This window comes from Zootoca vivipara, chromosome 2, assembly GCF_965207765.1.
Source record: "Zootoca vivipara chromosome 2, rZooViv2.hap1.1, whole genome shotgun sequence".
Taxonomy (NCBI): domain Eukaryota; kingdom Metazoa; phylum Chordata; class Lepidosauria; order Squamata; family Lacertidae; genus Zootoca; species Zootoca vivipara.
Genome location: NC_142584.1, coordinates 60,909,476 through 60,970,990, shown reverse-complemented (window position 1 = coordinate 60,970,990; position 61,515 = coordinate 60,909,476). Strand labels below are relative to the sequence as shown.

Genomic DNA, 61,515 nt, shown 5'->3' with positions numbered 1-61,515 from the left:
TAATGCTTGATGTTTTATCGTGTTTTTAATATGCTGTTGGGAGCTGCCCAAAGTGGCTGGGAAAACCCAGCCTGATGGGTGTCTTCTCCTACTAATTCACTCTCATGCAAGCCAAGACACAAACTAAAATGTCTTCAGTCTTTTCTCTCACAGCGTCCATGCCTTTGACAGTGGCCTCCTCATGCTATACACTCATCCACTCACTGTGAAACACAGGCAAAGGGATCTTAAAAGCAGCTGTGGTGTAGAGTAAGGGGTATGTCCCTGTGTCCTTGGGATCCAGTTGTACAAAGGTCTGCTTTTCCATGCAGGAAGCACAATCTGTGCCTCAATCTTCCTTTGTAATGATTACACCCGTGTATCCACTGTCTAGAAACATTCTGGGAAGCCATAGCTATTTATTGCACGTGCAGTGGGCCCACAAAATACGCTTACTTTACATATGCAACCTTACACGGAGGGATAAATAAATAAATAAATAAATGGAGAGTGAGTGAACACCCACCATTCCCCATACTCCATTTCTTTATTCTTTTCCCCACCCGCACACCCAGCAGGGTTTTTTTGCTTGCTGGGCTCTGAGACGGTCACAGGAGGGTCCTGGGATGCCCCTAGAGCCCAGTAAGCAGCCCTCCACCTTGCTGGGGGTGGGTGGGTTCTGGGGTTTCTGCTTTTGCATGTGGACCCCCAGAACCGAACCCTTGCATAAGTAGTGAGCCAGCTATATAGGTGTGTTATCAAAGGCTCACTGGGTTAGCAAAAGCCTGTTTGTTCCATTTTCCTAATTCTAGCTGCTTCCCCATACAAGTCAATGTGTGGGTGAAATTAACTAGACCAGATGTATAGCTTCTGGGCTACTCAATTCCAATCCCTAGGGAAACTTTGAAATAGATCATAGAATCATAGAATTAGTCGCTAACTACACTACTAAAGAGTTGGAACTGCCATAAGCAGGGGATCTTCATCTTGTAGTCAGCTAGCCCTGGGCATGCATCCCTAATTCAAAGCACTTTACAGATGGCCGTGTCCAGATGGCCTCTTAGGACAACTTTGTCTCATGGCCAGACATTATGTCGTGCACAGATAAACCTTCAGCCACAATCTTCTTTGAGAAAGAGATCCATCAGGCAGCCATCTTGTCATGTGGAAGGGTTAAAAGCACATTAGCTGAAGAGAAGACTACAGAATATTACCTGGGCGGAGACAGAAATTAGTGTTAACATTTCTGTCACAATGAGTTAGCACAAGCCTTAAGCTTAAAATAGATCACAGATATTTTATTATGTTTAAATAAGGTTTAAATAATACTTTGGCCACCTGATGAGAAGAGAAGACTCCCTGGAAAAGACCCTGATGTTGGGAAAGATTGAGGGCACTAGGAGAAGGGGACGACAGAGGACAAGATGGTTGGACAGTGTTCTCGAAGCTACGAACATGAGTTTGACCAAACTGCGGGAGGCAGTGGAAGACAGGAGTGCCTGGCGTGCTGTGGTCCATGGGGTCATGAAGAGTCGGACACGACTAAACAACAACAAAGGTTACCAGATTTTTTTCAAAGAATCCAGGGACACTTTTTTTAAAAAAAAAGAGAAAAAAGTTATTTTAAAAAAGTTATTTTTTTAAAAAAAAATAAGAAGTAATATCTTCTCTTCTGTGGTCTCCTCTGTCATGCGGCCTTCCAATGGGTCGTGGCCTGCTCTCTTGGAGCGCTAGCCGCTGTGGAGTAGGCTCGGGTTGGGCCTGGGCTCGGCCACATGCCATTGCCCTCCCGGTGCTCTCCTACCTTTCCTCCTAAGCGGTGGTGATGGCAGCAGCACGACAAGGTCAGGGCTCCCCTCTGTTTTTCTCCTTCCTCTTCCTCTCTCTTCCTTCTTCTCCTCTCCTCCTTCTCCCTGTGTCAGCTCCGGGTTTTTCCTGGCCCCGGAGCACCGCTGGGCAGTCAGCTGGGTGGCTGGGCGCTCTCACTCCTGGCTTGATTTGGGTCGCACGGGTGTGTGTGTCAGCGGTTCCCCCAGTTGACGTGCCGCGCATCCCCGGTTCCCCCTTGGCAGTGGCAGTGGCAGTCTCAGCAGCCCAGAACCAGCCAGGAGCTGATTGCTGCCATGGTGCCCACCATTTCGCCTTGCCTGAAGTCCCCATATGATGTGTCTTGTGCTGTTGAACCAATCACACAACATTCAGGCCCGGCTCTAGGTGTAGTCCCGGTGGTGTGGGGCCGGCAGGGGGGGGCGCTGTGTGGCAAAGCCGCACAGAAGCCGTGCTGTGCACTGCGAGGGCGGGGGCGCCGGAGCGATCTCCGCACCTCAGCGCCAGGGCACCCGACCTGCTCGAGACGGCCCTGACAATATTCATTCCCTACAAATAAATCTACAACATTTAAAATATAAATCCGGGGACATTCCGGGGACGGATTTTGTCCGGGGACAGATTTGTAAATCCAGGGACTGTCCCCAGGAAACGGGGACATCTGGTGACCATAGTTTAAAATATTCTTTCTGTTTATTATTGCCACGTGCTCAGAGCCACTTCTGAGGCAGGAGGAGAAGTAGCTCTTAAGTCTTTCCGGCAAGTAAACAAAGTGAGTGGATGCCGGGTCCCAGCTGCAAAAACAAATACAGATGGGAATGATTTTGTCTGTGACTTGGGGACAGGGAGATCAAAGTGGGAACGATGTGCATCCTGAAGAAGGGGGGGATGGGAGATTTGCAATAAAGAGGATTGCTGTAATGATTCCCAGTTCTGCCAATCAACAGGAGGAGCAAGACATACAGCCTTTTGCACTGCATTGATTGGAAGTTTCCAGAAAGGAGCTCACATTTCCCCTGGCACTTTCCCCCATCCACTCTGTGGAGTGCTTAGAGCAGGCATAGGCAAACTCAGCCCTCCAGATGTTTTGGGACTACAATTCCCGTCATCCCTGACCACTGGTCCTGCTAACTAGGGATCATGGGAGTTGTAGTCCCAAAACATCTGGAGGGCCGAGTTTGCCTATGCCTGGCTTAGTGTGTCAAGAACCACGGGCTCTGTAATTGTTCAAGAAGCAGTGAGGCAACCCACTAAATCGAGCCAATATGTCTGGATTACTTTTCAAAGTGGCTGGTTTTGATTTGCAATGCACATCTTCAGTGGGCAGTCCTTCCGTTACATAAGCCTGGGAGCAGAGAGCAAGCATTTCTTTAAAAGGCAATAAGGCTGACTATACTCTGTGGAGCAGGTCCAGATTTCACCGTAACCGAAACAGCCCTCAAGTAGGCTATCTGGTTGGCTTTTGGGAGTGGGAGCTATTCTGGAAATGTCTGGTGCCACTGTGATTATATTCCATGGTTTCCTCTTGGTTTCGTACCTTACATTCAGTAGCTCCGTTGACAGAAGGAGCCAAAACTAACAAAGATGTGGCGCTGGCAGAATATCTGGCCTGGGCATTCCTGTTGCTGGTGCTCTTTTGTGGTGCTGGAGCTGACAGCCCATGAGAAGGGAGATGCTTGGGCTTCAAGAGTGAGGATTTTATGAACAAAATCTCTCTTTTTAAATCAACAGCAGGGCTTAGAGAACTGCACAGCAAGCAGAAATAAATAGGTGAAGCTTTTCCCAGCGCAGGGGATGGGGTGCCAAGCCTATTTTGCCAAGATTTTGACAGACTGCAGTGGAGATTCCCCCCCCCCCCTGTTAGTCATGCTGCTGTAGCTTTTTGCTGCTGTTTTTGGTGTGTGTGTGTGTGGTTTATGGGTGTTTTTTCAGAATTGCATGCTTCATAGGATTGTAACCAATGCTAGTCCTACTCGAGAGCAGGCTCACTGAAGTTAGCAGACATGACTAACTTCATGTTGTTCATTTCAATGGGCAGGATTCATCAAATGAACATCGGCAGGGGTTTGCAGGACCCACTTCCCAGTCACCCCTGCTCTAAGTCCTAATGGAGGTGAGCAACTTTGTCCTCAAAATGCATTCCAATTAGCCCCAGCAGGTTTCTGCTTACCAGGATGATACATGTTAATTAGCCTTGTGTGCCTCTCAGAAATGTTCTGCCAGATGGGCTACTTGAAGATGCAATGGAGGTGGAGAAGAAAGCTCTTTTGCCACCTTCACAACCAGGCAGGTGTTGCCTTCGCAGAAGCCCTTATGCCAGGCATCTCCAAACTGTGGCCCTCCAGATGTTTTGGCCTACAATTCCCATCCCTAGCTAACAGGACCAGTGGTCGGGGAAGATGGGAACTGTAGTCCAAAACATCTGGAGGGCCGAAGTTTGGGGATGCCTGCCTTATGCCTTTTGCATTTAAGCCATCTACTGGATGCTACGGAGCAAATATGCTCATGGCTCAAAGTTTCCTTGATGCCGAATGAATCTACTTCATTTGGTGGCCTCACTCAGGAAAATACAAGAAATGAGATGGGTTTGGAAAAAGTACCAGATTGTTGAGGGCTTCTTTTTTTAAAAAAAAAAATCACTAAAGAATGCTCCTTTCTCCTCGCTTTTTGGACCAAAGTTTGCAGAATTAAACCTACATTTCGGAAATCCCAAGAAGAAAGGCTGTGAGCTAGTTTCTTGACACGTCAGCTTGTGAACGGAGTGGCCTGTTTTCCACTCCAGATGCAAGATATTTCTTGGGCAGAAACAGATGTAGGAGGGATGAAACCTTTCCCCTTCTATCCCCAGGAGCCAGCAAAAGACTCAGAATTTCATTTGGAAGCTTCCCCACTTTTAGAGAGAGTGCTGCAGAAAATTTGCATGTCTTGATTTGATTTGATTCCTGTCCTGTATGATGAAATTAAAGGTGCCTTTTCCTGCCCCACTAAATTAAGATCAAGTCTTATTTCAAGCATCTTCTTTTATTAGTGAAGGCATTAAAAGTCCTTTTAGTAGCCGATTTGTTTTGTGGCCTGAATGTAACAAATCATCTACAGTAGCAACACCTGTGCAAATGTCATGCACTGTGCATTAAACAGGCAAGTTGATTGATAATGGAAATATTTTATAAAGTGTTTTAATATACTTTTTTCTTTATTTCCTTAGGTTGTATTAAGCTACCACGGGCTATTTTGGGGAGGAAAGGGAATGTATAAAATGGATAAGATCAAATAAACACAGGCACAAAGCTAGGGAAACATAACCACCCCCACCCCAAAAAGTGAAAGGGCTTATGCACACTTAACTCTGTTTTGGATTGTGACATCAGCATTTGCGGAAGACTCGGCATAAACTCCTCAAACTTAAAACTGGCTCCAGTTACTGACAAATATTAATGCTGGCTGTCTATTAAGAGCTCCACTGTGATAGATTCCAGCTGAATGTGGCCTTCCTAGGGGGGGGGGGGGAGCGGATCTTCAGGTTTGCATAACCCCATTGCAACACCACACCCATTCAAAGCCATGCACATGTCCCCTGTTTTTTTTACAGCCAGCAGATGCACAGGAAGGAAAGGTGTTGAAACATACAAACACCAGCCAGCTCTCAGAATTTAGTAGTGTAGTTAGCGACTAATTAATAATAATAATAATAATAATTTTTATTTATACCCCGCCCTTCCCAGTCAAGACCGGGCTCAGGGCGGCTAACAACAAATAATATCAACACAAATATAAAAGAAACAATTCAGTTAAAACAACAGAATAATACAATGTTAAAATTCAATTTTAAAATTAAAAATCTACGAATAAGATAAAACCATTATAAATAAAACCTTAGGGGAGGGTAACCGTGGGGTCAGACTGCGTCAGTCCGAAGGCCAAACGAAACAGCTCTGTCTTGCAGGCCCTACGAAAAGATGACAAATCCCGCAGGGCCCTAGTCTCCTGGGACAGAGCGTTCCACCAGGTCGGGGCCAGTACTGAGAAGGCCCTGGTCCTGGTCGAGGCCAGCCTAGCCACCTTGTGACTCGGGATCTCCAATATGTTATTATTTGTGGACCGTAATGTCCTCTGTGGGTCATACCGGGAGAGGCGGTCCCGTAGGTACGAGGGTCCTAATTACAAGACAACAGGACGCATTGGGCCCTTTCCACTAAACAGTTCTAGCCTAGAAAAACAGATCCAACCGTAACATGCACTTCTGAAGCCAGGAACAGGAGGAGCAATGCAGGTGTTGTGATGTGGTCAGCTTGGGTGGCTTTTAGATGTTTCCATAGTGATGTGGCAAAGGGCTGGCACAATGGGATTTTGGAATCCACCCAGGAGCCAGACAACTGTTGCAGCCGTCGGTGGGCTTTATATTGAGCAAACCTGGCCTTGCCCATGACACTCAGGCCACAACCACAGCATATATTTAAAGCCCTCTTACGGCATTTTAAAAGTAATATTTTCCTCCCAGAGAATCCCAGTGTCAGGGACTGTGCCGAGGTGGGCTGCACTGAGGAGGAATGGTGGGAGCTTCCCCCTCCCCCTGCTCCTGATCCAGATCCTGAATCTTCCCAGGAGCAGGAGGAGCAGTATAGATTTGGAACAGTGATTTGCAGAGGGGCACAGTTCAGAAGGCAGAAGCTGGGAAATACTGGATGGGGAACAGCTAGGAGAAGAAACACTGGAAGAGAGAGGGTTAACAGATTCACAGTCTCTGGACAGCATTCCTCCACCGCCCTCCCCAAAGTCGAGAAGAGCTCAGAAAGTGGCAGAACAGAAAGCACAGAGGGTACAAGCTCAGATTACAAGGCGTAGAAGTGGCGTAGGTTAATAGGGACAGAAGGGGGTGGGCTCCTTAATTGGGAGCACCGCCATTACTAGGAGATGTGTTCTTTGTTTTCTCACTGTGATGATTAAGGTTTCAAACTGGTAAGAAGACTCCTTTCCTTTGTTCTGCTTATCTACTGCCACGGAGGAGTAAGCCGATTCTCTGAAGCCTGACACCCAGGAACTGTAGTTTGTGAAGGGTGCTGAGATTTGTTAGGAGACCCCTATTCCTCTCAGAAAGCTACAATTTCCAGAAATGTTTTAACAACCAACCCCTCTTTCCGGGGAATTCTGGGAGTCATAGCTCTGTGCGGGGAACTGAGGTTTTTGAACAACTCTCAGCATCCTTGACAAACTCCGGTTCCCAGGATTCTTTGGGGGAAGACGTGGCTATCTAAGTGGTATATGTATGTTACAGATGTGGCTTAAGTCTCACTTTCCCACCTGTAAAATAGGAACCGTAGCAATATACTATCCAGCCCCCAAGAGCTGCTGGCAAAACGAACAGAGTGCACAGGAAGGACCCTGTGAATTTTGCAAATCTGTCATCACAACTGTTTGTGGCCCCAGAATGTTTATGGGAGTCACTGTCAACTGGGAGGATCAGGCAAGTGCTAGAATTCTGCTTTGCCTGAGCCCACAGTCACCATTTTGGTTATTCTGATCAGTGACTGCACCACCACCCTTATAATGGCTCCAGCCTCCTCCTCTTTTTCATCCTTCCTTTAGCACTAGCTCTTCCATACATCCTGTGAACACCACATGTGCATCCCTTGCTTCTTCTGCGTTGTTCAGTGTTCAATGACATGGTGGAATGTCAACAATACGGAAACAGCTCATTCCGTCATTATAATGTTGTGAGCCCTTTGGAGTGTCTGGTGAGCTGTAAGGAGGATATACAGTAGTTCTATGCATGTGTACACCCATACACAATGCAACATCTGCTTCCCATTTTATGAAGATCTGCATGTTTTAAAACTTCACATAATTGTAGTGCTGAACGCAGGGTGGTTCACTTCCAAATATGAAAAATCTTCTTTCCTAGCCCTGTATTTTCAGGTCTCGGGACAGTTGATGTGGTTTCTTCACTCACACAACCTCTAAATATACCATTGATCCTGAGGGAGCTCTCTAGTTCGTTTAAGGCAAGTGTTGGTGACCCTGTGGCCCTCCAGACGTTGGATTCTGACTCCCATCAGGCCCAGATGGCATGGCCAATGGTCAGGGATTATTGGAATAATGGCAGTCCAGGAACATTTGGAAGGCCACAAGTTCACCATCCCTGCTTCAACGCCAGACTGGTTGGGAAAGAGGTTAGGACAGGCATCCCCAGACTTTGGCCCTCCAGATGTTTTGGACTACAATTCCCATCATCCCTGACCACTGGTCCTGTTAGCTAGGGATCATGGGAGTTGTAGGCCAAAACATCTGGAGGGCCGCAGTTTGGGGGTGCCTGGGTTAGGACATCCTCTCTGAGTTGTATCCAACTTAGTTTTACTCAGTGTAAATCCACTGGAGTTAATAGATTTAAGGAAGTCATGTTCATGAACATTGATGGGTCTACTTTGAGTATGACCAGCATTGAATGCAGCCTTTTTATGTTTATTTCTGTGTCTGTGGCAATATATTCATTTCTAGATGTTCTGTTGTTGCTTTAAGGTAACCATTGCACCATTGTGCTCGTCACAAACCTTTCCTTCTCTTCCATTTGGTGGAATTTGGTTTACTTTTGGGTCTTAGGGTAGCAGAGTATAGTTTCAGAGCTCTGCCCCCAGAACCTCCTAGACCAGAATTTAATGTCAGTTCACATTTTCCTTTTGTGTATCATGGAGAAAAACTGCCTCAGGGAGCAAGTTGTGTCTGAGGGAACATGATTCACAGTTAAGTCATGCATTTCTGGATTCCTCCCTCCAGTACCATAAATTTCTGTCTGATTTATAGAAACTTCTCCAGTTACATGTGTTAACTTGTTTCTGTCTGGATCTAGAATGAGGTGCACTGGGCCCATAATTCATGTCTGCACTGTTCACACACAAAGCATAATAATGCATTAAGGAGATAACAGCAAATGTCTCTAGGTCCCAACTATGTGGCAAATTCTCCAGTGGTACTTATTTAATAGCTGTAGTACTGTATACCTGAAGGAGCGTCTCCAACCCCATCATTCAGCCCGGACACTGAGATCCAGCACCGAGGGCCTTCTGGCGGTTCCCTCATTGCGAGAGGTGAGGTTGCAGGGAACCAGACAGAGGGCCTTCTCGGTAGTGGCACCCGCCCTGTGGAACGCCCTCCCAGCAGATGTCAAGACAATAAGCAATTATTTTACTTTTAGAAGACAACTGAAGGCAGCCCTGTTTAGGGAAGTTTTTAATGTCTGACGCTGTACTGTTTTTAATATTCAGTTGGAAGCTGCCCAGAGTGGCTGGGGAAGCCCAGCTAGATGGGCAGGGTATAAATAATAAATTATTATTATTATTATTATTATTATTATTATTATTATTATTATTATTATGTATACTGGTGGCCACTATGGGCTGCATTTCTACCAATGGGACTAGCATCTACTTTTGGTTCAATATTCCTACCTTTCTGGCATGTACCAAATTTTAGAATTCTAGCTGTTTTTGTATCTGGGAAGTAATGAGACAATTAAAACATGAAAATTTAACAACATGCACGACTGTGGCTCCCCCACCCAAAGCTCATCAGAGCATAGTAATGGAGCCCATTTCTGATGAATGGGGTTAGATCAGAACAAGTGCCATTATATAATTGATTCTGAGCACATGGGGAATACATTTTCTCCACAGTTGAGCAGCAACCGGATCCCTAGTTGTTAAATGTTCAGAAAAGTCAGAGGCCCAAGGCAGTTCATCAACTACGTTTATTAAATATTTGTCAGCGACAACAGTTCACTTATAGACAAACAAGAACAGAGCTCACAGGACATGCACACTAAAAAACCCAGCAAGAAACTGGCAGTTGACAGTTGACAGTCCCTTCGCTTACTTGCCATTAGAACCTTCATCTGCCAACGCTTATACGATTGGTTGGAACGCGCACCTGACAACCAAAGATGTGTTAAACCCAAGACCGGTACATAGCACTAGTGATCCTGTGTTAAGTGTAAAGGCTTCCCAGGCAACATGGAGGCAGGGCTCAATTCTCTACTGCACATCATTTAAGGATTTAAGACTTCTATCCAATACATAAAGTTCCATTGAATTCAGTGGACCTTGCTTTTGAGTAGGCATGTGCTTGACTGCAGTGAAATCAATGCATAAGTCCTGTTGCAATTCTGCACACTTGTACAAGCTAGGCACATTTGAGAAAGCAAAACGCCCCAGTTGCTGCTATCATAGAAAACAGCTACTGTACTACCTTCTAGTACAAGCACTTACATTTGTAAGTGAAATACAGGGGGATAGCAATCTGTTTGATAAGCGAAGGACACTCAGATTATTGTTAAGAACTCCTTGTCCCCCCCCTCTATTAAGAGCCAAGACATTAGCCAATCCCACAAGCACCCCCTCGCTTTTGCTAGCAAAGCAACTCCTCCCAAGGACATGAAAGCCAAGCTTAGCTCTGTGCAAGGAAAGTGGAGGGGCTGGAGGGGGTCTAGGCTTTGGTGTTGCTTCAGTGCAGCATCTTTTCTGCATTGGCTAAACGTAATTGCAAAGACATCCATGTGCTGGAACTCGCAAAGGATGAAGATTCCTGGTTAAATTCTATCTCCCTTTTTTCTGATGCAATTGCTCCTTTTTGCTTTTGTCAATGCTCTGCATTCAGCTGCCACGTATGTGAAGAAGTTGCAGTTATAATTATCTCCCTGGCTCTGTCATTTGGTGTGCTCTTTAAGGGAAGGTTTCGCTTCAGGCCAGAACGCAGAGCATTTAAGCAGCTGCCACGTTGCAAGGCAGAAAGCGAACTGGTTCCACTCTTTAAACTTTTCCAGATGTTTTTGTCTTCGCAGGACAAGTCCCAGCAGCTGCACCATTTCAATGCCTCGAGGCTGGAAGGCATAACTAGTCCACCGCAGAAAACATTCAGCCTTGCTGGAGGAAGTAACTGAAATGCAGGGATGGGAATTGTACAGAAGCATCTAAGCCGGTTGCCACCTTTCAAACTGGATCAGCTCCTGTGCCTTTAACCGCAGACCAATGTGCAGAAAAGTTGCTGGTAAAGCTTTTCAAAAAATCTCTTATGTCCATAACAGCAAGGATGGAGAATTTGTGGGCCCCTCCAATAACTTTGGTGGAATTCATCTCCTATCAGCATGGCCAATGGTCAAGGATGATGGGAGTTGTAGTTTAACAACATCTGGAGGTCCACAGGTTGTCCATCTGTGCCATATCAAGGACTGCTAAATTTCTAGATATCTGTAGCCTACTGTTAAAAGGCCTAAGGATGATGACAGTGTTTAAAAAGAGAGGAACAAGGTTAGGCACAAGAGAGGCAAACTAATGCATACTGGGTGGGAGTGAGTTCCATTTAACTCAGTGGGCTTTACTTCTGAGTAGGCGTGTATAAAATTGCCCTGTCAGTGTCTACATATAATCTTCTTGGGTATTTGATTCCCAACTCTTCTCAGAAAATGCAGCAGTTAGGGGCTAGCCAAGGGCCGGCCAAGTTATTGCACCTAAGCCACACAACACCTGTGCACATCCTATCCCAATGTCTCCGTCATCAATGGTGAGCTGCACAAGGATGCTACAGGCCACGCGTGGCAACATGCAAGCAACACACTACCACCTCATGTCTTCTTTGCCCTGAGCAGGGGCATCACAATGGGGGGTGATGGGGCAGTCTGCCCCAGGTTCCACTCGGGGTGTGTGTGTGTGTGTGCTACTTGGCACCCCCACCCCCCTGACTCCCAAGCGGACTTTTTACCGGGAGGCTGGAGGTTCGGCTTGGGAGTCGCGGGGGTGGGGGCGCCAAGTGCCCCCCCCCCGCTGCTGCACCGCGCAGATTGGAGTTGCCGGGGGCGGCGATACCCTGCTATGTAACACGCATGCGCAGCTGGAGTCTTTGCTGGAATCCCCCCGCGCCTCCAAAGCCGCGCGCCTCCATCTACAAACTCCAGGTAGAAAGCCCGCATCGTTACGTAGCGATGCCGCGCCCCCCCCCCCGGGTGCCTGGCAATTTGCTGCCCCGGGTGTCGTGGCACCCTGCTACACCCCTGGCCCTGAGGTTTGATTCCCACACTTCTGGTTGTATGTTGAAGCCTAAACCAGGTGCTGGGACTACTGTACACGAGTTCCCTATGTTGAGCTGGCCTTAGGTACACTCATGCTTACTCTTTTCAAAAAAGAGTTGGTTGAAGACTGGTCTCACACACCCTAGGCCAAGCTGAACACGACACCCCCTCCCCAGCTATGTGGCTATTAGATAATCATTGTAAATCATAGACAAACATTCTCCGAAAGTCACTTTTTATTTGAATCCCAAACGTTTGAAAATGATAACATGACTATGAGAAATTAGGATGCTGCTCCAGTCCACATTTCTGGTTTCCAAAATCCTTTTTCTTCTTCTTTTCTTTCAGGGCCAAATACCAACAATCCAATTCATTTGTAAACCTTCTATTTCAGATGGGTGTCCCAGACATACCCCCCCCCCCCAAATAAAACAACAGTTTCCCACTCACCTTCAGTAATTGATGGACCAACCTTCTCCTCCCTACCTTATCTAAAATGCTCCTTCATTTTCAGAGTTAACATTTTCTCACTGTTTAAAATGAAGTCTTTGTTAAAATGGAAGAGAGAGAGAGAGAGAGAGAGAGAGAGAGAGAGAGAGAGGACAAACAAGAGTCTTAAAAGGACTTTTTCTTTGAAACTCTTTGCTATGGAAATTCTTAAGGGATATGCCTGGTAGCATTATGAATGAGATGTTCAAAGACAATGATGCTTTTGACTTATGAAATATCATAAATGGAGTTTGTGAACCATCACCATTGCTATACAGTAACAGCGTCACTGTATAGTGAGGAGGAATTAAAGAACCTTTTAATGAGGGTGAAAGAGGAGAGCGCAAAATATGGTCTGAAGCTCAACATCAAAAAAACCAAGATCATGGCCACTGGTCCCATCACCTCCTGGCAAGTAGAAGGGGAAGAAATGGAGGCAGTGAGAGATTTTACTTTCTTGGGCTCCTTGATCACTGCAGATGGTGACAGCAGTCACAAAATTAAAAGACGCCTGCTCCTTGGGAGAAAAGCAATGACAAACCTAGACAACATCTTAAAAAGCAGAGACATCACCTTGCCTACAAAGGTCCATATAGTTAAAGCTATGGTTTTCCCAGTAGTGATGTATGGAAGTGAGAGCTGGACCATAAAGAAGGCTGATCGCCAAAGAATTGATGCTTTTGAATTATGGTACTGGAGGAGACTCTTGAGAGTCCCATGGACTGCAAGAAGATCAAACCTATCCATTCTGAAGGAAATCAGCCCTGAGTGCTCACTGGAAGGACAGATCGTGAAGCTGAGGCTCCAATACTTCGGCCACCTCATGAGAAGAGAAGACTCCCTGGAAAAGACCCTGATGTTGGGAAAGATGGAGGGCACTAGGAGAAGGGGACCACAGAGGATGAGTTGGCTGGACAGTGTTCTCGAAGCTACGAACATGAGTTTGACCAAACTGCGGGAGGCAGTGCAAGACAGGAGTGCCTGGCATTCTATGGTCCATGGGGTCACGAAGAGTCGGACATGACTAAACAACTAAACAACAACAACAACAGCGTCACACACAAAAAGAACAACACAGGCGGAAATTTGCTACTGGAACCTAGTGAGAGTCACCAATCCCATCCTTTTGAATATGTATCATGAATAATCTAATTGATACCCCATTGACTAAGATCATGCATTCCAACTACTTAGGCTTTGCTCCTCAATCTGTAGGCATCTCAGAGCTATCTGTTGGCCACAGAGGTCATGCTCAGGTTGCCTGACAGCTGGACTACATATATTTCTGTCCCATTTACGAGTCCCTTGAGGGAATCCCCCACCCCACCCCAGTTTTGCCTTTAATCTCACAAGAAAAAAGAATTGTAATTGAATCTTGAATTCCAGAGAGTCAAAGCTTTCCATTTAGGACTATGTGAGCTATACTTATTGAAGTTTTTGCTGTAGTTGACTAACCGATGCAGATTGATAATGTTGAAGCAAGTGATGTTGATGCTCCTGTGAGCATCTTTCTATCACTGATAACAGTGCCTACATTACCTCTCCTGCCCCCTTCCTTTGCTGTTGTGCCTTGATGCTGTTGCCTTCAAGAAGGCAAGTGTCTTGATGTACAATCACAGCAGAGAGACTCTTGTTTGGACAGAGATGGGAAGAGTTATTATATTGTTCAGTATGGAGGAATGGTTGTTGAAGCTATGGGAGGCAAGGCTGATATGTTTGATTGGAGAGAGGTCATTTGGTGACATTCGTTAATAACAATAATGGGAGAACCGCTTTTTGGACTTTTTGTGTGAAAAGGAAAATGTATGAATTTGGGACGCATGGGTCCGTTAAGCATGGGAAATATTGCTTAACAGAAAGTAGAACCATTCTAGAGTGAATGTTCTGAATAATTTCTTTTACGCAACTGACAGACAGAAAATTGGAAATCTTATTTAGTTTTCTCTCTTTCTTTTGTTTTCCTTTGGTGTCCTCTGTTCTAGGCCATTATTGGAGTCCAAGGATTACACACACAAGAAGGAGGTAGGTGGATGAAAGGGCCCTGGGTGAGAGGCAGGGAAGGGAAGACCTCCCAGGATGAGAGATTGGGAGAGGAAAGGAAATCTCCCAAATGAGAGCTGGGAGGGCCCACTACTTTCTGTGGGAGACAAAGGTTAAGAGCTACCTTTGAGAAAAGACTCTGTGTTTCCTTTGCTCTTTCTTTCTCTTTTCTTGTTCTTACGGTACTTAGACTAGTTTCTTTAATCTTACTGTATCACAAAAAAGCTTTAATGAAATCTTATGGGAAAAGGGCAAGTTTAAATAGGAGCAGGGCCATCTTAAGCATATCTGGCGCCCTGGCGCCACGATCCCTCCGGCGCCCTGGCGCCCTGCGCCACCCAGCCTGGCCGTAGGGCCGGCCCTGAATAGGAGCAGGGGTTTGTGGCAGGGGGGAATCACCAAAACTCACAGGCATTGCATCGCTTGAGATTTCTGAAATTATGAATATGCAGACAAGACGGTTGCTAACTCCTTAAATTCTGCTAGCATGAGGGAAGGCAAGAAAGAAGGTATGCCTGAAAACCAGTTACTGGGAACACCAAGTAGGGGCAGTACTGTTGCCCCCAGGTCCAGCTTGTGTGGGTTTACCACAGGCTACTGTGAGAACAGGATGCTGGATTAGATGGGCCTTTAGCCGGATACAGTGAGATTCTTAGGTTATCAGCCAAAAGGTTGGCAGAGTTTCTACTCATGCCTAGGTTGCATTTTATCAATATATAAATGTAAGAATGTTAATAATGCAGATGACAATCAATCCCCTCACCGCCCATCCCCAGTTTATAAATGGCTGTGGTTAATTCTATAAAATGTCGTGTTTCACAAACTAAGGTTTTCTGGAAATGTAGCTTATCTCCCTGGAAAATAAGGGCTATCCATGTTAATGGTGTTTTTATTTTGATAGACTTGTTATAATTCCTAATATAGCAAAAAACAAACAAACAAAGCAAAACAACCCAAATAACCCTGGATTGTATTGCAGGTGTCTATATATCATATATGCTTTCCATGATTATTTGTTCAGTGCTTTGATTTTGCATTTTAATACAACAATACAGGAAAAAAACAAATAACTGTAGGAACTCTTGTTCGTACCAATATGAGGTCACTCACCACCCAACTGGCCACAATCCAACACAGAATTATTGTGCCTAAGCCCCTTTTAATCAATGGATTTAAGCTACATTGGATTGTTTCCACCCTCTTTGCAATATGTGAACATGCCCTGAATAGGTTTACGAGGTCAGATGGATCCCTCCGTCTCTTAACAATGCGGACTCACCTTCCCTATACACTTAAGGCCACTCCACACAAGACTATTTCCCTGTTCTGTAGTTGGGAGGATACAATATCCTAAGGGGCTGCTGCCAAACATGGCACCCCTGTGTTCATTTTTTCACCTCTGCTATATGTTGTAGTGGGGCTTACTAGTATCCTTATCCTGAGCACATCCATGCTGAGCAGGGACATAGAAATGCTTAGCATAATAATAACAGGATGCCAGGAAAGTTGAGTTCCTTGCTGTATGTAGATGGAGGAAATGGAATGTGATGCTGGGCTGCTGTTTTCAGAAGCAGGGAGGGACGGTTGTGTGGGTGATGTGTAGTTTCACTGTGGAAAAAAACCAGACACACTGTGAGTTGGGAAGTGCAGCCATGAGTATTAATTCCGCCACATGGATTAAAAGTCTCTATATGCACTTTGTCGTCCTCCTGACCAAGCTTCTGTTCTTTCATACAGAGCTCTGACTGGTGAGGGCCATTGTGATGTGGTGGTTAGAGTGTCAGACTAGGACCTGGGAGATGAGGGTTCAAATCCTCACTCAGCCATGAAGCTCGCTGGGTGACCTTGAGCCAGTCATGGCCTCTCAGCCTAACCTACTTCACAGGGCTGTTGTGAGGATTAAATGAGCCTCGAGCTCCTCAGAGGAAAAGACAAGCTAGAAAAGCAATAAATAAATAAAAATTCAATAGACAAATACCAGTGTAGGGAAAATATGTGCCAATCACACACTAAAAGATGGCTAGGAATGCCTGCAAAAAACAGTGGCATGCTTCCTTATATAATTCCCATTATAGAAATTAGGGAAGTTTTTAATGTTTGGTGCTGTATTGTGTTTTTAATATTCAGTTGGAAGCCGCCCAGAGTGGCTGGGGAAACCCAGCCAGATGGGCGGGGTATAAATAATAAATTATTATTATTATTATTATTATTATTCCTTTGTCACACAGCTTGCCTTACGAGTTGGTGCTAATGTTGATGGCACTGTTGTCGTCCTTTCCCTAGAATAGTTGCAACTGGATCCTCTGCCTCAGTCAGATTGTGCACCAATACGCAGCCATCTCCATCGGTCTGCAAGGTTTGTATGAACAGGAAGGACTGGGCAGCACCCCATAAAGCTGACAATATTTCTGCGAGAGAACAAAAGAGTCTTTGCTGGAATCCTGAAATGCCTGCCACAAATGTGGCGCTCGCCTTTGATTCTCCATCAGCCTAAAGGCACTATATTCCTCTGTCACTTCTTGATTGCTCTGGTCTATCATTTAGTTTTTGGCTGCAGCCTCTGATTATATTTTTGGGACTCGGGAAGAAGGGAACGGGGTGGGAGGGGGACGGGAGGGGGGAGCCAACCCACTGTAGAGAGAAAGAAACAGAATGGGAAAATAGAGGAGGAGGAGGAGAAGGAGGAGAAAGAGAGCAAGCCAAGCAGAAACCCAGCCCAGCGAACCTCTGAACGGTTTCCTGTTGCCTCCTTCTAAAACACTTAGATTCCTTCAGACCCTTGAGAGAGGCTGAAGTTTTCTCAGCTCCACTGTCCTTGAGGTATGGCATCAAATCCTCCTTTTCCATTCTCTGCTCTTTCTCATTCCTCTCTGTTATGATGCTACGCAAGCGGGTCATAGTTTGCCAAAGATCTAACATCGGCACATGACTTAACAGTGCTGGTGAAGGGGAGTTGTATTAATGTGTGGGAATCTTTTTGCATTTTCTTGACTTTCCATTCTTGAGAATTTTGCTTGCTGCACCTTACTTTTGTTCCTCAGTTCGAAAGCTATTCCCCACCCCCACCCCCACCCCATAGCTGAAGCATGTTAATAGGATTAGTTCGATGACATTTCAAAAAGAACAGGGTTTTGCTGCTTATTTCATTGCTTTTCGCTGCTCGCCATAAATATGTGTTTACCGTATTTATTGGAAGGAGATGACAGTAATTTTCAAGCTCTGTTGCTCTGTTGCTAGGATTTTGCAATTTAATTCCTCCCCAATAATAATAATAATAATAATAATAATAATAATAATAATAATAATAATAATAATAAGGTCCGGCACATGGAATGCAGCCTGTCATTGGTCACTTCAGTTTACGAGCTTCTAAGGAACTAAACTTGTCAAGAGAATGTTAGCACAACAATATTTTTCTTTCCAGAAAAAGGCATCAGAAGAAGAAAGTTATTGTTTTTAAAGTCTACTACCCCCTGCAATTGTTGTTATTTATCTCACTGATTTGCTTTTGGCAGAGTGACAGCAGTACAGAAGGAGGATGAATTTCAAGTCAGAATGTTTTGGTTTTTCTTAGGGAAAAAAAACAGTGGATGCTAAAAGGTATTTCATTGCCTTTAAAGGCAGCCGCTGCCTCCCCTGCTCTTACCCCAGAGAATAGTTCAGCTGCTCTTTTTTGTTGTTCCCTCTTGGAACAGTATTTTATTCCAAAAGGTTTGCCAAGAAAAAAGGCAGTTAATTTTGAATTGCGCAGGGAAATCTAAGCGCCTGGAGAAGTTTAATCTGGGGCAGATAGGAAAGAGCCCTGTTGCTCTGAGCAGTCTATTTGTGTGCGTATTGGTGGGGGACAAGGGGAAATATAACAAAAATGCAATGGATTGTGACTCTGGAAGGGTGGCAAAGTTGAAGGGGAGATATTTTTATGTGTGTGTATGTGGAGGGGATTAAGGAAAGTGCATGCACGGTCCATGAATCAGTTCAAAAAAAGCCATTGTCTGCCACATAGGCAGAAGCAGGAGATTGGGGGTGGGGGGAAGATATCAACTTTTCAAACTTTTGCCAAGATCCGCCTACTGGGGTGGGGGAAAGCCGCTCTTCTCTTGTATGACTCTCCCACAATGGAATGTCGGCTTCCATGGAAACCCTTTCAGGGCCTTTTGGTTCAGGAGATGCAAGGCCTTTATGGCCTGAGACGTGGAAAGGAAAAGATCTGTTGAGCTGGAACTTTCCCCCTTTGCAGAATTTTAGATGTGGAAAAGTTCAAAGGTTTATTTTTTGGAGTGTTGCTTTCGGTTCTGAATTGCCCTATGCAGCATCCCCCCAAAAAAGAAAGGCACAACAGAGCGCCTCTTGACTTCTCCTCAGTTGTCCTTAAGTGACGTTTCCATCTATTATGGCAGAGGGGATCTCATAACACACACGTCTTCATGTCAGTAAAGTATTTCAGTTCACTCGCTATCATTAAAGCCAGAGCTTGGCTTCTGCAGAGGATCAGCCAGGGCTCCATCGGGGACTGTGTGTTCAATGCTTGAAACTCAGTTCTGGAATACATAAAGTAAAGTAAAGTAAAGGAATATATCTTCTGTGGAAGTGTCTTTACCACTAACTATGGTGGTGGTGGTGGTGGTAATTTATTTATATCCCCAGCCACTCTGGGCGGCTTCCAACAGAATATTAAAAACACGATAAAACATCAAACATTAAAAATTTGCCTTCAGATGTCTTCTAAAAGTCAGGTAGTTGTTTATTTCCTTGACATCTGATGGGAGGGCATTCCACAGGGCGGGGGCCACTACCAAGAAGGCCCTCTGACTGGTTCCCTGTAACCTCACTTCTCGCAGTGAGGGAACCGCCAGAAGACCCTCGGCGCTGGACCTCAGTGTCCAGGCTGAACGATGGGGCTTGAGACACTCCTTCAGGTATGCTGGGCCGAGGCTGTTTAGGGCTTTAAAGGTCAGCACCAACACTTTGAATTGTGCTCGGAAACGTACTGGGAGCCAATGTAGGTCTTTCAAGACCAGTGTTATATGGTCTCGACGGCCACTCCCAGCCACCAGTCTAGCTGCTGGTCTGTTCCCTGCCACTCCAGATTAAGATGTAAATCTTCCAGAGCCCCAGCTCTAGGGCAGCCACACTGTTAAATGGTATAGCGAAAGAACAGCAATTATGCCCAACAGTTATTTATGTCAGCTACATTCATGCCAGCTGTTTATATCTTGAAACAAAGGGCTATGATTAAACAAACCAGCCTTTAATTATCTTTGTCTGTGTGGTACTTGATAGTTTAGGCATTCTTTATAACTTAAGAAAGTTGCTGATATCTTTTTGCACTGGAGGAGGGGTGAACTGTAGGGGTTTCACAGGTGGTGAGTATCTGGGCTTCCGTCCAGGCCAAACTTCCGGCCACTTTCCTCTTGGGACAGACTGCTGGTAGCTGACAACATGAATGCTGAGCAGCTGGCCTTGCTTTCATCATGGTGCCGCAGAATCCATAAAATAACATGACCCAAAATAACTGGAAAATTACAAGCAAAGCGAGCCCGACTTTCTAGTGCTGGATATCTCAGACAGGATTTAAAATTTAGTCAGGTCCATCCATCCATTTATCTGTAAGCTGCCTTGAGTCCCAGTCTAAGGGGAAAGCATTATTATTATTATTATTATTATTATTATTATTATTATTATTATTTATTAGCATCCACAATTGTGCCAGGGCACCACTTCTGCTGAGATACAGGACATCTCCCCAGAGGCCCATGAGATGGCACAGGGACTTCTGGAGCAGTGTCTTATTTCCTGGTAGGAGGGATATCTAGAGTAGTGTTTCCCAACCTTGGGTCTCCAGCTGTTTTTGGACTACAACTCCCATCATCCCTTGCTAGCAAAACCAGTGGCCAGGGATGATGGGAACTGTAGTCCAAAAACAGCTGCAGACTCAAGGTTGGGAAACACTGACAGAGAGAACAGAACATAACTTCCTTGTGCTACTTTTGTCTCCATAAATGCCAACAAGAAGTCGGCACTGTCTGCACTGAAATGAACACGAGAGAATTGTTCTCTTGCTCCTTCCTTGCTGCCAGACATCCCTTTCAGGGGAAATGGAAGATCACCCAGCACACCAGGGAGTGGAGCGAAGTCCTTGCAGGAACCCAAGTGTACAACTCCTCTTAAGCCAAAACATTTTAAGGGGACCCACTGAGGCCCTCTTACTTGAGAGACCCCGCCCCACAATAGGGAGCTGTTGTTGTCCCACCTACAGTCCCAAGCTCAGGTTTATTAGCCCAATGAAAATTATGCCCCAGACAGCACATTAAATATCATAACGGTGCATGCGATTTTTCTTTCTTTCATAAACTATTTGCTAAATCAGACTGGAAAGAATTTAGCTTGTGCAGCCAAGGACTAGCAATAAAGAGCTAGATCATATCCCTGATGTTACAGTCATAAAAAGCTTCTTTCCCCTTATCTTTACCATGAAAATTACCTGCTGCTTTCCTCTGCCCTTAAGCCTTGGATATTCTGACAACGTATCATTTTCTCTCCAGATAAAGCCACACATGTTTGATATTAGGGAACTGAATTATTGGGTAGTTCTCTTGAACGAGTTCTTAAAATGATGACACTTTATACAGTGCTTCTGCCAGAGCAGACTAACATCAGCTTGTTTTTACAGAGGAGAAGATTAAAGAGATCACCATTTGCTGGCAGGAAAAGGACTTCCTGTGTGTGCCTAGCAGTACAAAGTGGAGTCAGAAATGGAATCTCCCTCCTGAGCTCCTTTGGGAGGAAGGACAGGATTGATAATAATAATAATATCCAACCATTTCCCAAGCTTTTCTTTGCTCATAGTATTACATCTTCGTAAGCTTTTCGCTAGTGTAGCTGTTGAAACATGGAGCTACTAGCAGTGGCGTAACGCCCTTTGCCAGCGCACAGATAAGATGAGAGCGCATGTGCCCCAGGCAGGAGCAGAGCATGCTCATCCAGCCCTTGCCACTGATGCCGCTGGGTGGGTGATCACGTGTTGTGCGGGAGCAGGTTGTGGAGGGTGCCCTTCACCCTTCATCCTCTGGACTCCCCAGCCCCTATCACCGATGGGCGACCTCTGCTGTGCCGGGCAGGGGCGGGACGCGCAGAGGGTGATCTTCATCCTCTGTGCTCTCCAGTCTCTGCTGCCGGCAGGGTATAAGGGTGATCTCAGCCGGGGGGGGGGAATCCTGGTTCATGCCCCTCGCCCAGGGCAACGTCCCCCATGCCCCCCCACTCTACGCCACTGGTTACTAGACAGTTTTTAATGTTGTAAATTGCTGCTTGGGTTAAATAATTGGAAATGAAATGGTGATGCAATCAGTTTCCCTGAAGATGAACAAGAGAGGGTTAAATGCATAAGAAAAGCTCTGCTAGATCAGGCCAGAGGCCCAGCTGGTCCAGCATCCACAAGATGCTAATGGGAAGCTTGCAAGCAAGCAAGACAGCAGCACTCTCCCCTCCCACGGCTTTCAGCAAACTTGTATTCTGTTCATGGAGGCAGAATGCGGCCCTCAGGGTTAGTAGCCACGGGTAGCCTTTTCCTCCACGAGGTTTCAAAGCAAGCTGCACTGCGTTTATTTATTTTTGAACAACTTTTTATGGGGTTTTTATAAACAGCAAGCTCACTTTAAAAGAATTACCGTTGCAGCAATAGCTATCACACGCCCCCCATTTCATTTATATATTTTTTAAAATGTGGCATAGCACTTCAAGCAGGACCAGATAGCTGAGCCCACTCTTTATTTAAACTCCCTCTAATTCCACGGTGTAGGGTTATTCTCTGGCATTGTGAGAAATTCAGCTTGGTGCTTCTGTGCCTCACCGCCACCAGGTACACTTGCCAGGGCCCAGTGACAGAGGAGGCTGACCATCAGAGATCAATTGCCCAAGGCTCCCTCAGCCTGGCTCAGTGGACTTCCTCCCATGTTAGTGGCTGTCTGTGGATTGCAAGCTACAAGCACAAACCTCTCGCTCATGGTACTCATCTGCAAACCTTGGTTTGCGGTTTGAAGGCTTTCTCCATGAGCAACAGTTGGAAAAGGGATCCGTTTTGTTTAGGATCCTGATCAGGGTAAAGGACCCCTGGATGGTTAAGTCCAGTCAAAGGCGACTATGGGGTTGCGGTGCCCATCTCGCTTTCAGGCTGAGGGAGCCGGCGTTTGTCCACAGACAGCTTTTCTGGGTCATGTGGCCAACATGACTAAACCACTTCTGGCACAACGGGACACCATGACGGAAACCAGAGTGCACAGAAAAGCCATTTATCTTCTTGCCGCAGTGGTACCTATTTATCTACTTGCACTGATGTGCCTCTGAACTGCTAGGTTGGCAGGAGCTGGGACAGACCAACAGGAGCTCACCCCTTTGCACAGATTTGAACTGCCGACCTTCTGATCGGCAAGCCCAAGAGGCTCAGTGGCTTAGACCACAGCACCATACTAGTCAACTTAACTGATTGATAAAAAGCCAATCCTCCAGAAACATTTGTCTCTATCTGAACACTCATAAGGCTTCTTGCACCCTCTCAAATCTGCACCAGAGGGTTTGCTGAACTCTCCAGAACAGAGGGCAACAGCAGAAAGTGGGAATTAGTGAGAATTACCTTCCTTCCCAGTCCATTTGCAGAAATTTCTGCTGGAGCAATGAGTTGGCCACGAACAGAAGGACCCAACTAGAAGCATCCCTTCATAAACGCTGCATTTGAGCCATATTCATATAATGCTGCTACATGGACAGGTGTTGCACAGCTCTTCTCAGAAAGAAAAGGCTCAGGATAAGTGAGCCTATTGATGACTGTACACACTATGGTAGCTTTTTAAGAGTTACATGAATTGGCCACATGGGTTAATCCCCCCCAACATGCCAAACCAGGGTTGAAAGAGGAGTTAGTATGAAGGTTGTGAGAAAAGGGGTACAGGCTCTAGCCTTGGTCCATGACTCTGCATCCTTTAAATGAGATAGAATGTGAACAAAGAGGACAGCAAAGAAAAATGTGTTTGCAGTCATTTCAAAGCCTGGATGATGATTGTTATCCTTCCTTGGGAAAAGGCAGAGAAAGCAGTTCATGCTGTCCAGAGGAAGCCACCAATGCTAACCTTAGAGAGAGGGGAGAGAAGACTATCTCTGTTAAGAGATGCTTGAGATATGCAGTTGATAAAAGGCAGTCACCAAAGCCACCTAAATGGCAGGTGCGGAAATAGGATCACATCTTTTCAAAGCTCTTTTAAGTAACTCTGGTCTCATTAGTCATTATCATCATCAGGTGCTGTTTTGCATAGGAACATATGTCAAAAGGAAAGAGCAAGGAAAGGTGGCCTGGCGTACGTGTTCTGCAATGGACTCTAGGCATTAAAGACAGCAAGGCAAAATGGTGGAGTCCATTAGGACAAAAGAAACCCTCACGACAGCCTATGTGCTGCATTCCAGATATCACAGGGCCCCAGGGGAGATGTCCTGGTGGGAACCTTCCTTAGCTCTGCAGCAGCTACCAGTTTCAAGCCTATTCTGGGTATAATGTGGACTTGAATGCTGATTTAAAGTGGGGATTCAATATTCCACTGTTCCTGGTGGACTATAGACCACAAGGCAACAAAGAGGTTCATGTGGCACACCCAAGGGAAATTGCCAGGACAGTGAGTTTATGCAAACTGCCACCTCGTGCACTTTCCCTTTTACAGGAAGCTTTCCCTGGGATTTTGTGTCAGATGCAGTGGTGTAGTAGTGGTAAATATTGAAGAGTTTATCATGACAATCTTCATAGCCACACCCTCAAGGAGTGTCCAAAAGTACAGGCAGCTGCATTGATCCCTATATTTATGCGTGCATATATGTGTGTAACACACACACACACACACACACACACACACATATCAAAATGTAGAAGTACATAGCCTATCACCAAATTTATTAGAATGAATATGACCACAATCCAATGTAATTTCCTGGTAATAAGCACCATTGAGTTCAGGGAAACCATGCATAGGTTTGTAGCCATGTCAATCAGAAACGTGAACCATCTTGCCAACAAGTGTTGCCATTTAACCTGCTAGCATGAAGTAAGAACCCCAAACCAAAAGAAAGAAGTTTCCATCCTCTCCTTGATTATTTTCCTCCTCCTCTGACTCCCTCTGTGCTAAATTGACACAAACAAGCTTGAAAGCTTATTAACATTATTACCACTCACTTGCAAGGAGAGTGTGTCAAGTACTGCACCCTAGCACCCCAGCAGATGACATCATTGCTCTTGCATTTTCCTACAGCACTCCCAACCCCAATTAGATCATGGGGAAAAGTCGACAATTCTGCAGGATAGGAGTGTAGCTGTGGTTATTTGGGGGGGGGGGGCTCTGCACATGCTGAGAAGCTGTCTTTTCCTCCCATGAGATATATAGAGAAATCATTCCAGTTAAAGAAAAGCATGGGATCCTTATCAAATATCAGCACCATTTATAGAACCAAATACCAACCACAGCCTACACAGCAAGCCCTGGCTGAAACTAAACACAGAATCTGTTTCTTCTGTAGTTCAAATTGGGATAGTGACGTTATTTGAAGTTCTTTTTCCTTTGGACAACTAGCTTTTGCATCTGTTCTGTGTTCCAACCTACTCCTGCAAAACAAGAGTGTTGGAGAAGGGGGATTGCGTCTGCATTCACGACGATATGAATGCATGTGCATTAATCCACTTTGCAGATCCAAACTCTTGAGTCTTGGCACTGAAAAGCACGTTCTTGGGCTGAGCCCCTGTGAGCCCCGGGTCTGGCTCAAATTAAGCCCCAGCAGCATGCCTTGAGTCATTTGATTTTCTACAGATAGCCGTGGGATGGTTGCTGCACAGATCTCCATTTCGAGAGCATCACACTATGCATTTGACACCTCTATTGCAAAGTACCAAGGGTACAGCTGGAAGGCCTCAGCCAAAGCAACTCCTCTTGGGGGAAAAAATAAGTCTCTTATGGAGGCATTTCTGGACATTTTTGTTTTTCAAATAAACTTGTTTCCTGTCTCCAGCGACAGACGTTTATGTAAAGCTTGTTTGCTCAGAGAGTTGATCCATGTCCCTTCTACCTCCAAGCACAACAGTGGCTGTTCTCAGTGTTTGCTGGCCTGCTGTCAGTTGGGTTCCTATACCTCAGCACAGCCCCGGGCCTTGAAATCTGATATTCTCTGGGGCAAGGAATATCACTAGAGATCCTCGTCCAATATTGACCAGGCTGGCTCAAGGGGTGTTGTCTTCTGAAAGCAGCCCCTTGACACCTGGCTCGTAGCTGCTGAACCTCAGCGAAGTTGTCGGACCTTGGTCATCAGTGGACCTCGGAAGCAAGGCAAGAAAAGCCCTGCTAGTCAAAGCACAAGAAAATCCCTTGTAAATCCAGGAGGAGGGAAACAGCCAGATGCAGCTGTACTTTTCCACCCCCAAAAATGCCATTTCAAAGGGGAAGAGCTATTGACCTCAGCTTCAGGTCTTGGCAGTGACGAAGGATGCTTTCACCAGCCTCCAGAGCAAATAAAGGCAAGAGGAAAGGACTTGGTGTACTGACTAGCAGGAGAAGAGGTGGGGGCAGAGGAAAGGGCTGTCTGCATTAGACAGCCGCCAAGTCAATGGGAAATAGGCCCCCTACATAGCCAACATGGTACTCTCCAGATGTTGTTAGACTGCAACTCCCATCAGCCCCAAGCAGCCTGGTCAGGGATGGTGGGATATGTACTTCAAAGCATCTAGAGGGCACAAAGTTGCTTACTCCTGCCTTCCTCTATACTCACCAGAAAGTGTCCGTGATTTTGCATGAAACCAAGCTGCATCTTCATGAATGGCTATATTTCTCTTACCATGATCTAACCATATACACAAAAAATACATCATGCAAAACATGCTGGAGGCTGCAGCATGAACGTTTTTAGAAAGTTACAGTGCAAATATTGCTAAAGCCTGCTACATTTGGCATAAATAAAAGCTGAGGTGGAAACTTCAGACATCGGACTTTCTGTAGTGCATTGAAGACAACATGTTTGGAAAACGATTCCACGTTTTGGGTGCAAAGGGAGCATGCTGCAACCTGCCATAGAAATGCCAGGAAATGCATTCATATTAGATCTGCAATATGAATAAGGTTGCATTTAGGTGTGAAATATGTTTGTAGGTAGGGAGCTACTTTGCAGAGTTCAAATTCTGAAAGTACTAAGTTGGAGTTCAGAATTCTATATTCCGCAGTTTAAGACTTGGGAGACTTCTGGTTTGTAAAATATTCCACTGTTGGATAAATATTTCACCCAGGCTTGCACTACAAATGAAAAACAACAACAACACTGCCAGTGTTGTCTTTATATTTTGTCATTCATCTGTCGCGTGAACCTGCTACCAATAGGGAAGGTCATTTGTGAGAGATCTATAAGCATCAGTCTCATAATCTTATTGTGAATACAAATTCCATATTCTCCTGGATTTTCCTTCTTTGTTAGAAGTGATCAATGAACAATAGATTGTATCTGAGCAATTGAAGAGGCTTTTGGCAAAAGCATGTTGTATCGGTTGGTCTGGATTTCCAAATGCCCACCAGTTTGTACCCACTAGTACTCTGTGAGTGGTTTTTCAGATTAGCAAAGAGTTCATATATCATTTTACAGTCAACACATTCAGATTCTTGCCTGCATGCTAGGCACAGCAAGAGATTCCCCTTTCTTCACAGTTCATATCACTTTTCATGGACACAGTTCTACAAACTGCATCTGGAGTATACAAGATTGGTCCATATAGGAACATTGTCTATCTGTAGCAACACTCTACTCATAGGAAAATAGGTGAAGGCCTGAAAACTCTCAGCAGGAAATGTATAGACCTGTAGAAGAAGATTCTGCAGTCACAGCCTCTGCTGTATGCCAGACTGCAGCAAAGCAAAGAATTTAATCACTCAGGATTTCCTCAGTTTGTTTCCCCAGGGCTTTCTGGCAAGGTCTTCCTTGGGCAAGGATGGACATGCCTTAACGCTATTGCATTAGTTTGAAAGATAGGACTTTGCACCAGCAGGAAGATGGTTTGGACATTACATGATGCAGAGAATAACGCTGACTTCCACTTTTCCACCCTTATTTTTTCCCCTTCTGAAATATTTCTGGTTCCCAGTAAAACTTTCATGCTTTTGTTTTTAAATCCAAAGGATATTTCAATTCTTCTATGGTTATCTGTTATGCACACTTCTGAAATGTAGTTAATAGGAAAAAAGCTCGTTTTAGGTCCTTTATTTTCCCCTGCTATCCACAATGTCTGAAACAGATATTATTGCTGAAACATTAACAGGTAATGTTTATGGATGCCAGGTTTCAGCCCAGAAATAGTGTCTCCTCTCCCGCCAACCTCTCCTGCCACATTTTCCTTCTTTGCTTGTAAGGGGGGATCAAGCTTGCCTTGCTAGGTCCAGGAAGTCAGTGGATGGGGGTCATTGTGGCATTCAGCCTTACAATGGTGGCCTCCACAAGGCCACCAAGTTCAATGAAATTTACTCACTGGACATGTGCTTGGTCAGGGATTTCAGCCTGAAAGTTAAGGAAGAACTTTCTGACATTAAGAGCTGTTAGACATTGGAACCATAGCTGCCAAGTTATCCCTTTTTTAAGGGATTTCCCCTTATGCTGAATAGGCTTCCTCACGAGAAAAGGGAAAACTTGGCAGCTATGATTGGAACCAACTCCCTTAGGAGACTCCCCTTCATTACAGGTTTTGAGGCAGAGGTTGGGCGGCCAGTTGTCATAGATGTTTTAGTTGAGATTCCTTTGGGGTCCCTTCCAGCTGTACAATTCTTTGATTCTATATATTGTCGAAGGGAGAAAACTCTAGGTATAATCCTTCCATCACCTAATGTTAATCAAGTTCATGCATGAATTGTTCTGCAGAAGACTTTGGCTTTAAGTTCAAGTCATTTTCATTACTCCCATTTCTTTCTTTTTTGAAGCATCCTTGCAGGTCAACAGTGTCAACTATGTCAAAAGCCTTACCTACTCTTACTTATCCTTCGTATAATAAGAAACAGTAACATGAAAAAGTGGTGTTGTGGTTACAATGTTTTACTTAGCACATGGCTCAAATCCTCATTTGAGCTTGCCATGATTTAGGGCCACTCACTATCTGTCAGCTTAGGTTGCTGTGAGAATATAATTGGGGGAGAATCAAGCATGCCACCCTAAATTCCTTAGAGGAAGGGTGGAATAAACTGCCATAAAGGAAAATGATAAACTGACTCTCGTGCAATAAAGCCCACTAATACAGTAGAATACAATACTCAATCCCCACCCTAATATAAGTCAAACGTTTCCTCTTCTCTCTCCAGACTTCAAAGAAAGATGCGGGCCTGGATTTTCTTCCTCTTCTGCCTGGCAGGCAAGGCCCTGGCAGCACCGGTAAGTATTGAACTTGGATCAAATAAAATTTTAAAACCTGTTTCCTAGAATAAATTTCTGCCCCTCCTGCTTGGGCAAGGCATGAGAAAGGATTGCCACATTTTGACTTTGATTTTCCCTCCCCTTCTTGGTGCCAGGAAAAGATGGTTCAAACTAGCAAGATACCTTTCAAATTCTAGAAATGGGGTTGTTGTTTCTGGAAATATGGAAAGGAGAGACTATAAATGGGGGGCATATACCAAGCCCTGGTTTTCTTGTTTTGTTTCCACCTGGCTTTGGCCCACCATTCCTTCCCTTGGCCACAGCCGTTTTCCTCTCCTAGACCTCTGCTTCTTCCAAGTCTCCTCCCATTTGCCATCTTTCCTCTGTCTCCAGTTTCATCTGCCCCCTTCTTTCGGACCCCTAAAGCCTCCACATCATATGCATTTTTTTGTTAGAACAGAGTTTGTGATGATGGCATCACATTACAAACAGAAAAACTTGTAGGGGGGTTACAGGAAAGCCACACAAGTGCTCCAAGAAGGCTGCACTCACATGGTAGTTTATTCCGTTTTCATGACTTTCCCCTAACTGTTAAGTTCCACAATATATTTGAGCTGCCACACGACATAAAAGCAACTTCTGGAACTACAGTGGAATATAGTACAAGTTTGGTGCTCATTTCCATGCTATTTGCTTTCAGAAAAGATCTGTTTGCAAATAATATGGAAATGAATGCTAAACTTGTGCTAAATTGCATGGTAGTTCGATTATGCAGTCGTACCTCGGAAGCTGAACAGAATCCATTCAAGAAATCCGTTCGACTTCTGAAACATTCAACTTCCAGAGCACGGCTTCTGATTGGCTGCAGGAAGCTCTTGCAGCCAATCAGAAGCCCCATTGGACGTTGGGCTTCTGAAAGAATGTTTGAAAACCAGAACATTCACTTGCGGTTTTCAATCGTTCAGGAGCCAGAACGTTTGACTCCCAAGGCGTTCGGGAGCCAAGGTACGACTGTATTCTGCTATAGTTCTAGAAGTGGCTTTTACATCATATGAAAGCCCAAGTACAGTTGTGCCTTGGCAGTCAAACGGAAGCCATTCCAGAAGTCTGTTCACTTTCAAAACGTTCGAAAACCAAATCGCAGCTTCTGATTAGCTGCAGTTAGGAAAATGGAATAAACTGCTCTGTGAACTCAGGCTAAGTCAGAACAAGCATGGATGCCCACACACCACAATCCATCCTTCTCAGATGACTGTATTGAAAAGTTTGATTCTTTTCAAAGTCACTGCCAAAACTGTGCCTTAGGGACAGGTGTGCTGTAAGTGTTGCTGGCAAAGTCCATTGGGTGGTGCCCAAGTTAGTGAGCAACAGGAATTCACGGACCTTAACGCTTTGAATTCTAAGTGTGTGTGTGTTTTAAATAAAGTTGGGCCAAGGATATTTGAGTGCCTTCAAGTCTATTAAGGAATGAGATACGGCAAGACAAGGAGCTCCATAGACTTCAGTGGGGCCTGCTTGGTTCTAACTGTGGCAAAGGGGAGCATTATCCAGAAGGTCTCACACTTTCTTCCTGCTGGTTGCAGCACTTGGGTAGGGTAGCAGAGGAGCTTTGTACACGTGTGTGTGTTTGGTCACTGCAATAGGAGTGGAGCTTCAGGCACAAGGTTGAGGGGAAACCCTGCAGTAGAGCTACCGTAGTACAGGAGACACATCCACACCTGACTTCCTTATTTCTTCCTTGCAGCAGGATGCTCTACCAGAGGAGATGGAAGTAGTAGAGGACCCTACAATAGAGGTACGAAGTGATGCAATACCCCCCTCTTTTTATGTGCTTTGTGGGAGCAGATGCATTGGAAGAGGTGGGATAACGACTGATGAGAAGTTGTATGACCACCACCCAAACAAATCGGGATGCATGCTCAGCAAACAGGTGGTCTGGAAGCAACCTAACACATTTTCTGTGGCGTATACGTTCAATGGACTGCAAGCTGCTTACGCCATAAAAATGTGTTAGTCTTTAGGTACCTCAAGAGTCTTTGCTCTCTTTTTTTGCTAAAACAAACTAACACAGCTATTGCTTCAGATCAAGATTGGCCTTTTTATTCCTTTTATTATGAGTGAAGAGCTTTCAGACTGCTTGCTTGACATTTAAGGGTGATCAGAAGAGGAACGGAACTGCAGTTGGAAGCACTGTTGAGAGGTGGGGCCTATAACTCAGTCACAGTGTGGAACGCTCTTGTTCAGGTTTCCAGCTAGCCACCAGTCAGCCATACCTCTCCTAGGACACTCCATTCCATTCCATTCGCCCCCAACCTGTTTTCTGTATCCTCCCCCCCCCCCACAACAACCAGTTGTGCCCATTGAGCATGTTCAGTCCTCACTGAATTGCTCAAGAGTCCCCTCCCGCTTTTATGGTTCACTTCCTAAAAATTGTGCTTCTCCAAATCTCCCTCAAAGACTCTTGTGCTATTTGGCTACATTTTAGAGTATGAACTCACTATTGGCATATAGTATACTAAATACCTCAAGGACCACCTCTCCCCATATGAACCAACTCGGACCATCATCTGAGGCCCTTTTTCATGTGCCTCCTTCATGAGGGGCCAGACGGTGGCAACATGAGGTGGTTCCCCATTTGTGGAATGCTCTCCCCAGGGAGGCTTGCCTGGCACCTTTGTTACATATCTTCAGGTGCCAGGCAAAAACATTCCTCTTCTCCCAGGCTAATTAAATAATCTATGGCCTTTTAAATTGGAGAGGGGTGTTGTTTTTGTTTGTTATTATGCATTTTCAACCACCCTGTAATCTTGAGGTGAAGGGCTGTATAGAAATTTTATTATTAATAATAATAATACCTCAAGTTGGCTCTTCTTTCATGAAAGGAAATTAACTCTAGAGACATTTCCCTGACCTCTGGCTTCCTAATGCTGTGAGTCTCTCCTTGAACAGCCTATTTGAGTGGGTATGGTTTCTATGTCGCAACAGGTTTCCAGGTTGTCATCAACCAGAGCACAACAATAGCTGACCTTATTCCACCTCTCTTCCCAGGAACCTGTGGGTGTCAACCCTGTTCAGGTGGAGGTTGGAGAGTTTGAAGAGCCCACTGTGGATGCGGAGGAGATTGTTGCTGAAAGTAAGCAGTACTCTGGATATTATACTTTAAACCTGCAGACATGCAATGTTTTATTTGGACACGTAATATAAGCAGGGCCAGCCCAAAACATTTTGGCACCTGAGGCAAGCCATAAAATGGCATCCCAACACCAGGGAAGAAGGACTGAGTGAAGATCTACACCAGGAACAAAGGGGAATAAAGCTCTACATTGAGAACAAGGGCGGGAATCAAATCAACTTTTTCCTGCGGGTTGAAGTGGGAATCAGAGGCAGGGAAAGGGAAGGGGCTGGATTCTTGCAGAGCCCAGGAGTCCCTAGAGGACAGCCCCCACCATTTCCTCCTGGGAGGTGGGAAGAGACAAGCAGCACCTCCTATTCACCAAGAGACCACTGTGGAGATGACACTGGTGGCAGCGGCAGGCTGCTGAGGAGGGGGAAGATCTGGCCTCCAAGGAGCATGTCACAGCTGTTGCTCCCACTGTGGCAGCAGCAGCAGCAGCAGCAGCAGCAGCAGCAGCAGCAGCAGCAGCAGCAGCAGCGGGCAACACATTCCTTGGAAGCCAAATCTGCTGCCCCTCTAGATCCTGCCATCTGAGACAGTCACCTCACCTTGCCTCAAGGGTGGACCAGCCCTGTATATAAGAATGCATATTTTATAGAAATGCAAAAAAACTGAAGAAAAGGGGTTGTTGTTGCAGCCGCCCTGGTATGTTCCAGCCAGATGATGTTTCTTGCCACTGTCATTTAAGTCCCGCCCTCCCAGGCTGTGGTCCCCAATCTTACATCCTGAAGACCCAACAGCATCACACTCTCCATAGGCTGTTTTAAGTTTCAAGGGGTATCACTTTAAAGAACCACATAGGGAAGGAAATGGCCTGTAAACAGCATGCTCCCTCTGAGGCCGGTCCTCACTCCATTTCAGCCATGCAGAGTGTGTTTACAGATATCTATCTGTTTTTTAGGCTAGGGAAAGATTTATGATGGTGGCAGTTAAGGTATCACTCTTTCAGAAGAGAATGCTGACACTTGCAACTTAACTCCAATACATCAGTTAAGCAATTCTGGTCATTCTTGTGCTGCCCTAGTTAGAGACAAACATAGACTATTGGACTATATGCCTTGCTCCATAAAATAAATATGTTAGCCTAGCCTACATCTGAAACACTACGCTGGATGGCTCAGACACTACTGTTGGTGAAAAGGCTGAGTATATCTCTCCATAGTTTTCCAGGTTTTTTTTTTTTTATGATGAGGAACCACTGACACTGTTTTGGCTTCACAAATTGCTTTTTTTCTGGTCTTGCTTAGATCCTTGCCAGAACTATCACTGCAAGCACGGCAAAGTCTGTGAACTGGACGAGAACAACACCCCTATGTGTGTGTGCCAGGATCCTTCCAGCTGCCCAGCCAGCACTGCAGTGTTTGAGAAGGTGAGAAGAGAAGATGAGTGAAGTCAGGCCAATAGAGCAAACTGACGAAAGTGGAGGTCTTGGGAACAGTGATTGCTTATAGCCCCAGTTATATCTTAGCTTTAGCATAGCGGCTGATGCACCTCTGAGGTTTCTCCCAGTAACACCTGTAACTTCTGGTTAGCGCATATCACATAGTTAAGTACCATGCTACCAATGAAGGGTGTGTTGCAAGTTTGGTATATAGCCACGTCATCCAACCCGGCAGTATGAAAGGAAGCTGCATGAATTACTGAGAAAGGGATGTGAGCAATGACAGGAGAGTGGCTACCATGCCACTGGACAGAATGAGTGCAGCTGTCAGCGGTTGCACTCAAGAGGGTGAGATGGATGAGGAGTGATGGAGATCACTTCCTTCTCCTGATGCTGCAGGAAGAGGAGAACGCAGCATTGATTTACAGCAGGGGTTTGAGGGGGATGAGGAAGGACACAGCAAGAGACGAACAATATAGTTGGGAAGTGTTAGAAGAAGGGGGGGAGATTGCGACACTGCAGCCAGCTGACACGTTGTCACTGGTGAGTATTTCTGATCCCCCTTCTCCCATAATATGGCATTCATTAAGGGTGCAGGAGCAATGGAATTGGAGACATTTGGCCACAAGCAGCCACCATAAAGGGAGAAGCTGTTGCTAGGAAGGGAGGAGAAGGGGCCCAGTTTGGAGCAACTCCATTGTTAAGGCCTGTTGCGTTCTTTTGTCTCTCCCTATTAGGATTGACTAAAACTTATTAAAAAGAACTCTACCTTGTTTTCTCAGTTCTTGCTGCAACCGGGGGAGGAATAGCTTTCCTGAAGCCCTGACAGAGCCTTGACAGCAGCTCGTCATTCTTCTGAGTCTTTCAGTGTTTTGTTTTGTTTTTTTTAAAAAAAATACAACTGACTACCAAGTCTTCTTTGACAGCCTATGACACATGGAGTGAGAGGCCCTGCCTGGCAGTAGTTCTTCCCCTACCTGATGGGTCAGTGCCAAGGGCATTACTGGAGGACAGCAGCTCCATCTCCTGGCACTCTAAAATCTACACGCAACCGCCAGGAAATAAAGATTATTACTTGGGAGTGCAGTGACAAAGATATGCTGACCCCATCAAATCCAGGGTTGCAGTCCTTAAATTAATCCAAAATGGAGTTATGGGCTGGATAAGACTTACCAAGTAGAGGCTTTATGAATACCTGACAGACATTTGAGCTTGTCTAGCACTGGAAGGTGATTGATGTTTTCCTAGATGGGGAGAAAGACAGATCCATGCTGCGTTTCAGTACTTCATCTTTCTAATGCAACTCTACCCTTTTCACAAAGGTATGTGGCACTGACAACAAGACCTATGACACCTCTTGCCACTTCTTCGCCACCAAATGCACTTTGGAGGGAACCAAGAAAGGACACAAGCTCCACCTGGACTACATTGGACCTTGCAAATGTGAGTTTTCATCCTTATGCTGCAGAACAAAATCCATTCCGAAGACAACTAATCAACACCTGCTTTTCAGATGTTGTGGCACTACAGCTCCCATCATCGTTGACCATTGGCTATGCTGCCTAGTGCTGTTGGGAGCTGTATCGTGACATCATCTAGAAGGCATCACATTGGCTACACTTGGCCTAGCTTCAACTATATTTTCAGAATCAGTGAATCCATATGATCTATGGAATAGCAAAAACACTGCATCAAGTTACCGTATGTTGGCATGGAAATACATGGAGATCTACATGATCAATGTGGGTCACAAATAAATAAGGCTTGGGTGATGGACATCCTGCGGACTGTTCATTCACAGGGGTGTGTAACACTAGCACCTGCCAAAAGATGGAGTTTTAAAAAATAAAATACTTAGGTCATACTGTGACAATGCAGAATGTGCCTGCATTCATAACAGTCAAGCGACAGATTCTGGGAAATGTGCTGAGAAAACTGACCCGTAGGTCAGCCCAAAGGCATCTACCATCTTGGTTACCTCAGCCATTGTGTTCACTGGTCCAATAAACCATGAACAAACCTTGCCTAGAGCTTGTGGTTTGTCTGTCGTGAGACAAACCACAAGCCTGCTTTGGGTTGGTATGCTAATCCAAACCTCAACTTAGCCCCAGATAACAAGACAAAAGCAGAACCAGGGGAGAAGCGCTGTGCTTGAGATTTCGGCTCTGGGAACCTACACATTTGCTAGTCTGTGCTGTGCCATGGCTTGGCTTAGCATTACATGTGAACTCGGTCTCTATCAGAGAAAGGTGTCTTGGACTCCATTAATCATCTGCACCTGAAGAAACGGGAATAGCTAGGAAATCTCTGTAGAGCTACAGCAACACATCTGAAGTCACAACCTTGATCTCTATCTAGCCAAGATTTTCATGACCCTGCTCACTGGTAGTCGGGTTTTATAAAGTTTTCATATTTCATTCCATGCTTCATAATTGCAGCTTATTTTGGGTGTAAGATTTCACAGGGGGGGAGAAAAGGACACAATCAGTTCCTCAGGTCTGATGGTCACAGAATGCATGGTCAAGATGGTTCTGCAGTGTTGGGTGTTGGCCTTCAGCTTCATTTGGTCCCTAACTTTAAGGCAAACGAGATCCTCTGTATCCTGGAAATAGAAAATGTGATCCTGTAAATAGAAAATGGTCTACAGTATTTACAATGCTGAAAAGTTCTGCTATAGGCAAGTGATAAAGTACTCATTCAAGAGCCTTTTTGTCTCCAGCATCTTTCTACGTCTATCTCTAACCACAAGCCTGTATGATGAGACAGCTTCTGTTTTGCAGGCATTGTCCTTGCCCTCGCTCAAGGTCTCCACAGTTGCTTCAGTGGCTGTGATGATTTCCTGTTTCCAGGGGCTCCACTATGGATGCCTTGTGCAACTAACAATCTCTCATTTAAGCATGCATGCAAACATGTTGAATAAATTGTAAACATATCACCAGCCCAACTTTTGGGCAGATGGGATGGGGTTAGATCAGGTCGGAACACAGAATGTGTGGTCAAGGTGGCTTAACTGTGTGTTGGCAGGATATTTTTATTTTCAAGTGGTCTCTAAGTTTAAGGCAAGAAGTGGCCTTTGCAACCAACAAAAAGAAATACTTTAATATCTTCTCCTCCAGACTGGATTAACGTGATAGCTAACAAATATGCCATTAGTCAAGTAAGTCCTGGATTAATTTAAAACAAACAAACACAGACATTTAAGCACTGAACCCATGGATGGTTGATAGAGTTAGATAAATGTTTTCCTGGAATGCTATTTTCTGCTGCTTGTGAAAGGCAAGCTTATACTTTCCTATTTTGTACAAAATGAAAAACTTAAGAAGGTAAAAAGTTCAAAGACAAACAAATCTGGATCATCCCACAAGCTGTTTATTGTCTCAGGTTAATCCTAAAGTTGGTTCTAATGTCAGGGTGTAGAAAGAGAGTACTGTCTCAAAGAGATTTTGGGGATGTTTCTATGGGGATGAATGGCGTCCCCATAGAAACTTGCAGAATGGGCCTTTTTTGCATTGTTAGCAAAAATAAAATATGTGTAAACTTTTTGAATGCAGTGGCTCTCTTTGCTATAATGCGTATCGCTATCTAATAATTTCTGTGCCATTGTTAGGTGGAGTCAGTGTTTCATTGAAATGGACTTATGGTTACAGACAAAAAACATGGCGTGCCCTTGACTGTAAATGAGCTGATGGGTCTCTGGTTGGGTTTCAGTCATTCCTGAGTGCCTCGACACCGAGCTGAGTGAATTCCCCCTGCGTATGCGTGACTGGCTGAAGAATGTTCTGCTCACCCTGTATGAGCGGGATGAAGACAACAACCTCCTGACCGAGAAGCAGAAACTCAGGGTGAGCTACAGTTCCACAACCACCCCCATAGCTTACAATGGTACACAAATGTGGAGTCTTCCTACATTGTTATTTTTCATGGTTATGGATCTACCACCTCATCACACCAAGGCCAACGCATCATATCACATCACACACTACTGAATATAGGCTGCCCACCCATTTAAAGAAAACACTCCCCCCCCCCAACAAGTGCACCTAATATTTTTCAAGTTTATGTCTAAACATAAAGCATATGAATATAGCAACTGTGTTTTAAAACATGTGTGTCTCACCAGCGCACCCATTAAAGCCAGGATTTACATCTGTAACAGATTCATACCCAGCACTCACTTCTGGCAAGTCTAGTTTTTCTGCCACACAATGCATGGCATGACCTTAGCTGCTCAAATGTGGTGTGCAGCATGCCATTTGCAAAGCCTGTCCTGTGTCACCAGCCATTGTGTGTCTTGCATTACCTTCATATGCTGGAAACTTCTCTTGGACAGCATGTACATTTCTGCCAGTAATTCACTGCTCTGTGGCTCTTCTTTGGCCATCTCAGGATGAAATACAAGCTATTGCCCACTTTACCCCAGGAGAAAGGCTCTGATGGTAGCTTCAGACTATTATTTTTTTTTTAATGCAAATTGTATCTTGATGAATAGGTGAAAAAGATCCATGAGAATGAGAAGCGCCTGGAAGCTGGGGACCACACAGTGGAACTGCTGACCCGTGATTTTGAGAAGAACTACAACATGTACATCTTCCCTGTGCATTGGCAATTTGGTCAGCTGGACCAGCATCCCGTCGATGGGTATGTACCCACCCAATTCCCTGGCCTGTGATAAACACTAGCAGAGACAAGTCACATTTGTATTAGATCACTAGCAAAATTTTAGGTTTTATAACCTTCATTAGCCCTCATCAAGCAAGGCTTAAAATAATAGATAGCCTAGGATACAAGAACCAAGTACCTTATTTATCTTAGGTGTAAAATAGCCTGCACTCAGCTCTTTGAAAAGCTACTTTGTTAGCAGAGTTAAGAGTGGTGTTTACTATGAAAGATGGGCACCTTCCCTTACTGCATGACTGTGCCACAAATCAAGCATTTGGCTTTCAGACTGCTAAGCAGTACATCCTTCAGCTTCTCAGGATTCCTAAATTTAACTTTTAAAAAACAGAAAAGGGAGTGTCTGCTGAAGGCTCTGGTATCAACAGCGAGTACAGCCCATCCATTTAAAGGGCTGGTTCTAAATCTACATAATGTCCTTCAGGTTTGGGTAATGGAATGTTTTGCAGGTCCTTCCATTTCTTCGATAAGACTACTCCACAAAATGAGAGAGATTTCCCAAAGAACAAGATATCTTTGGTATATAAAGCCTGATCCATGCATTCTCCAAATGGCATGGTGCATCATGACTGCATCCCGCGATGCTCTAGTAATGTACGAAATGAGAGAATCACAGGAGAAGAATGGAGCACATGGAAAGTTCCTACTTTTGTTTTTGTTTCCTTTCATACATTACTAGACTGGCACAAGTCAGGGGGTTGGAGCAGATGCCCATTGGGTCCCTTCCAGCTCTTATGATTCTATGATAGGTCACAGATACAGGAAACTGACGTCCATGAAGCTTGGGTAATGTATGACTAGGAAACAGGCCTCAGTCCAATATAAAAGGGGGACATTGCTGCCAGGCACAAGAAGAGAGGGGGACACCAGTGGCTTGAATTGCCAGCATGGATTGACCTAGCCCAGGCATCCCCAAACTGCGGCCCTCCAGATGTTTTGGCCTACAACTCCCATGATCCCTAGCTAACAGGACCAGTGGTCAGGGAAGATGGGAACTGTAGTCCAAAACATCTGGAGGGCCAAAGTTTGGGGATGCCTGACCTAGCCCAAAGTTAAGCCCACAGATATGTGCTCATTGTCTTAATGGCACAATGGACCCAGAACATAGAAGCCTTCCTATTGAATGGACATGAGAATGAGCCCCAAAATATAAAGGAAGGGTATGATTGCGTGGGAGTGGAGGACCAGAGCAAAGGGATTGTTGCCTCTGTCCTTTCTGCCAATCTAGTGAAAGCTGCGGTCGATGGTAATTTTAGGATGTTGTTGTTGTTGTTGTGACCACCTTGATGCTCCTCCTTTCAGGTATCTGTCCCACACTGAGCTGGCGCCACTGAGAGCTCCCCTCATCCCCATGGAGCACTGCACCACCCGCTTCTTTGAAACATGTGATCTAGACAATGACAAGTACATCGCTCTTGAGGAATGGGGCAGCTGCTTTGGCATTAAGGAGAGTAAGTATACTGCACACCAGGGCTAAGGCATCGCTGGGACTTCACTAGAGGAAAGGGAGGGCCCCTCCTAATTCCAAACATCTCCAGATGATTCCAGACCAAGAGCACTAGGGAGACACACCAGAAATAAAAGCACTTGCATAAAAGGAGCTAGCCATGCCTAACACTGCAGTCCTCTAGTAAATCCCCCCTGAGTTCCATGGGTTTTAGTCCCAGGTAAGTGATTATAGGATTGAAACCAGAGCAACTTCATAAACTAGCCCAGTTGGTGGCACACCGGATGAGCGCTGGGATCTACTCTGGAACTCCTTGACAGTCTGCCTTTTTTATTTCACTTGTACCCCAATCTTTCTCCAAGGAACGAAAAGCAGCTCACCTTTGGTTGTCAGGCTGCCTTCCCTGTTAGACAACTTGTGGGGCTAACCCTGCTTAGCTTTGGCAGTGGGACCAGGTCGACACTCTGGTCAAGCTTCAGAGCTGGCCCATGCATTAGGTAGGGTGATGTAGCTGCCTCAGGCAGCAGAAATGCAAGAGGCAGCCATCAAAAAAGCAACCCAGGTAAGGGAAGTGGTGGTGGCAGGGCGGCACAGTATTGTGCTGCACAGCTTTGCTGCTGGGGAGCCCCTAAGGGTGGAGAGAGACTGGCAGAAAAGTTCTGCAGAACGCCTTACTCGCAGTGAGTCTCAGCGAGAGGGAGGTGCAGGGCCGGCTCTAGGTATAGTCCCGGTGGTGTGGGGTGTTAGGGTGCCGGGCCGGCAGGCGGGGCGCTGCGCGGCAAAGCCGTGTGGAAGCCATGCTGTGTGCTGCGAGGGCGGGGGCGACAGAGCGATCTTGCGCCCGACCTGCTCGAGACTGTCCTGGGGAGGTGTTTAAGAAGCCCTTGCAGGGTTTGCCCCTCTCCCTGCCCAGTGGCAAGGCTTTGAAAGGGCTCTTGCTTGAGGGGAACCCCTTCCGGAGCCTCACACCCCCGCCATGGATGCATTAACAGGATATCTCAGGTCACCCCTGCCAAGCACTCAATGCTATCTCTTCCCTCAGTAGGGCTGTATCCTGCAGAGAACTATGGCCCCATCTGCACTGTACATTTAAAGCAGTATCATATCACTTTAAACAGCCATGGCTTGCCCCAAAGAATGCTGGGAACTGTAGTTTGTGAAAGGTGATGTGAGTTGTTAGGAGACCCCAATTCCCAGAGTTCCCTGGAAAGATAGATAGATTGTTAAACCATTCCTGGGAATTGCAGATTTATGAGGGGAATAGGGGCCTCATAACAGGGTGTGGAAGGAACATCACCAGGCAAATGGGGTAGCTGGTTTGGGCAAGGGTGGTCAGCTGGGCGGGCTGGCAGGGATTAAGGGTGGATTTTTCAACAAACACTCACATACATATTGGGGAATTGCACTGCACAGATTCACACACAACGTGTTCTTACACCATGCCTTTCTTCTTCTTTTGCAGAGGATATTGACAAGGATCTCGTGATCTAAATTCAGCAGCTTCTGCTTCTGTTACCTACAGCTCCCATGTTTTCTTTTCCTTTTTTAACAATTTGGGGCTTTTTTGGTTGTTTTACCGGGGACAAGGTGCTAATATAGATCTAAACTTATATATTAACGGTGCTAAAAAAAAGAGAGAGAGACAGAAAAATTGTTAGTAGCCTAATCTATACCACTAGATTACTCTGCTCACGCACTCATCTGTGTGTTTCTGTTGTCCTCTTGATTTGATAATATCAGTACAGTGAAACAAATCCGCTTCTGTTCAAAGTATTGACCTCCTTCTCCTGGCCCTCTCTTTTTCTAACTTTTTTTTTTTAAAGAAACAAAATCTTAACATGTTTTTGGCTATTTAACTCTCAGGCTAAGGATCTCCAGACCAATTTACTCCCTAATTTCTAGAAGGCAAGTAAAGGAAAGTGTACCAAAAAGGGTGTTGGGAGACTGGGCTATACAAAGTCAAGTAGTGGGGCAATTGTTTTATGAAAGTTTAGGAGATCCGGATTTCAGACACTAGTAGGTTGGGGAAAGCGTACAGTTGGGTAAGGTCTACAAAATCCAAAATGGTGACTTTATGAATTCTGCAGTTCTCGAATCTGGCACCAACTTACCTGAAAGGAATGATTACAAGAGAGCAACTGAGATGCAAGGGGTGGGGGTGGGGACGAAGTCTTGTTAACTCCCACCTTTTAAAATAAAAAGTAAGAAAATTCTACCTGCTTCATTGCTGCGCAGTGGCTGTATTTTTTGTTGCTGTCTTTACCATGCTTTTAAAGTTAGATTTGGTGCTCATCTGTGTTTGGTGGTGCTTATTTTTCTTTTCGTAGTCTTTTTTCCTGCTGTGGTTTGTTTGTCAGTGAAATCCATTCTGAGGGGCAAAAGCACATTTCCCTAAGTCAAGTCATTCCCTCCTAGTCATCTGTGGTCATTCTAAAATACCCATCTTGCCTCCAAGGAATAACACTAGGCCTGTTCACATGTTAAGCTGGATGCGTGTACAAGTTTTGCGTGCTGAGGTACCATGACATCCCCCCAATAATTCACACTTCACACAATATTTTAATAGAAAAAAATTCCTTCAGTAGCACCTTAAAGACCAACTAAGTTTTTATTTTGGTATGAGCTTTCGTGTGCATGCACACGTTCTTCTTCTGAAGAAGTGTGCATGCACACGAAAGCTCATACCAAAATAAAAATTTAGTTGGTCTTTAAGGTGCTACTGAAGGAATTTTTTTTCTATTTTGCTTCGACTCAGACCAACACGGCTACCTACCTGTAACAATATTTTAATTTTAAGGTTTTTGGCATTAATTTGGCCACAACTTTATTTAAATACAACTGAATGTGAGTGGTTGCTTAGGCATTGGTTCTTGCCATCTGTCCCCTGTCTGGGACAGATCTGACTCCCTCTAGCCTAGTAGGGGAGCCAGTAGGTAAGCACCCTCTGAGAGAGGTCGGGGCAGGGACCCATGCCCTTGACCTCATCCCTCAAATGATCCCCGAGGCTCATGCGCGGCCCTGGCCCCTAGCGGGGATAAACGGACAAACATGTAGAGCCCCAGAATTCCTTTAAAGGAATACCCCTAAAGGCAGCAGCAACCATGAGGGGCAGGCCCAACCAAAATCCATACCCCTCCACCATCCAATTTGAACCAATGCCTAACCGCCAACCTTACAAGTTGCGACTTATTGCAGCATAGTAGGCAAAAACCACCTGGCACCAGCCAATCAGCCAAGTGGCAAAATTCCTGCCAGGCCCCTGATCCAAAACAGGCGACCCCATGAGAGGCGCAGCAAGGTCAATGCAAGGACGCCTAAAATTAGAGGAGGGCGGGCGGGAGATTCGTTGCGAGCAGCAAAAGTGGAACTGAAAGCTGCTCGCTAAGCATATATAGGGTAAGGCTGTCAGTCAATCATTTGCTACATGCAAATTTCCCCAGCAATAGCACCCCACCAATCACACAAGTGGCCATCCAAACTGACCCACCTCTCCAACCCTGGGATGTCTTGTTAACCCTTCCGCAACCCATGTTCTCCTCTATGGGGAGAACCTGCTTTCTCTACACAGGTACAAGTGTACATCCACTGATGTATACAGCTCAACTACAGGCCACACATGTGTCCACTCAATTGTTTGTGCACACACATTGAATGTAACATGTGAACACCCCTTTTGCGTGTGATGGTTCTACTCATAGGGAGGTGCAAACATTTGCATTTGGGCTGAAAAAACTCAGGGGAAGTATCCTCCTAATAAGAACATTTTCAGTAGCAACAAATAGTTAGGTCTCATAAGCTGAGAAGTCACTTTTATTGCTGAATGAACTCTGTACATCTTAGTTGTACAAAAATGTTGCCACAGTGTGAGCAATGAGGAATTTTCTCAAAAAAAGAAGAAGGTAGCTATTTGAAACTACCACATTATGTGAGATCAAAAATGAATCTGTATTCTCCAGTATATTACTAGTGACCCTCAGGAGGGTCACTTCGAACCATCTGTTGGGAGCTAAAACTTGTGCCACAGTCTACCGTTTGAAAAAAGCTATTTATCCTAGATTTCATCATTTGACACATTTAGTAAAAAAGAAAGACATATATCTATAGGTGAGCATGGCACTGAAGTATGGATGGGCTAGAAGATTAATCAGTTCTATGTCGGTCCTGTTGAATAAATGTGAGATCTTAGGCCCTGGGAAGTTATGTCTTAATGTATAATCTATATTCAGGATTTGAATTGGTTAAACAGTGATTTCTGTAACCCATGAACCCTGGGAACTGTTTTTCTTAGGTGGCTAGAGACTTCAGACATAGAATTCTCTGCTCCTGTACCAAGATATTATTCCCACGACACTTTGGGAGAAGCTGTGATAGTTAAATTAACACAAAATATTTAGTCTGCTTGCAAAGTGCCCCCCTCTTTATACCCTGTTTTCAATGAACAGACGACAAACTGTTAAGTAAGTTTAAAATACTTAACTTAAGAAATATTCCAAAGGTCAGATTCATGCCTTTATCCAAACAGCAATAAAGAGAGCTCAGGCAGAATACTCTTGGATAGAAGATACAGAAAAATTGCTTCAAACACATGCTCTAAGCCAGGCATCCCCAAACTTCGGCCCTCCAGATGTTTTGGACTACAATTCCCATCATCCCTGACCACTGGTCCTGTTAGCTAGGGATCATGGGAATTGTAGGCCAAAACATCTGGAGGGCCGCAGTTTGGGGATGCCTGCTCTAAGCTTGGAGCAAAGCTTAGACACATCCTTCTTGGTGTGGAGAGAGACCAGGAAGGGAAGGCTTCACTTCCTCTCTCATTGGAGAAGAAGGAGTGGGAGCTAGCCGAGTCTAGTAATCCAGCTCTATTGTTTTGACCCCTTCATGCACTAACTAGCACTCATGCATAGTTATGTTTGACTGCAATTTCCTACAATCCACTTCCAGTGGATGTGGTGATAGCCAGCAACTTGGATGCCTTTAAAAGAGGATTCAATGAGGTTGCATTTACCAATGTCTACTAGCCATGATGTTCTACCTCCACTGTCAGAGGCATTTTCGGGGAATTGCAGATGAGTGGAACGCGGGCTTCCCACAGGCATCTGGTTGGCCACCATGAGAACATGTTGCTGGACTAGGTGGTCCTTTGGCCTGATGCAGCCGGGCTCTTCTGAGGCTCTCATGTTCCACTTCAGTCATGGCAACAGGAAGCACAACTTTTCTTGCGCTTCCTGCTTTGCCGCTTATGTCATGAAAAGTCACTCCAGGAGGGTGGGCAAACACAAACCCTGTAATTCACACAGGGTTTCATCTCATGTTCTCCAGCCTTGGGCTTTCGTGCATGCTAAGCAGCCCTGGAAAGGAAAACAAACCCCAAGTCATAAATACAGGAGATTGGTTATTTGGGGCAGTGCAAATCCCAAAGCATTAGCTTAGAACTCCCATGACCGCAGGAAACCATGATGCCACTGCTCGTTAGTCGAGGGCATAAAACTGTCAGGGCTCATTTCCGTCTAGCGACATTAACTCCAGTTTTCTATGTATGCTGCATTCTGAACACCAGGGCTTTCCTAGGTGTCTCTGAGGAATCAATTCACTCTTGAGAGCTTCCACACTTGGAGTTGGATCCAAGTAAGTTATACTCAGATTAGATCTGTATTTTAATCTGTATTTTAATCAATTGTTTTTATGTTTTATTGTGGTTCTGTTGGTGTCAGCCGCCCTGAGCCCGGTTTTTGACTGGGGAGGGCGGGGTATAAATAAAAATGTATTATTATTATTATTATTATTATTATTATTATTATTATTATTATCTAAGTTAGTCATGTCCATTAGTTTTAATGAGTCTACTCTGAGTAGGACTCCCACAGACTATGAACTTGGGGTGGGGTTCGCTAAGTTGTGAGTAAATATATATGCAGTTTGAAAGCACGTCAAAGTGCAAGTAGATAAATAGGTACCACTCCAAGCGGGAAGGTAAACAGCGTTTCCGTGTGCAGCTCTGGTCCGCCAGAAGCGGCTTTGTCATGCTGCCCACATGACTTGGAAGCTGTACGCCGGCTCCTCGGCCAATAACGCGAGATGGGCACCACAACCCCAGAGTCGGTCACGACTGGACCTAATGGTCAGGGGTCCCCTTACCTTAAGGAAGAGAATGCATAAGGCTTAAATTAAAATGGCTGGTTGACACCACAGCACTGCACATCTCTCAGAGACAGATCAAAACTGAGCCCCAAAGTCCTCATGATTCCCCTCCTTCCTCCAGTTGTAAATCCAATACACAAAATAATTGATAATTTGCTACCTTTCCATGGTACCCCAACCAAAATTGTTGCCTGAGGTGGCTGCTCTACCTTGCCTAACATTAGGGCCATTCCTGGCATCTCTTCATCCAAGTATGGGACCCCTTGTTAGAACCTCAAAAATTCAACCAGCAGTGAGCCATGAGTAAACCATTCATCCAGAAATGTTTGTGGGATTGTATCAATGTCCTGAATCAATAAGCTGCTGCATCAGCAACTAAATATTTTGGATGAGGGGATACTGCCTATATTACTCAGCCATCCTGAAGATCATATTATGGTTGCCAATGATATTGTGCCAGGAGCTATCATCTCCAGATACGGAGATGATATTGTGCCAGGAGCTATCATCTCCAGATACGGTACAAGCAATGGCACACAACTGAGTGGAGTAGAAGCAAAACAATAGCAGGAAATATGGGACCCACTTACGGATGACTCATCTGTTTTTTAGATGAGCCAAAGATGTTGCAGCTGTTATAATTCAAGCTATGCTAGTACAATACTATATGTCTAATATCTGGCAGACAACGGCAGCAACAAATATTTAGTGCTGTAAGAATTGAACTGAATTGTAGAAGAGACAAAACTCACTAGTCTTGCTTATAGCTAAACCGCACCATGTTTTTCAACAGTTATGTATCTGCAGAATTAGGATGGTAATTTGTAAGCCTCAGGATGACATCTGTTCCAGAATTGGAAGGGCACAGGTGGTGTTCTTCAGCTTGGGGTGTATTTCAACAGCACCAATACATTCATCATCCATAATATGGCTGGGTTGAGTGCAATGGACCCTTGCAGGGAATTGGCTGGATACTGAGACAGGGCAACATAGCTTGCATATTTGCAACATAGCTTGCATATCAACAACCCTCATTTCAGTATGTTTATCATTCCGAGGCTCTACAAATCAAAAGCGTTTCGCTCTCCACGGAGCTGATATCATTTTAGTGATAAGCTGAGCAGAGGGAAATTAAGCCATGTTCACAGGTAGGACTGCCATTCTGTTCTGTTTTTAAGGGCGATCTCTTTGCAACTGAGTGGTCCTAAGATGCAGTCAGTGGTTCTCAAAGTGGGTTTCTGTCCCTCAGACCACTCAAAAAGTGCTGCTGGTCTCAGTGGATCACTCCCCGCCAGACACACATATATCAATGCACATTTTAACAACCTCTTTTCTTCAGAGGCAACATCCTTATAATCAAAGCCTGGGCTGCATTGTGGAAATCACAGGCCAAAGACCACATTAACATTTTTTTGTGAATGTCTCAGGTCCTAGGCTAGGCCCTTGGTCCAAGGGAGCCTCAATCGCAATAATCTGAAAAAGCATCAAACACAGGGTCAAGTAGAGATATTCTTGACTATGCACTAGAGGGGTGGCCAACACCCAAGACACTGCGATCTACCTCATAGAGTTAAAAACTGGCAGTGATCTACCCTCTTTTTTGGGATTCGGGTCAAAGTTGTTGAGCTTTTTTAGGAAGGAAAACCCTGTTTTGGGGGGTGCAGGCCAACACTGTTGATTTTTTTTTAGGGGAGCCAAAGTTGCTGAGCTTGTTTGGGGGGAGCCAGTGATCTACCAGTGATCTACCACAGACATCAAGTGATCTACCGGTACCAGTAGATCACGATCTACCTGTTGGATGTGCTTGCACTAGACTATCTGAATGGAGCCACAGATCACCATTTGAGAACCTCCAATAAAGACAGTATAGGTTGACTTAATTTGATTATTGATGTGACATATAATATCCATCTTGATTTAGGAGTTAACCTGATTCCTGAGCACCTATGCATGCATGCTAAATAACCTCTAAAGCAGAACAAGGTCCATATGTTCTTTCCCCTCTTGATCTGAATAAAAAATTGTGGGACACTATTGAAGAGCTAACGCTAGTAAGAAACTCTTCTGTTTACCAGACCTCAAATTACATGAGGGGGTAGAGGAAGCCCATTTCCCTTCTAAGCTATTGGATGGTATCCAAGGTTGGTCATACTCAGAGAAGACCCACTGAAATCAGTGGACTAACTTAAGTCCATTCATTTCAACAGATCTGCTTTGAGGGTGACTTAATTGGATACCACCCACAGCTTTGAGAAGGCTATGAGGCACAATTCGGTTAAAAGGGGGGCAAGTCAGAGGATGTTCGTTTTATGAAAAGTGCCCCCCCATCTTCCCCCTCATACTTTTAGCCCTGCTGTCTTCACAAGCACACCATCTTTTGTTATTACATGTAACCTGCTTTCAGATAAGGTGCAGCCCACAGAGATAAGGCCTTATATGTTAAAACAAAGAAATAAAGAGGTGCCATTACAAAGTTCATTAGAAAAGGCAAACACAAAAGGCAGGCGTGGATTGAACGAGTGCAGTGAACGAGTCTTGAACTCTACACATTGAAGTCTGGTGTAGTAGCAAGTAGTAGTTGCTAGTTCAGGTTGCTGGGCAATGTTGGAGCCTAGCTAGAGACCATCTCCTCAGACCACAGTAGCCCTCCTCAGTTCTACCTCGAGAAACCCCTCAGTTGCTTCCATCTGGGTCCACGACAGTTCAATCACGTGCCGTCATGGGTTCCCTCCAGTTTAAAAAATGGCATGGATGTTGAAGAGGGTCACAAAGAAAAACAAAGCGGAATAGGAGATCTGTCCCTTCCTCTCCCTCCATGCACACTCCCACTGCTGACTGAGGAATGGAGGAAAGGAAATGCAGACAATGGATGAGAGCGATCACGTAACCTGCTCACCAGTTGCTCCCTCACATCCTAGGGCTCCCTCCCTATCTCCATCAGCAGTCAGAACAAGGGCCGCATTCCATCTGATTGAGCACAGTCTGCATCTCTCCCAGAGTCCAAGCTAATAACAGCCTACCAGACAGGCTCCTTCCCTCACTCCACACACACACACACACACACACACACACACACACACACACACACACCGCCAGTCGATGAAAACCTTGCCAGGCATCTGCACCCCACTCCCTCCCTCCTTCCTTGGCTCCTCCTGGATTGGCCTGCCTCTGAGAAAAAAAATATGGGAGAAGCAAGCAGCAGCATGGGAGGAAGCTGGAGAGGTCCCCCTGGTGGATTGAGGAGAAAAGGTTCTGAATGAGGTAAAGGTAGAGGTAAAGGGACCCCTGACCATTAGGTCCAGTCATGACCGACTCTGGGGTTGCACACTCATTTCACATTATTGGCTGAGGGAGCCGGCGTACAGCTTCCAGGTCATGTGGCCAGCATGACAAAGCCGCTTCTGCAGAACCAGAGCAGCACACGGAAACGCCATTTACCTTCCCGCTGTAGCGGTTCCTATTTATCTACTTGCACTTTGATGTGCTTTCGAACTGCTAGGTTGGCAGGAGCTGGGACCGAGCAACGGGAGCTCACCCCGCCGCAGGGATTCGAACCGCCGACCGTCTGATCAGCAAGCCCTAGGCTCTGTGGTTTAACCCACAGCACCAGCGAGGTGTTTATATATATATATATATATATATATATATATATATATATATATACATACACACACACACACACACACACAAACATACAAACAGAAGATTGAAAGGGGGGAAACATACAAAAATCATATAGAAAAACTAATAAAGTATAAAAAACTATAAATTATAAATCATATATAAAATCATATATAAAAACTATAAATTGCAAATCATAATTGCAAATCATATATAAATCCTCTTTAAATCATAAAATAAACTTATTTGAAATCATATAACAAATATCAAAAAAATTAACATAACAGAAATATGTAACTGATAAAGGACAAAACAAGCGTAAAAAAATATAAACAGGTAATAACATACAAACAATAAAAAGCTACCACCACCTCCCCCCCACCCCACCCCCTTCACCTCGTGTGACTTCCAGTCTTCCGTCTACTCTGGTTTGTGTATATCTCTGTCACTATGCATACTTTTTCCTATTTTTTTTCCATCTTTAATTTTGGGCCTTTTATATTTCTGCCAGGGGGTTGGCTTTTTCCACCTGTTTCCTTAAATATTGTTTAAACATTTTCCAATCTTTTTCTAATTTTTCTTCTTTCAAACCTTTCACCTTTCCCGCTTTTATTGTTAAATTTTGATAGGTTGTCAATTTTACAATCCACTCCTCCTTATTTGGAATTTCATCACTTTTCCAATTCTTTGTGATGAGCAGTCTGCTGGATCTTTAGTGATGCATGCGACAGTAGAGCGAGGTGTAATTTTGCTGGGCCAGAGGGAGGCAATTTCAGCTTGATGACCATTTGCATTAACAGTTGGAGTGAACATGGACCACTGGTACCAAACTGTATGTGAAACAGCCCTACTAGAAAAGCTAACCAACGAATTGAAACTAACATGGGGACAAACAAAAGAGGATGCCTTCACCTCGATTTGGCTCTCCTTTATTACATACACAGCCCAACAAGTCATTGACATAACCACCCCCCAACAGCATACAAATTGATATGGTTAATCTGACCCAACAACCCCACCCCACCCCCTTACACACACCAACAAAACTCATCGCAATCAATAAATACGACCAACCATGCGCTGGGCTCCCCAACCTATCCTCACAACGCTGACACAAAAACTCTGCACATGCACTAAGCAAAAGAATTAGAAATCGCTGCCCCCTTTCTCTTCCTGATCCCCCCGCCGACCTCACAATGTCTATGACAGCAGCGTCTCACACTGAATGCAACTGACCTGTAGAAAGGACTCTATGAATTGAAAGCAGAGACCCTTGTTAACTATGAAAACCCTTTAATAAAAATATCTTTAAAAAAAGAAACAGTTTGGCCAAAGTCAACACCAAGCAACTTCTCAAAAAATGCCAGTTGCATAGATTTTCAGTTCTGACTTTTCCCCCCAGTCTCAGCATTGTGATTGTTGATTAGCAACAAGGATTTGGCAATAATTCAGCACCACTTGAAACAAAAAAACAAAACATTGTGATTTGTATTTGGTGCATGATGATGGGTAACTAATGCACCCCCAAATAGTTGTAACTGTGGATATTACACTCAATAATATCCCTACTGAGTTGGGATAGCAGAATCTTGGATTAGACAGGGACCTCCAAAATCATCCAGCCCAGCCCCCTGCTGAAATCCACTGCCACAGCATCCTTGATAGGTGACCATCCAACCTTTATTGAAATATCTCAGTGCCATGCATTCCTGATTTAAGAGGTGCAAGAGGCACCACAAGTCTAACTTCCTCTCACATTGGATCTATGGCAGTTTAATCTAGGAACTTTGCAGCTCACAGTCACCTGATTTGCCGTGCCACAAATTTGAACCATGGACCTGCCAAATACTGAGTCTGACCACAGTGGTTCATTTGTCCCAGCCTTGTCTGCAGTGATTGATAGTGACTTTCTAGGTCTCGCATAATTTCCTACCCTTTTAGCTGGTGGTGCCAGAGATTGAATAATGGACTTTTGGCATGCAAAATCGTGGCCCCTCCCTAATCTCAGCAGGGGAGTAACGCGGCAATGTTGCCTTTTCGCCCAAGATGGCCACAAGATGTCAGTAAAAAGCTAAAAATGCATCTAACGAAGTGGGCTTCAGTCCATAAGATCTCATGCCGTAATAAAAGCGTTCATCTTGGTGCCACAAGACTCTTTGTTGTTTTTACATTAGCACGTGATGCACTTGTTCAAATAAATAGACTTTTAAATGTTTTATGTACTCTGATTGGCTCTGTTAAGGTCACAGACCACGTTGCCTACACATCAGTGTTCAAAGATGCAATTTGAAAATTGTTTCTTTTAGAATGTATGCTTTGGGGGGGGGGGAATCCCACACAAAGAGGGCAGCCAACATCTTAAGAGCAAACAAGTTCTGTATTATGGCGATCTTTTCTATTAGATGTGAACTCAGGTCTTATCTTCACTATACATTTAAAGCTGTATCATATCACTTTAAACAGCCATGACTTCTCCAAAATAATGCTGGGAACTATAGGGTGCTGATAATTGTTAGGAGACTTCTATTCCTTTCAAAGATCTATACTACAGAATGGCTTAACAGTCAATCCCACTTCCCAGGGAACTCTGGGAATTATGGTTCAATTCCTGGCATCTCTAGTGAAGACTCCTGTTTGAAAGCCTCAAGAGCCACTACCAATGCAGTCAGTATTGAACTTGATGGGCCAGTGCCTGCTTCCTATTAAACATAGGGATGCGGGTGGCGCTGTGGCCTAAGCCACTGTGCCTCTTGGGCTTGCTGATCGGAAGGTTGGCGGTTTGAATCCCCGCTATGGGGTGAGCTCCCGTTGCTCTGTCCCAGATCCTGCCAAACTAGCAGTTCGAAAGCACGCCAGTAGATAAATAGGTACTGCTGTGGCGGGAAGGTAAATGGCATTTCCGTGCACTCTGGCTTCCATCACGATGTCCCATTGCACCAGAAGTGGTTTAGTCCTGCTGGCCACATGACCTGGAAAGCTGTCCGTGGACAAACGCTGGCTCCCTCGGCCTGAAAGCGAGATGAGCATCCCGTAGCCACCTTTGACTGGACTTAACCGTCCAGGGGTCCTTCACCTTTACTTTTACCTATTAAACATAATAACTTCAGTTCTTTGTCTATGCTTCATATACCGTTTGTAGATGAAAGGTAATTCAGAACAGAAGGGACATAGGAGATGAGGGAAGGAGGAACACATGAGAAAGAGGACACTAGTGGAGTAAAAAAACCGGAGCTGGAGTAAACGGCAACATGTACACAGCCTGTAGCTACATTCCTAGCTGCCACTGAAAATTCCTCCTCCTGAAACCCAAAGATTATAATAGCATATGAAGAAGAAAATGCTAATGCCTTTTCAGGCCGACATGGTGGCTGGCACAGCAAATCCTCCTTTCCCCCATCATGTGGAAGACAGAGGCAGGCATTCCACCCCATTTGTGCCTTGGTTTTATGGGACGAATTTCAGATCCCAAGCACAAAGTGCTAAGGCCATCTTCTCAGACTTCGAGTAACGGCAGTGCATTGTGTTACATTGTCCCAGATTTCCTTCTGATGCGCTGTGCAAATCACCAGACTCATTCAGATGCCTTGATCATGAACGGTCCTCATACAGAGAATGGAAACTCTGAAGGCAAATATGCTCCTAACGTGGCGTTTTACGCAGCCTTCAACATAAGGATCAAGTAAACTAACAAAGGAAAGACAAAAGTTAACAGAAGGCAGGTGTAGGTTGTTTGAGGCCTGGGTGTGTTGAAGGGTGTGGAATTTGTGTGGGCATTGAGTGAGTGGAAGTGTGTTGAGTGAGTGGAATATATTTGATGGGTTTTGAGGTCTTATCAGGGCACTGGGGTAGTATATAGGGGAGCTGGAGAAAGAGAATGGTTGCAATTGTCAAGAGCAGGTTTCATTGTTTACTAGCATTTTGAGAGTTAATTTTATCGCCCCCTATTATGTTCTAATGAATTACTGGATGCTTTTTTAATAGAATCATAGAATTGTAGAATTGGTAGGTACCACAAGGGAATCTTTTGCCCAAAGTGGGTCTCAAACCCATGACCCTGGGATTAAAAGTCTCATGCTCTATGGACTGAGCTACTGCTTCGGTCTGTTTGATAAAACTCATTCACTGGAGGTTTTTAAGCAGAGGTCGGGTGGCCATCTGTCATGGATGCTTTAGCTGAGATTCCATCATGACCCTCAGGGTCCCTTCCAACTCTACAAATCTATGATTCTATGACAGAGCATCCCTTTTACGTGAAGAACGTCATTGGTTCAATCTCCAGAAGACTGCTAGCCAGCCAGGTAGATGGACCCATGGTCTGACTCCTATGCTGCTATCTGCTTTATCATTCCACATACAGTGGTACCTCTAGTTACAAACTTAATTCGTTCCGGAGGTCTGTTCTTAACCTGAAACTGTTCTTAACTAGAGGCGTGCTTTCGCTAATGGGGCCTCTTGCTGCCGCTGCGCTGCCGGCACACAATTTCTGTTCTCATCCTGGGGCAAAGTTCTCAACTCAAGGTAACTCTTCCAGGTTAGTGGAGTTTGTAACCTGAAGTGTTTGTAACCTGAAGCATTTGTAACTCGAGGTGCCACTGTAGTGTGTTATTTAATTTTGCTGCTGGGTTTCCTTTGATTTCCAACCTTTTTGGATGAAACACAGCTAGTGAGATTGAGTTTATTGATGGGTTCAAAAGGAGTGTAGACAACTTCGCAGAGGAGAAATATATTCATGGCTATCAGTCATGTATAAAACCTCTGTGTACAAAAGCAGGTAGCATTGCATAACCATTAGCTGGAGAGCAAGAGCAGGAAAGAGATGTTGCCCTTGTGTCCTGGAAGCTGGACACTCTGAGAAATGGGATGCTGGATTAGACAAACCTTAGTAGAATCATAGAATCATAGTCCAGCATCCTGTTCTCACTGTTGCCAACTAGATGCCTCTAGGAAGGCCGCAAGCAGGACCTGAGCATGACAGTGTTCTTGGGATTCTCGGCAACTGGTGTTCAGGGGCAGACTGCCTCCAACAGCCAAGGGAGAAGGGCAGGGAGGGGCAACAAGACAAAGACTACTGCATGCAGCTGCAACTTAAGTTGACAGAATAAGTACAACTTGCAGACTTAACATATAGAATAAGAGAACAAGAAGAACATATGTTTAAAGAAGATTGGAAAACGTTTATTGACTATATGGGAAATAATTGTGTACAGCTGAAAGCACTGCCAGCATTAAGATTAATTCAACAGTGTAAATAAGTTTTGGTGGATGCAATAATGGAATACTGAATGGTATAGTTTTGGTAAAATATGCAGGGATTCACGATATGTAAAATGAACCATGGGAAGAGAAAAAGGGAAGTCACTGATATTAAGGATATAAGATGAACATTTTAAATCGTAAAACAGAACATTTAATAAAAATTGTATGTGTGTGTGTGTGTACTTTTGTCCATTTACTGTATTTATGTTTCCTGATTTGAACTATAAAATGGTGATTTTCTTGAATCAGAATGAGAGTACCTGTAATGATGTTAGTTGCTTCCTCACGAGTAAGCAACTCCAACCCCGTGCTTGGTTTTTACAGGGTTTTATTTATATACATATGTACAAGACAGAGCATCAAAAAAGCACGACTGCACTAATCTGATCCAGAATTCCGAACCACCTCCTGTCATGACTTCCGCCAACACAGCCTCCTGGGCACCCTGAACCTCCTCCGCTGTTCCCTCCTCTTTTCCCCCCTTCCCCCTTTCTCTGGTGGGGTGACGCGCCTCCCCCTCGGAAGTGCCTTGATCCGCCCCCTGCAGCCCTCTCTCTGGAAGGCTAGCCCTTTCAGCATCCTCAAGGGTCTGTACCTCCTCCTGAGCCCCAGTCCCACCTTCCGGTGGAAGTTGCAAGACCTTGGTTCTGGGGCTCTGTCTCCATCAGAGAGCCCTGTCCCCGATCTCCACTGCCCCCCCCGGTCCCCTGACAGTACCCCTAAACATTTTTTAAGTGAAAAAGCACAGCACAGCAGTGTGTGTGTGTGTGTGTGTGTGTGTACTGCATGTGGCTGCATAGACAGGCAGCAAGCAGTTGTGTGTTCCGAGTAGCTGCAATGCTTAGTATCAGGGTGGGAGTGAGGTGCTCAGTAGAATATGACTGGATGAAGTGAACATACATCAATACAGGATGAGCACCCTCCATTCTCCACACTGGGTGGATACCCAACCCTCATAGTTCTGAACTTCAAGGCGAAACTGCCACTATACCAGGTGTAATTTCTCAGTTGGTTAATACACACATGCCTGCACAAACACACATATATAGCACTAAACTCTAAGCTGCTCTTGGAGTACAAAAGATCCTTTGCTGTTAGCACAGGGCAAGCTACGACTGTGGCCGGCTTTCTCTCTGTCTTGCCTCTGGCTGCACCTTTAACATGTGTGGGCACAACCTCAAAGAATCTGCAGAACACAAGCAGTTGCTGAGTCCCATGTTGGAAGAGAGGGCACACTAAGGACCTATGAAGAGCCTGCTGGATCAGGCCAGTGTCCCCTCTAGTCACAGTGGCCTCCCAGATGCCTGGGGGAAACCTGCAAGCAGGATTCGAACCCAAGAGCACTCTCCCTCCCCATGTTTTCTACTTTCAATAGAAGGGCCAAATACTGCGACCCTATCCTGTCCTAGGAGTAGGGATGAGGGGGGGGTAAATTCAATTCATATTTAAAGCCAAATTTATTCAATGTGAAATAATGTGAGAATAGCCATCCTTTTGAAATTCACACTGATCCAAATTTCATGGTGCAGTCGCTTACAAAAATGCATACATTGAGTAGAAGTGTGCATAAAAATGAATATATTAGCAACAATAACATACAGAAATGCATTATATTAGGAGAAACTGCTTGCAAAATTGCGTACATTCGTCAAAACTGCGTACAGAAAAGTGTTTATTGGGGGACACTTGCACAAAAATGCAGAAGGATTTCCAGGAGGATTTTTTTTTAAAAAAAAATGAAATTTGCAGGTTGCTGCAGAAATGTGGAAACCAAATTTAAGTTTGGAAAAATGAAAACTGAAAGAACCAAAATTGATAGATTCTTCCCTCCCTCCCTGGGAGTAAGACACCCTTACTTCTTCTGTGGCACAGGGTGGCAGTGGAAGCACCTCAAGCCTTTTGCCTACCTAGAGCTAGGCCACTTCTAAAAAGACAAGGACCAGCTATGAAGGAGGCAAGGGTCACCAATTTCAAAAAGGTGGAGGAGGAAGAAGAAGAAGAAAAAGAGGGAAGGGAGTCATTGGAACATTGGAACGATTTGAACTCAAGCAAAACCTGGTCTATTAATGTGTCAGGAACCGTTTACCAACCCTGAGTAAATACCAATAATAATGTCATAATGTAAATAATGACACAAGCTGCTGTGACTGTGTTTTAAAGATGTTGACTCTTTTTCATTCTTTCAAAATGTTACAGCAAAATATTTCCTTTCATTCCTTGTTTACCCATACCATAAATAGATGCAAAACACACAAGTTTTCTTTCCTCCTTGTTTGCTAACAAGTTCCCTCTTGTTTGTTTGTTTCTTAAGCCAGCCGAAAATGTTCTTGTTCCCATGCTTTCTAATTTGTTGAGATTTTGTTGCATCTCATCCTCTGCCCCTTCAACAGAGTCAAATGCTGCCTGAGCAGCTCTTGCAACATGACTCCACCTGCTTCAAATTTTGCCTCAAAAGCTGTTGTTGTTGTTATTATTATTATTATTATTATTATTATTATTATTATTATTATTACTATTACCATCTAGTTTTATTTCAGTCAACCAACATGGCACCCTCCAGAGGTGCTGGATCACAACTCCTAACAACCCTGGCCATTGGCCATGGCTGCTAGCTGGGGCTGATGGGAGTTGTAGTCTAAAACCTCTGGAGGGCACCACGTTGGCTATCCCTGTTCGACGTATCTTGTGCTTTACAGAGAACAGGTCTGGCATGCCCTTACCCCAAGGGAGCTAATTTTAAAAAATACATGAGGGAAAGAGTAGAGGAGCTAGAGGCGGGGAAAATATGCTATTATTTCAGATACACATACATAGACTAGGGTAGGTGTGGGGAAACTGAGGCCTTCCATGTGTTGTTGGACTACAACTGCCATCAACTGCTGTTAGTAAGGCCTATGAGTAGTCAGGGATGATGGGAATTGTAGTACAACAGCACTTGGAGGGTCACAGTTCCCCCATCTCTTCAGTAGAGTATTAGCACCTGGGAGTTGTTCCAGAGGAAAGATGTTCATATGATTAAATAATGTCTGACATTTTTTTTAAAAAAACCCTCTTTATATGTCCTCTTTAGGGACACAGGTGGCGCTGTGGGTTAAACCACAGAGCCTAGGGCTTGCCAATCAGAAGGTCGGCGGTTCGAATCCCCGCGATGGGGTGAGCTCCCGTTGCTCGGTCCCAGCTCCTGCCCACCTAGCAGTTTGAAAGCACGTCAAAGTGCAAGTAGATAAATAGGTACCACTCCGGCGGGAAGGTAAACGGCATTTCCGTGTGCTGCTCTGGTTCAGCAGAAGTGGCTTAGTCATGCTGGCCACATGACCTGGAAGCTGTACGCCCGCACCCTCGGCCAATAACGCGAGATGAGCGCCGCAACCCCAGAGTCGTCCGCAACTGGACCTAATGATCAGGGGTCCCTTTACCTTTACCTTTATTACACTCTCCTTTCCTATTAAACAAACAAAACCATACTGAACATGGTAGCTAAAGGACAATACCACCAATAGGCTGCTAAGGAACACACCTGTTTGAAGAAGAGGTCCCACCAGCATTGTGGCTAAAGAAAAATCCAAACTCTGGCATGGATAACTGGGAATAGCTCGTTTGTATGCAAGAATGTGTGTCATTGTTTAATTATACATGCCCTATAAAAATCTCTGGAAGGAACTCTTCACAAACAGAGGCATGCCAGTAACGGAATCCTTCAGATATGCTGGAAACAGACTCCTTCTGTTGCATTTCCGTCCATTTATCTGCAAACACAAGATTTCAGAAAAAGAAGTGAGGACTTCTTCTCTGATGTAATTTTCAAATACATAGGCATATTTATTAGTAGTAGGGTCTCCTAAAACCCATGGGGATTTTCATAGAATCATAGAATCACAGAGTTGGAAGAGACCACAAGGGCCATCCAGTCCAACCACCTGCCGAGCAGGAAACACCATCAAAGCATTCTTGACATATGCCTGTCAAGCCGCTGCTTAAAGACCTCCATAGAAGGAGACTCCACCACACTCCTTGGTAGCAAATTCCACTGCCGAACAGCTTAAAGGCATTTCACTTGATCACATAAAGGCATTTAACTTGATCATTCCAACCCTCAAACTACGATCACCGAACATATAGAAGTAAGATGAGTTGATACATTCTGCCCTGTCCTGATCCCTCCTGTGCACTGCACATTCTGTGGAAGGCATGAATGGACTTTTACATGCATACAACTATATGCAGCTTCTTCCACTTATCAGGAGCTTTGAACCACCAGGGTTCCAAATTGCACTTCCAAAGCAAAGGATTGTGTCCATGTGCAGCTCCGTTCACACCTTTGGTTAGATGCATGGGAAGGGGGCCAGGAAACACAGGCAGTTGCCTTATACTGTGCCAGCCCCTTGGTCCACCTAGCTCAGTATCATCTATTCTGCCCAGGGTTCAGACAGGGAACATTCCCAGTCCTACCTGGAGATGCCAGAGACTGAACCTGCGACCTTCTGCGTGCAAAGCAGATGCTCTGCCACTGAGCCATAGCCTTTCCAACCCAAACTCCCTTCACTCCTAACCTTTATGCAGTTTGAAGTGAAGAGCAGAACTCAGGTCTTGCTCTCGTAAGGGGGGGGGCATGTTTTGGGTGTGTCATTGGGTTGAATGCCACACCCGTAATATTAAATACTGATTATATCACCACAACGATTAAATACAGGTTTTAAAAGATCAACTGGGTAGTTGTTTCTCAGGTCCAAATTTCACCCATGCAGAGTAGCTTTTCTTGTCTTAAACAAAAAAGTCAGCGGGATTCTGCCGCACACATTTGTATATAATATGTCATTATGCCCTCAGACACAGCTGCCATGCTGTGATATACCAGGATGTTACTTTCAAAACTCATTTTTTACAAAGCTCATTTCCTTTCTGTCTTCTTGTACCAGCAGTTTTGCAGGCTTCTGCACTATCTGCTAATTTAATTTATAGTTCCAGAATAATAGATGTGTAAGAGTCTGTTTTGCTTTTCCTTTTTTCTTTTTTTTCAGTGGTATATATTTTTCTTGTTTCAAAATAAATACATTTATAGAACGGAAAGGGAAGAAAACAAACAGCAAATAAACAAGTATACAAACAAACAAACAATAAAAGAAACAAACAAATAACAATATCAGAATCAGCAAAAATAATATAACATATATCATTTATACACCCAACAATGCAAATAATTTTAAAACTTGTAAAGAAAAAAAGTTAAAAATGACTTCCAATTAGTCTCACTGTACTTTGTCTATTGATTACCTTATACCGCACGGTTACATATTTCTTGTATAGTTTCTTTATACATCCCTACAAACTTATATTTATACAATACAAGGGTCAGTCTAGTTCTGCCAAAAGGTTTCCTTTTGTACCATAATTTTTAAAGTATTCTTTAAATTTAAAATTATCCACTCCTTATAGACTATTTGTTTGGTTTGTTCTCTTATCCTTCCTGTCACCTTTGCTAGCTGCAGGTATTCTACCATTAAGGTTTGCCAATCTGCCGTATTAGGTGGCTTGGGGTGCCAGCTGGGTTTTCCTGCCCACATCCATATTTCATGGATTTCGAGGTGTGGGATACGATGGAATGAGATGTTGCCAATCGTGAAGGCCAGGGCTGATGCACAAGGGCCCCCCCCCCTGCTTTGGTCTTCTTGCAGCTGGGTGAAAATGATCTGCCGAGTCGAAAAGGCGTGGACTTGCTTTATAATATCAAAATGGACTTGGACGATATGGCTTTGAACTTCCCGAAAATGACTCTTATTTAGTCGCACCTTTTGGAGAGACACATTTGGCGTGGTAGTGGATCCCCAGCTGCAACTGATCATACCCGGAAACACTTGAATCATTCAGTGGCACAGAAGGTGCACATGCTTGGTGGCCGGGTGATTTCACATCCCACTATAGTTTACAGCAAGATGGCATTGTTCCGAGATGATGGTGTCCACCTTTCAGACTGGGGAAATGACATCTGGTTGGCCGACATACAGGTAATTGAGGGCGTGAAGTATTGGTTGCAGTTTGGGGATGCCTGTTCTATAGGCTTCAGCAAGCCTGAGCAACCGTTTTTGCTGTGCATTAAAAGGGACTGTAAACTCTGCTAAGTTTGGAGCTTGTTAACACAAGCTAGGATAGGATATATTAAACATTATCTCCTCATCCACATTCCTGAACATTCCCACAGGGGGGAGCTCGAGTTGGTTTGCATCGACGGGGCTCCCCCTACCGGTGGTTTACCCTTACTGGACTTCCTGCACAGCGGGCAGGAGTCAGATATAGTCTGGTCTAAGCCAATACCGCTCATATTCTGTAACCAATAAAGTTGTGGCCAAAATTTGCCCAATAACATTTACCTTATATCATGTGTCTCGGTGTTTTTTCCCCTCTTTGAGGGAGTGGTTGCGGGGTCTCGACAACTTTTGAAGAATCACCTGTGATTCAAAGAGCAGCACAAGGCTCTTTGCAAAAGAGCTTTCAAACAGCCCCCCCCCAACTCTGCTGTGCCTGTGCATGCAGGGGACCAGGTGCATATAGCCAAACTGAGCAGGATTGAACCCTGGTGAGCAGAGGGTTCAGTCCTGAGCTGGCTGCAGGGGTTTCTTACTCCAGCACATTTCCCCAGGGAACAGGTTGGTGAAGAAGATCCCAGGCAAATTGAGCCCCCCTCTTTAGTTGAAATCAACCAGTGTGCAGCTATAAACGGTCTGGTACATAGAAGAAAATATCTTTGGGGTGTCAGAGTGCATAACTAAGCCTCACATTCCAATGCAAAGATTGGTTAAGAGGGAGAAACGTGAAAAGTTACATAATGGATTTTTATTTTTATTTTTTAAAAGACTCTTAGAAAAGACTACCCCAGACAGTCTTATAATAATAATAATAATAATTTATTATTTATACCCCGCCCATCTGGCCGGGTTCCCCCAGCCACTCTGGGCGGCTTCCAAAAAAACAGAAATTCTAAAATACAGAAATCCATCAAACATTAAAAGCTTCCCTAAACAGGGCTGCCTTGAGATGCC

At 44.8% G+C, this 61,515-nt stretch overlaps 1 protein-coding gene and 1 long non-coding RNA gene across 3 annotated transcripts; both read left to right on the top strand.

Moving 5' to 3' along the window:
* Positions 1-10,631: 10,631 nt before the first annotated feature.
* LOC148686887 (uncharacterized) lies at positions 10,632-16,742 on the top strand. The gene is made up of 3 exons (XR_015948189.1): positions 10,632-10,839; positions 14,329-14,368; positions 16,670-16,742. It is a non-coding gene; the product is annotated as an uncharacterized LOC148686887 (long non-coding RNA).
* Positions 16,743-17,164: 422 nt separating this feature from the next.
* On the top strand, positions 17,165-41,755 carry SPARC (secreted protein acidic and cysteine rich). Of its 2 annotated transcripts, none has more exons than XM_035105705.3 (10): positions 17,165-17,206; positions 28,735-28,804; positions 30,534-30,581; positions 31,835-31,919; positions 33,209-33,330; positions 34,665-34,785; positions 37,051-37,184; positions 37,832-37,980; positions 39,319-39,467; positions 40,926-41,755. In XM_035105705.3, the coding sequence occupies exons 2-10, from the start codon at positions 28,748-28,750 to the stop codon at positions 40,952-40,954; spliced, it is 894 nt and encodes a 297-aa protein (XP_034961596.2). In that variant the 5' UTR covers positions 17,165-17,206; positions 28,735-28,747; the 3' UTR covers positions 40,955-41,755. The 2 variants fall into 2 exon arrangements, with proteins under 2 accessions (XP_034961596.2, XP_034961595.2); XM_035105704.3 differs by having other exon boundaries at positions 30,531-30,581.
* Positions 41,756-61,515: the final 19,760 nt, after the last annotated feature.

Excerpts from the sequence above, each read along its gene's own strand:
- SPARC (XM_035105704.3), top strand. The coding sequence starts at position 28,748 with ATGCGGGCCTGGATTTTCTTCCTCTTCTGCCTGGCAGGCAAGGCCCTG. Across the intron at positions 30,582-31,834 it reads TAGAGGACCCTACAATAGAG|GAACCTGTGGGTGTCAACCC; the intron begins GTACGAAGTGAT and ends CTCTCTTCCCAG. Across the intron at positions 37,185-37,831 it reads CCGAGAAGCAGAAACTCAGG|GTGAAAAAGATCCATGAGAA; the intron begins GTGAGCTACAGT and ends CTTGATGAATAG.